Raw genomic sequence first — 72089 nt, forward strand, 5'->3', positions numbered from 1 at the left:
GCTCTTGCCAATCGCAAACAGTGCCTTACCTATCCCAAAGGATGTCTTACCTCTTCCAAAAGTGTCTCGGGACCATGTCCAAAGGGATACCTCATCTCACCTGGCTATCCAAATGTATCTGCCAAATTCAGATCTCACCTCACCTGGCACACTCTGGGTTTCATACTCCTGGCCTATCAGACCCCCACTTCAGCGGAAGCACCTGGTGATTTAAATTTAATTATGAAGGAAATTCCAATTCCGGGTTGTGGGATTTAGGATTTCTGTGTTTGTCCACTGTTTGTTCAAAATATGAGCCTTAAGGTTTCTTAAGCGGATTGCGTCTACGTTAAGTTTCAGTAAATGCCTTTAGCAGGGAGATAAAGCTGGCAGTACAAAAAGGGGAGTGGGAAAAAAATGAGCCAGGAAATAGGGATTATACAATCACAAAGCAGGAAGCAGCGACTGAGATCCACGCAAAGTATGAGTTGAAATCTGAGTTACCATTTAACTCACCACTGCTTTGATTAATTTACTGTCAATGTGCTCATCCAGCACATGCAAATATATGCTTTCTAATAAGGAGTCCGCTGAGCAAAGACTTCAAAGTGCAGTAGCTTCAAGCTAAATATAGTGAGCATAATCTGCAATTCAGGTAATTATCAATGAATTTGTTTGATAAAGTTGAAGTCCAGGCGCTGTTAGAAAGTATTTATAGGCATATGCCTTCTGGCTTGCGATGTAATCGTGCTTTGTTTGATGGCTGGCAATAAATGAAATCCTTCTTTTAACTGGTTAACGAGCTTATTGCTTGTTACCATGCAGCCAATACTGTTTAAAATGTAATAGAATTGCTGCTCCCTGCATTACTTTTGTGCTAAATTACCATTATTCATTTTTTATCAGCATCAAGTTGTATTACAATGTTAAACTGACTTCTTGAAACAAAATATTTATGGTTATTTTATTCTTAAATATTTATCAGAAATATATGACATTAACATGAGCACAGGCTACACAGGACATAGCCCCAACCTTTGTCTGATTTCTGCCCTCACTGGGGGAATAATAAATTACATTTAAACCACACACCCAATTGCAGACATTTGTGCATAATCTTAGTGCATATTAAGGGAGTAATGCACTGTCAGAGGTCTTGCTTTTTGATGAGACGTTAAACCGCAATCATAGTGTCATTTGAAGCAGGGAAGGCAATCCTGACCCTTTTCACTCAACCGAAAGAAGATAATTCAGCCATTCAATCATTGCCACTTGTTCACTACGCACCAATTGACTCTGTTCACTTCCACGACAAGGGACGACTGTGGGAATATATTGACTGTATTAAGGCACAGGAACATTGGAACAGGAGTACACCATTTAGCCCCTTGAGTCTGTACTGCCAATGTGACCATTGTTAATCTGTTTCCTAACTTCATATACCCACGCACAAGTCAATTTATTTGTGTAATAAAACCACAGCCTATCTTGAATTAGGCATGGTAAATTGTATGTCATGTATGGAGGACACAAACTAAGGAATGATAGATTTGAATATCTCACAAGTGGCCTGAACTAATCAGTAAAATTTAGGCAAATCCACTTGTGAGACGTGAATCATATTGAACAGATTTGCATTGTGCATTGTGCTTCTGCCACATATTAAGTAGTCAAATTAGAAACAGTTTTTGTTGTGGACTCAAATCCACTTAAAACTGCATTCAGGCTTTCCAAAATAATCTCACAAAGGATTCTCACAACCAAAGACAAAAAGCCTGTATGCTATCAGCGTGGAACGCATTTCCCCATCAAGCTTAGATATGAAAGAACAGCACGCTTGGCCTCAAAGGGATGCCTTTTGGAACAAGAAACCAGTACTGCCCGTCAAAATGAGACCAAATTTTGTTCCAATTTCCAAGAAGAATACGGAAAGAGAATTGGTGTAACGGAGTCATCAACAGCATGCGTTCAGATACTAAATAAATTTAACTGCGTTCCATCAAGTTAGATTGTAAACGTTTGGACAGCATAAGGCTTTAGGGGATATTGAAGGTAGAGCGTAAGCACAGAAAATGAAAAAAAATGCAGGACTGTAATAAAGAGAACGTGCAGACAACTATGTGAGAGGGATACCAGTGAGGTCCTCAAGAAAACGGCAGAGACCCTAACCATTTTGGTCAACAGAATGTAAGGAATCATGTCAGAATAATAATTGAAACAAAAGCATTGCTCGGCTGCTGTCCATCTTTAAAAGAAAAGTCTATTTTTTTCATTTGTTCCAGTCAGTACATTTACTTGAGTGAGTGCTGATGACATGTTGGGGGAAAACTAGTTTGGAAAGGCTATTGACCGAGGAATTACGTAACTAGTGAACCTTAATAAGAAGGTTCTTTGCTGTTTTAATGGAAGAATCAACACATTTATTCTAATGTTTGGATAATGTCATATTGGGATGAACATTCATCTTGGCTGAAAGGGCAAAATGAAAGAGAGTGAATTGGTAACCTGTTTTATACTCTGCACAGTTTCCTTTTCTATTGCTGTCAGTGGGAGGACATTGGGTGGTTAAAACTGGCTGCTGATTCACGTTACTGCCCCAAGATGAATTTCTACAATATTGAGTCTGTCAGTGTATAACTGAATAATACAAGGTGATTCTCCGGGGTCCCTCGCCCCAGCTGGGATTCGTTGATTTGGGTGAGAGGGAGAAATCAGGATTCTCACTGTGTATCAAAACCGTTGCCATTCTCCCAGCCCGCTGTGCTTGTCCTAATCAGGTTGATGCCCAGAGCAGGATTACAGCTGATCAACATGTATTGAAATATAATTACCAGATTTGAGGCCAGATGCTCTGGCCCTCTTGTATGCTCCCGCATCCCCCCAGCTGGAAGTCCCACGGGTCCCAATCACACCTGGTCCTGACAAGTGGAGACCAGATGCCATGGACTCCAAAGAGGGGGGGGCGGGGAAGGAGGGAGCATGGGGGTGAGTATCCTCTGTACGCTTACCTCGAGGGTGGCAGAGTGATTTCTTCAGGGGAGATGGGGGGCTCAGGCCCAACCCAAGCCCCCTGACAACCCCCCCCCCACCCCCTCCCACAGACCCCCATCAGGACCCTGGAGGTAAGTGTAGAAAGGGTACTTCCGTACTTCCCCCCCCCTTGTAACCCCCCCCACCCTGAGTCGAAAGTGCCAGGTAGACACTGCGAAGGTGTGGGGCCTGAAGGTTGGCTAAGGGGGTGCCAGAAGAGGGGAACTGAACAATAGAACATTACAGCACAGTACAGGCCCTTCGGTCCTCGATGTTGGGCTGACCTGTGAAACCAATCTAAAGCCCATCTACACTATTCTATTATAGAACAGTACAGCACAGAACAGGCCCTTCGGCCCTTGATGTTGTGCCGAGCAATGATCACCCTACTCAAACCCACGTATCCACCCTATACCCGTAACCCAACAACCCCCCCTTAACCTTACTTTTTAGGACACTACGGGCAATTTAGCATGGCCAATCCACCTAACCCGCACATCTTTGGACTGTGGGAGGAAACCGGAGCACCCGGAGGAAACCCACGCACACACGGGGAGGACGTGCAGACTCCACACAGACAATGACCCAGCCGGGAACCGAACCTGGGACCCTGGAGCTGTGAAGCATTTATGCTAACCACCATGCTACCGTGCTGCCCCAAATGTCATTATCAACCATATGTTTATCCAATGACCATTTAAATGCCCTTAATGTTGGCGAGTCCATTACTATTGAAGGTATGGCATTCCACACCCTTACAACTCTCTGAGTAAAGAACCTACCTCTGACATCTGTCCAGGCTGGGAGGGCCGAAGGGCCTGTTCTAGTGCTGTAATTTTCCTTCTTCTTTATATCTATCGCCCCTCAATTTAAAGCTAAATCCTCTCGTGCTAGCCATCACCATCCGAGGAAAAAGGCTCACTGTCCATCCTATCTAATCCTCTGATCATCTTGTATGCCTCTATTAAGTCACGTCTTAACCTTCTTCTCTCTAACGAAAACAGCCTCAAGTCCCTCAGCCTTTCCTCATAAGATCTTTCCTCCATACCAGGCAACATCCTGGTAAATCTCCTCTGCACCCTATCCAACGCTTCCACATCCTTCCTATAATGCGGCGACCAGAACTGCACGCAATACTCCAAAGACGGCCGCACCAGAGTTTTGTACAGCTGCAACATGACCTCATGGCTCCGAAACTCAATCCCTCTAACAATAAAAGCTAACACTATGCCTTACAAAGAACAAAGAAAAGTACAGCACAGGAACAGGCCCGTCGGCCCTCCAAGCCCGTGCCGACCATGCTGCCCGACTGAACTACAATCTTCGACACTTCCTGGGTCTGTATCCCTCTATTCCCATCCTATCCATATATTTGTCAGGATGCCCCTTAAATGTCATGATCGTCCCTGCTTCCATCACCTCCTACGGCAGCGAGTTCCAGACACGCACGACCCTCTGTGTAAAAAACTTACCTCGTACATCTACTCTAAACCTTGCCCCTTGCACTTTAAACCTATGCCCCCTAGTAATTGACCCCTTTACCCTGGGGAAAAGCCTCTGACTATCCACTCTGTCTATGCTCCTCATAATTTTGTAGACCTCTATCAGGTCGCCCCTTAACCTCCGTCGTCCCAGTGAGAACAAACTGAGTTTATTCAACCGCCCCTCATAGCTAATGCCCTCCATACAAAGAACAACGAACAAAGAAAATTACAGCACAGGAACAGGCCCTTCGGCCCTCCCAGCATCGATCCAGATCCTTTATCTAAACCTGTCTCCTATTTTCCAAGGTCTACTTCCCTCTGTTCCCGCCATTCATATTCCTGTCTAGATGCTTCTTAAATGATGCTATCGTGCCCGCCTCTACCACCTCCGCTGGTAAAGCGTTCCAGGCACCCACCACCCTCTGCGTAAAAAACTTTCCACGCACATCTCCCTTAAACATTCCCCCTCTCACCTTGAAATCGTGACCCCTTGTAACTGACACCCCACTCTTGGGAAAAGCTTGTTGCTATCTACCCTGTCCATACCTCTCATAATTTTGTAGACCTCAATCAGGTCCCCCCTCAACCTCCGTCTTTCCAACGAAAACAATCCTAATCTACTCAACCTTTCTTCATAGCTAGCACCCTCCATACCAGGCAACATCCTGGTGAACCTCCTCTGCACCCTCTCCAAGGCATCCACATCCTTCTGGTAATGTGGCGACCAGAACTGCACGCAGTATTCCAAATGTGGCCGAACCAAAGTCCTATACAACTGTAACATGACCTGCCAACTCTTGTACTCAATACCCCGTCCGATGAAGGCAAGCATGCTGTATGCCTTCTTGACCACTCTATCAACCTGCGTTGCCACCTTCAGGGTACAATGGACCTGAACTCCCAGATCTCTCTGCACATCAATTTTCCCCAAGACCCTTCCATTGACCATATAGTCCGCTCTTGAATTTGATCTTCCAAAATGCATCACCTCGCATTTGCCTGGATTGAACTCCATCTGCCATTTCTCTGCCCAACTCTCCAATCTATCTATATTTTGTTGTATTCTCTGACAGTCCTCCTCGCTATCTGCAACTCCACCAATCTTAGTATCATCTGCAAACTTGCTAATCAGACCACCTATACCTTCCTCCAGGTCATTTATGTAGATCACAAACATCAGTGGTCCGATTACGGATCCCTGTGGAACACCACTAGTCACCCTTCTCCATTTTGAGACACTCCCTTCCACCACTACTCTCTGTCTCCTGTTGCCCAGCCAGTTCTTTATCCATCTAGCTAGTACACCCTGAACCCCATACAACTTCACTTTTTCCATCAACCTGCCATGGGAAACCTTATCAAACGCCTTACTAAAGTCCATGTATACGACATCTACAGCCCTTCCCTCATCAATTAAATTTGTCACTTCCTCAAAGAATTCTATTAGGTTTGTAAGACATGACCTTCCCTGCACAAAACCATGCTGCCTATCACTGATAAGTCTATTTTCTTCCAGATGTGAATAGATCCTATCTCTCAGTATCTTCTACAACAGTTTGCCTACCACTGAAGTCAAGCTCACAGGTCTATAATTCCCTGGATTATCCCTGCTACCCTTCTTAAACAAAGGGACAACATTAGCAATTCTCCAGTCCTCCGGGACCTCACCCGTGCTCAAGGATGCTGCAAAGATATCTGTTAAGGCCCCAGCTATTTCGACCCTCACTTCCCTCAGCAACCTGGGATAGATCCCATCCGGTCCTGGGGACTTGTCCACCTTAATCTCTTTCAGAATACCCAAAACTTCCCTCTTCCGTATGACAACTTGACAGAGAGTATTTAAACATCCATCCCTAGCCTCAACATCCATCTTGTCCCTCTCCTTTGTGAATACCGATGCAAAGTACTCATTAAGAATCTCACCCATTTCCTTTGAGTCCATGCATAAATTCCCTCTTTTGTCTTTAAGTGGGCCAATCCTTTCTCTAGTTACCCTCTTGCTCCTTACATACGAATAAAATGCTTTGGGATTTTCCTTAACCCTGTTAGCCAAAGATATTTCATGACCCCTTTTAGCCCTCTTTATTGCGCGTTTGAGATTCGTCCTACTTTCCCGATATTCCTCCAAAGCTTCATCAGTTTTGAGTTGCCTCGATCCTATGTATGCTTCTTTTTCATCTTAGCTAGTCTCACAATTTCACCCGTCATCAATGGTTCCCTAATCTTGCCATTTCTATCTTTCATTTTCACAGGAACATGTCTGTCCTGCACTCTAATCAACCTTTCCTTAAAAGACTTCCACATTTCAAATGTGGATTTACCCTTAAACAGCTGCTTCCAATCCACATTCCCTAGGTCCTGCCGAATTTTGTTATACTCTGCCTTTCCCCAATTTAGTACTCTTCCTTTCAGACCCCTCTTGTCCTTGTCCATGATTATTCTAAAACTTATGGAATTGTGATCGCTATTCCCAAAGTAATCACCGACTGAAACATCAACCACCTGGCCGGGATCATTCCCCAATACCAGGTCCAGTATGGCCCCTTCCCGAGTTGGACTATTTACACACTGCTCTAAAAAACTCTCCTGGATGCTCCTTACAAACTCTGCTCCATCTACGCCTCCAACACTACACGAATCCCATTCAATGTTGGGGAAGTTAAAATCTCCCATCACAACCACCCTATTGCTCCTACATTTTTCTATAATCTGTCTGCATATTTGTACCTCTACTTCATGCTCGCTTTTGGGAGGCCTGTAGTAAAGTCCCAACAATGTTACTGCACCCTTCCTATTTCTCAGCTCCGCCCATATTGCCTCAGTGCTTGGATCCTCCATCGTGCCCTCCTTAATCACAGCTGTGATATCATCTCTGACGAGTAATGCAACTCTTCCACCCCTTCTACCTCCCTCTCTATCCCTCCTGAAGCATTTATAACCTGGGATATTCAGTTGCCAGTCCTGCCCTTCCCGCAACCAAGTCTCAGTAATACCAATAACATCATATTCCCAGGTACTGATCCAAGCCCTAAGTTCATCTGCCTTACCTGCTGCACTTCTCGCATTAAAACAAATGCACCTCAGACCACCTTTGCGTTCATCATCTCTTCCCTGTCTACTCTTCCCCTTAGTCACATTGAGTTTATTGTCTCATACCTTACTGGCTTTAGTTGCTGCTTCTTTACTGACCTCTAACTTCATAATCTGGTTCCCATCCCCCTGCCACATTAGTTTAAAACCTCCCCAACAGTGTTAGCAAAAGCACCCCCTAGGACATTGGTTCCAGTCCTGCCCAGGTGTAGACCATCCGGTTTGTAATGGTCCCACCGCCCCAGAACCGGTTCCAATGTCCCAAAAATCTGAACCCCCTCCCTCCTGCACCATTTCTCAAGCCACGTATTCATTCTGACTATTCTTGAATTTCTACTCTGACTGTCCCGTGGCACTGGTAGCAATCCTGAAATTACTACCTTTTAGGTCCTACTTTTTAACTTATCTCATAACTCCCTAAATTCTGATTGTAGGACCTCATCCCTTTTTTTACCTATATCGTTGGTGCCTATATGCACCACGACAACTGGCTGTTCATCCTCCCCCTTCAGTATGTCCTGCAGCCGATCGGAGACATCTCTGACCCGAGCACCCGGGAGGCAACATACCATTCGGGAGTCTCTTTTTCAACCACAGAAACGCATGTCTACTCCCCTTACAATTGAATCCCCTATGACTACAGCCCTGCCAGTCTTTTTCCCGCCCTTCTGTGCAGCAGAGCTAGCCACGGTGCCATGAGCCTGGCTACTACTGCCTTCCCCTGGTGAGTCATCTCCCCCAACAGTATCCAAAACGGTATACCTGTTTTGGAGGGAGATGACCGCAGAGGACACCTGCACTGCCTTCCTGCTCTTTCTCTGCCTTTTGGTCACCCATTCCCTGTCTCCGTCACCAATCCTAATCTGCGGTGTGACCAACTCACTGAACGTGCTATCCACAACCTCCCCAGCATCGCGGATGCTCCAAAGTGAGTCCATCCGCAGCTCCAGAGCTGTCATGCGGTCTAACAGGAGCTGCAGCTGGACACACTTCCCGCACATGAAGACGTCAGGGGCATCGGCCATGGCCCTGAACTCCCACATTGCGCACGAGGAGCATAACACGGGTCTGGGATCTCCTGCCATTTTTACCCTTTACCTTAACTGATTACAAATATAGTATCAAATAATTATTAAGTGAAATGAATAAAGATTTTACTTACCAATCACAATACTCACCAACACACGAAGAGTTAAATTTCTCCCAGCAACTGCTAATTGGAGCACTTTGCTTGCCAGCCAATCAGGTCACTGCTTTGCTGTGATGTCACCCTTCAAGGTAAGTTTTTAAAGAGATAAACTTACCTTCCCGACAACCACGGTTGATGTTTTTGGTTAGAGGAGGGGATAGGGAGGGAAACACTGAGGAAGTGTTTCGGGTTTAATTGTCACTTGACAACAGCCCCTTCACAAACCACCTTCAAATTAGGATGACCGCACTGCAGGTATGCAAATCTCCCCGGAACAGGCAATCAGTAGCTCCGCTCTGCTGCCCTCTGCTGAATGCTTTCTTGCCCTCGAACTCCTCGGGTCTCTTTTGCAGGTACACCTTCAAATTAGTCTGACCGCACTGCACGTATGCAAATCTCCCCGGAACAGGCAATCAGTAGCTCTGCTCTGCTGCCCTCTGCTGGATGCTTGCTTGCACTCGAACTCCTCGGGTCTCTTTTGCAGGTACACCTTCAAATTAGGCTGACCGCACTGCACGTATGCAAATCTCCCCGGAACAGGCAATCAGTAGCTCCACTCTGCTGCCCTCTGCTGGATCTACCAGGCAACATCCTGGTAAATCTCTTCTGCACCCTCTCTAATGCCTCCACATCCTTCTGGTAGTGCGGGACCAGAATTGGACACTATAATCCAAGTGTGGCCTAACTATGTTTCTATACAGCTGCAACATGACTTGCCAATTCTTATACTCAGTGCCCCGGCCAATGAAGGCAAGCATGCCGTATGCCATCTTGACTACCTTCTCCACCTGTGTTGCAGCTTTCAGTGACCTGTGGACCTGTACACCTAGATCTCTCTGACTTTCAATACTCTTGAGGGTTCTACCATTCACTGTATATTCCCTACCTGTATTAGACCTTCCAAAATGCATTACCTCACATTTGTCCATCTGCCATCTCTCCGCCCAAGTCTCCAAACAATCTAAATCCTGCTGTATCCTCTGACAGTCCTCATCGCTATCCCCAATTCCACCAAGTTTTGTGTTGTCCACTAACTTACTAATCAGACCAGTTACTTTTTCCTCCAAATCATTTATATATACTATGAACAGCAAAGGTCCCAGCACTGATTCCTGTGGAACACCATTAGTCACAGCCCTCCATTTAGAAAAGTACCCTTCCATTGCTGCTTTCTATGCCTTCTATGACCTAGCCAGTTCTGTATCCACCTTGCCAGCTCACCCCTGATCCCGTGTGGCTTCACCTTTTGTACCAGTCGACCATGAGGGACCTTGTCAAAGACCTTACTGAAGTCCATATAGACAACATCCACTGCCCTAACTGCATCAATCATCTTTGTGACCGCTTCGAAAAACTCTCTCAAGTTAATGAGACACGACATCCCCTTCACAAAACCATGCTGCCTTTCACTAATACGTCCATTTGCTTCCAAATGGGACTAGATACTGTCTCGAAGAATTCTCTCCAGTAAGGCTCACCAGCCTGTAGTTCCCTGGATTATCCTTGCTACCCTTCTTAAACAAAGGGACAACATTGGCTATTCTCCAGTCCTCAGGGGACATCACCCGAAGACAGTGAGGATCCAAAGATTTTTGTCAAGACTTCAGCAATTTCCTCTCTAACCTCCTTCAGTATTCTGGGGTAGATCCCATCAGGCCCTGGGGACTTATCAACATTAATATTTTTCAAGACGCCCAACACCTCGTCTTTTTGGATCTCAATGTGACCTAGGCTATCTACACACCCTTCTCCAGACTCAACACCCACCAATTCCTTCTCTTTGGTGAATACTGATGCAAAATATTCATTTAGTACCGCGCCCATTTTCTCTGGCTCCACACATAGATTCCGTCCCCTGTCCTTCAGTGGGCCAACCCTTTCCCTGGCTACCCTCTTGCTTTTTCTGTACGTGTAAAAAGCCTTGGGATTTTCCTTAACCCTATTTGCCAATGACTTTTCGTGACCCGTTCTGGCCCTCCTGACTCCTTGCTTAAGTTCTTTCCTACTTTCCTTATATTCCACGCAGGCTTCGTCTGTTCCCAGCCTTTTAGCCCTGACAAATGCCTCCTTTTTCTTTTTGACGAGGCCTATGATATCTCTCGTTGTCCAAGGTTCCCGAAATGTGCCGCATTTATCCTTCTTCCTCACAGGAACATGCTGGTCCTGAATTTCTTTCAACTGACACTTGAAAGCCTCCCACATGTCAGATGTTGATTTACCCGCAAACATCCGCCCCCAATCTAGGTTCTTCAGTTCCCAGCTAATATTGTTATAATTAGCCTTCCCCCAATTTACCACATTCACACTCGGACCACTCTTATCCTTGTCCACCAGCACTTTAAAACTTACTGAATTGTGGTCACTGTTCCCAAAATGCTCCCCTACTGAAACTTCTACCACCTGGCTGGGCTCATTCCCCAATACCAGGTCCAGTATAGCCCCTTCCCTCGTTGAACTATCTTAACAACCCTATCAACCTTGGTGGCAACTTTCAGGGATCTATGTACATGGACAACGAGATCTCTCTGCTCATCCACACTACCAAGAATCTTACCATTAGCCCAATACTCTGTACTCCTGTTACTCCTTCCAAAATGAATCACCTCAGACTTTTCAGCATCAAACTCCATTTGCCACTTCTCAGCCCAGTTCTGCAGCTTATCTATGTCCCTCTGTAACCTGCAACATCCTTCCGCACTGTCCACAACTCCACCGACTTTAGTGTCATCCGCAAATTTACTCATCCATCCTTCTACGCCCTCCTCCAGGTCATTTATAAAAATAATAAACAGCAGTGGCCCCAAAACAGATCCTTGTGGTACACCACTAGTAACTGAACTCCAGGCTGAACATTCCCCATCAACCACCACCCTCTGTCTTCTTACAGCTAGCCAATTTCTGATCCAAACCGCTAAATTACCCTCAATCCAATGTCACTGTATTTTCTGTAAAAGCCTACCATGGGGAACCTTATCAAAAGCTTTACTAAAATCCATATACACCACATCAACTACTTTACCCTCCACCTGTTTGTTCACTTTTCAAAGAACTCAATACGTTTTGTGAGGCACGAGCTACCCTTCACAAAACCGTGTTGATTATCCCTAATCAAATTATTCCTTTCTGGATAATTATAAATCCTATCTCTTATAATCCTTTCCAAGACTTTGCCCACAACAGAAGTAAGGCTCACTGGTTTATAGTTACTGGCATTGTCTCTACTCCCCTTCTTGAACAAGTGGACAACATTTGTTATCCTCCAGTCTTCTGGCACTATTCCTGGAGACAAAGACGACATAAAGATCAAAGCGAAAGGCTCTGCAATCTCCTCCCAAGCTTCCCAGAGAATCAGAGGATAAATTCTATCCAGCCCAGGGGACTTATCTATTTTCACACTTTCCAGAATCGCTAACACCTCCTCCTTATGAACCTCAATCCCGTCTAGTCTAGTAGCCTGTATCTCAGTATTCTCCTCGACAACATTATCTTTTTCCTGTGTGAATACTGATGAAAAATATTAATTTAATGCCTCTCCTATCTCCTCGGACTCGACGGACAACTTCCCACTACAGTCCTTGACTGGCCCTACTCTTACCCTAGTCATTCTTTTATTCCTGACATACCTGTAGAAAGCTTTAGGGTTTTCCTTGATCCTACCTGCCAAGGACTTCTCATGTCCCCTCCTGGCTCTTCTTAGCTCTCTCTTTAGGTCCTTCCTGGCTAACTTGTAACTCTCAAGTGCCCTAACTGAACCTTCACGTCTCATCTTTGCATAAGCCTCCTTCTTCCTCTTGACAAGAGATTCAACTACTTTAGTAAACCACGGTTCCCTCGCTCACCTCCTCCTCTTTTACCACCTTCCCTGAGCTTCCTGAAACATCTAAACCGTGAAACCTGCAACAACCATTCCTGTCCCTGCTCTATTCATGTCTCCAAAATGGTCACAACATCAAAGTCCCAGGTACTAACCCATGCTGCAAGTTCACCCACCTTATTCCGGATGCTCCGGGTGTTGAGGTAGACATACTTCAGACCACCTTCCTGCCAGCCGGTGACACTCCTGCAACCTTGAAATGTTACTCATGACCTCACTACACTCAACCTCCTGTACACTGGAGCTACAATTCAGGTTCCCATCCCCCTGCTGAATTAGTTTAAACCCTCCCGAAAAGGATGCCGAAAACACGATTCGAGACTGAGGGGCTTACCTGCAGGGGAAGGGGCCTGAAGGGTCTTCATTTAAGTCTTCAATCAAATCATCAGATGAGTCTCAATCCCAATGGGTGTCATAAAACAGGAAATGCTGATTATAAAGTAGAAAACATTGCTTCTCGCAAGGAATGTGATAAAATGTGAAGGATCCTGCTTATAAATGCTGATGAATGTTGAATGTGATTTATAAATCGGATGCAACTTAGCAACTGAAGACCATTGCTTATCAGATACACAATACAGGGCCTGATCTGTCTGCTCCATTGTGCTCAGCTCGGGACGTGGCGAGGCCGTAACCACTCGCAAGATTTGCAATGCTCGGCAATCCTGGCAAGATCTAATAAGGGCTCACATTTCCTTGTGATCTGGATCTTGCCCTCACTGGGCAGGATCCAGATTTGCATATTCCAGTGACTAGTTCGGCTCACATGCTGCAGGCATTGAGAAACACCATGCTAAACGCACAAAATGGGACTTTCATTTGCTGTTAAATCGCTCCTCCTGCTTTAAAATTGGGAAACTATTTCAAAGGGTGAAACACTTATTTAAAACAGGCGCACTGTGTTCCACTGGAAAGGTTGTTATTAAATTTGGAGAACTGAGGGAAATATTGTCTAAGGTGATTATGATTACAACTGTATAAACGTTCAATTTGGGTTTATTGTCACATGCACCGAGATACAGTGAAAAGTATTGTACTGCATACAGTCCAGAGAGTTCCTTCCATATATGAAGAAACATGGGACATACGGTAGATACACAATGTATATACATAGATACAGACATTGGGTGACATAAAAGAGAAAGGTTAGAGATAGTGGCCGCGATTCCCCCAAAGGGAGACAAAGTGCCGACGCCGGAGTGAAACCCGGAGTGTTTCACTCCGGCATTGGAGGCCGCTCCTCACCCCCTATTCTCCCACCCCCAGGGGGCTAGGAGAGGCAGCGCGTCAATCTCGGGTGCCGGGCCTTGATGCTTGCGTCAACGCGGCGCCGCCTGAATGATGCAGCCGGCGGCGCCTAAATGACGTCACCCGCGCATTCGCAGGTTGGCCGGCACCAACCCGCGCATGCGCGGTTGCCGTCTCCCCCTCCGCTGCCCCACAAGACATGTCGGAGTGATCATGCGGGGCGGCGGAGGGAAAAGGTTGCGTCTTTCACAGACGCTGGCCCGACGATCGGTGGGCACTGATCGCGGGCCAGACCACTCCTGAGCACCCCCCTGGTGCTCAATTCTCCCTCCGCCCCCCACAGGCCCCACACGCAGCGGTCGTGCACTGTTCACGCCGGCAGCGACCAGATGTGGTTGGCGCCGGCGTGAACCGGTCGTATTAGGCAGGCCGCTTGGCCCATCCAGGCCGGAGAATCGCCGCTCACCCTGAGCGGCGATTCTCCGAGCGGCCTGTCGCAAAACGCGACACGCCATTTTGGGGGGGTCGGAGAATCGCGTGCGGGTGCCAGGGCGGCATGGCGTGATTCGCCCGGCAATCCCGTGATTCTCCTGCCCGGCGTGGGGTCGGAGAATCGCGCTCAGTATTCGTGTTAGAATTAAGTTTTGGAAGATTAGTATGGTAAGGGGATCTGTAGGAGAGTCGCCATGCTCCGGTGCCATCTTGAGTAACTATTCTGTGAGATTCAAGAAAATGTCCCAGAAAGGTCATTAAAAATCTTTAATTCTCTTAAAATTGCCAATTTATCTGAGAAAAAACAGTTATAAACACTTGATTTAGTAATTATCACTTTAAATTGTGCATTGCAAGTTTGGAAGACCAATGCAAAATCTTTGAGTTTGGTTCTAAATTATAATCCCACAGTTGAGGGTACTTTTCTGATGCTGTGTTACTAGTGGAAAGCCATGTTAGCCAGGTATACTGCAAATTCAGGTATATGATTGAGATGAAGAAGATAGATGTAAAGCGTGACTTTGCTAATGGCTAGTGGGTGCCTGGAACTCGCTGCCGGAGGAGGTGGTGGAAGCCGGAATGATAGTGATGTTTAAGGGGCATCTTGACAAATACATGAATAGGATGGGAATAGAGGGATACGGACCCAGGAAGTGTAGAAGATTTTAGTTTAGACGGGTAGCATGGTCGCCAAAGGCTTGGAGGGCCGAAGGGCCTGTTCCTGTGCTGTACTTTTTTTTGTTTTTTGTTCTTTGTTATAATGTGCTCTATCAGGAAGCATTTTGCTACAACTCAGGTACTGCCAACTTCCAATTTTGTAGTTACTAACTATCTTGCAATCTCTTCACAATGTTCGCCCAGATATTTCCTTTAAGGGTTCTCCCAGTCATAATCCCCAAAGAAAGAGAGTAAATAAATCCAAAATCTAAACAATTGGGAATAAAATGCCAATTTGTACCAAGTTTAGAATTGGCAGATCTACCTGCATTTTTAAATCATTGATATGGCTCTTACAGAGAATCGATTAGCCTGTTTCCTCGGTCAATGCACGTGTCCAATGTCAAGACTTTTTTTTAGATATCTGCTGGGTATTAAGTGACGTGAATTTATCAAGGTCTGGAATGCGGAGCTTTGTTGCAGATCAGCCTAACTTTAAATTGTGGATGGGGTGGTCATCGAGTAAAGAGTTGGGGAAATATGAAGAATGATTCTTTGTGCTTTTAATTTGAACTACCCAGCGGTTTTCACATGGTTAGATTGTTGGCTCACTCGTAAATTGGTTTGCCTGAATCAAGCTGGAACAACAGAGAACAAAATTAACATTTCATTTGTTAAAGAATAAGACCTTGGGTGAAATTTTCCATTTGAGAAACTTAGGGTGGGCTCCCAAATGACTAGAGGCTATGTGAACATTTACAGGACACAGTGAGCAGCCAGCAGAGTGAGCAGCCAGGGGCCTGTGACTTGTGTCAAATGGGTGGGTTTAAAACAAATACTGCAGCAATGGCGGTCTGAGACAGGCCACCCTGACTCCATAGGGGGTCACCCCGAATCCACGGAACTATCAGCAAGTCACTCCCTACGTCTCCCCCCAGTCCTGGGAGGCACTCCTCAGCAAGCGGTTCATAGATAGATAGAACAGTACAGCACAGAACAGGCCCTTCGGCCCTCGATGTTGTGCCGAGCAATGATCACCCTACTTAAACCCACGTAACCCGTATCCCAACAATCCCCCCATTAACCTTACACTACGGGCAATTTAGAATGGCCAATCCACCTAACCCGCACATCTTTGGACTGTGGGAGGAAACCGGAGCACCCGGATGAAACCCACGCACACACAGGGAGGACGTGCAGACTCCACACAGACAGTGACCCAGCCGGGAATCGAACCTGGGACCCTGGAGCTGTGAAGCATTGATGCTAACCACCATGCTACCGTGAGGCCCCAATGTTCAATTCTGAACATTTCAAAACTTTGCTTACTTTCTCTTTCTCTCTCCCCTCAGCAGCCATGGTGCCCGGCCGCCTTTGTAGTAAATCGCACCCGCATGACTTCCACCAGCGAGAGACCGGAGCATGGCATCCGAATCGGCACCAGGAACGAACCTTGGCTAGAAGCCCAATTCGCCACCTGAGCACAGTTTGCATTTGCGGAGCCGTGAGGCGGAGATTTCCACCACTTGTCTCTTTATAATTAGTTCGCTAAAATTAGAATATTGTTATATTGGTTTGGATAGCACTCATTCTTTATCATTCAAATTCCATGTTTAGGCTAACCCACAAGAACTGAATTTCACTTGCTGTTATTATTCAAATGTTGACAACTTGATAGGAAAGGCTTTTTTTGTCAATTACCCATAGCTGCTCCATTTTTAGGTCCTGCAATGAGCGTTTTTCCTGCTTCTTTGTGACATGCCACAAACAGAATTTTCATTGCTGTAACAGCACACATCACATCTGTGCAGGGAACATTTAACAGACAATGTCCTTGCAACAGGAGAATGTATACTGTGATAATAAAGCCAGATTTTGATTAAATATATTTTTCAAAAATTATTTCATGGGATGTGAGCGTCGCTGGCTGGGCCAGTATTTATTGCCCATCCTTAAGTGCCCTTGAACTGAATGGTTCACTCAACCATTTCAATGGGCACTTAAGAGTCAACCATATTGCTATGGGTCTAGAGTCACCATATTGCTGTGGGTCAGTAGACCAGACCAGGCAAGGATGCCAGATTTCCTTCCCGAAAGGACATTAGTGAACCAGATGGGTTTTTCGACAATCAACAATGTTTCATAGTCATTATTAGACTCTTCCAGATTTTTGATTGAATTTGCTTATTGAATTAAAATTTCAACATCTGCCGTGGTGGGGTATGAATCTGGGTGCCAAGAGGGTTTCTGGATTAATAGACTAGTGACAATACCACCTCCTGTTATTTTAGGCTCAGTTACCTGTTTTTCAGTCATCCTCTTTTGCATATTGCAACCCTGCATAGTCTATTTAGGATTGAAACTATATCACCTTTAGATTACAGTAGTGTCAAGCATCAATAGTATCAACTACTGGACCTTAAAGATATGCTGCCATTCAAACCATGTCTGATCTGTATTTTAATTCTATTTATCCCATCCACAACTTGGGTGGGATTTTTCCAACCCAACCCGTATTTTCCAGCAACCGAGGAGGCCTGCTTTGGCTGGCGACAGGATTCGCCGCTGCTGGCTTTGCATTTTTGTATGCTCCACACACTCCGCCACCGGGGTGAGGAGGGGGTGGGGGTAGGGAGAGAGGGGGGGGGGGGCATCTCTGTACCAGAAGATCCTGCTGGCGGAAGTGCTGGACAATTTTGGCCCTTCTCTGTTAATATCCTTGCCAAACAAATATATATCAAACTCAGTCTTGGAATTTTCAATTGATCAGCCGCAAAATCTCAGGGGAGAGTTCCAGATTTCGAACCTTTATGTTGGAAAGTCCTGACATGATGGCAGAATGGTCTGGTTTTAATTTTGATGCTTCCTTTCCCTTGTTCTGGACTTCCCAACCACAGGGAATAGGTTCTCTCTATCTACCCTGTCCAATTGTTTCATCATCCTAAATACCTCCGCATCATCTCTGAATCTACTGTACACAAAAAAATACAAAATTAGTCCCTGCAAACTGTTAATATTAATTTATTCCCTTTTCATACTTGCATCATTCAGGAGAGTTTGAACTATGTCTCTCCCAAGGTCAATATGTCCTACCTGTGGTTTTGCTACTGCTAGCAGAATAGTGAAAAGAAGTATCTCCTTCTTTCACAACTGAAATGGCACCACCAATGCAGTAGATTGTGGCAACCAATAAACTAAGCACAATCTGTTCAGATGCCATTTTATTTGCAAAGTAAACTTTTCTTCGGGTATCTTGGGCAGGATTCTCCGCCGGCGGGATGTTACGTTTTGCCAACGCCCGGGGGCTGCCCCATAATAGGAAACCCCATTGACCGGCTGGCGTAACGGAGACTCCCGCTGGCTGGTCGTGGCTGAAAAGTGGCGTGACGGACGGAGAATCCAGCCCCATATGTGTCCATGAAAAGATACCTATTAATGCAAATACTGTTTTTCAGCTTCACACATTCACCACAAAATTTCTGCAGCTACCAATTGACCCAACCACACTCTCACAGCTATCTTTGATGATGTGGTCACCAGTAAAACTGTTACTCTCTCTCACCTTTACTTTTCCTCAGTACAGCCGTCATCTTCCTCCCTTGAGTTCAAGAGATGCTGACTTGAATGGGTAAGATGGGCAACTAATTCAGCAATTCATCACCAGGTCTTGTTCACTATTTGGTCCTGTCTGTATCTACCAAAATTGCTCACTATTCTAGCATTATCTTCAAATGGAAAGATAACTTCTGGTTCCTTAAACCCCTCTGCTGTCTCCCCCACTGTCACCTCCAACAAATATGAGGAACTCATGGGCCTCTGTGGCACTAAGCTTGAGACCATCTAATCAGCTACCTCTGTCACTTCGATTTCTTCTCCCAGCCCACCCAAGCAAATCTCCTCTAAAGTTCTTCCTCTGTCCTGAAGTTGAACTTGCATTATTCAGTAGACTCTTTCTAATTTACTCTCAAGTCCTCTCTGAACTGATATTGTCAATGCATACCAGTTCCTGCTCACAAGACCCTATTTGCAATAAACTGCTGAACACTCGACTTCTTCAAGTTAGCTGATATCATTGATGGTCCTCTGACTTCAGGTGCTGTTCCCCACTCCTTCAAAACTACCATCAATACCCCTTTCCATAAAAACCAGTCCACGACCCCTCAACCCTTGCAAGCTACCACTCCATCTATGTTTCTTGAACAGGTTGTCATGGATTTAAAATTTATGTCCATCTTTCTGAGAAATGCATGTCTGCGTTCCTCTAATCAAGTTTCTACATTGCCTTAGTACCAAAGTAACTCTTATCTAAGTCACAAACGACTAAGTAATTCTACATGACTGTGACCATGGTAACCTTTTCCTCCACTTTTTTCCTGACCTACAGTCTATGACACAACTGACTGCACTATCATCCTACATATCTCTCCACTGTCATCCAGCCAGGTAGAACTTTGCTCGCCTGATTCTATTATTATCTATCCAACTGAAATCAGAGAATCACTTACAGTGGTTTTTCTTTCCGGTGTACCCAAGGATCTATCCTTGCTTTTCCTCCTGTTCCTCATCTCCATCCTGCCCCATCATTCGCAAATCCAACTTTACTTTCCACACATACATTGATAACACGTAATTTTACCTCATCACCAACACTCTTGACTCTCCACTATCCCAAAATTATTATCCTCCTTGACTTGCAGAAATTTCTGCTCAAACTAAATATTGAGAAGCCTAAACCCTCTGGGCGGAATTCTCCCATGTTCCCGCCGGCAGGTTCTCTGGCGGGCGTGGGGGGTGGAGGGGGGGGGGGGGGGGGGAATATGGCGAAATGCCCGGAAATCGGTTTCACACCAACGCAAATTTACAGCAAGATCTTTCGCTGGTGCCCATCCTGGTGGGTTGGAACATCAGGGGAATCATCAGAGGACACAGAAGGATTTGAAGAGATAGTCAGCACTTTCCCTACTTCAAACTTTACTGATGTGTCTGCCCTTGCTGTAAACTCAGATACCTCCAATCTGGAAGAGCCTTTTGCCAAGTTCAGATATTCAGCATGAGTCAGCTGACAGACTTACCTTACAAACTCTGTTTCGGGCTCCCTTACTGTAACGCTCTTTGTCAGTACATAACTGTAATTAAAAGGTTTTCTGCTTGTATATTTCAGGGATCTAAAAGGGAACATAAGGGGGGAGGAATGTGGTAGTGTGGCCCTGTTAAGAGGCGATACTTCGCAGACACCATGATAGACCCTGAGCCCATGGGGATGGAGCGTGCGAATGTTAGACGATCAAGGTTTAGGCACAAATCTGGCTGTTGAAGTTTGGTCAGAGTTAGCCCGGGTGTCGTGGGAACAAGACCTGCATAGTAGTTAGTGTATTTAGTTCTTCTTAGTTAAATAAATCGCTGTTGTGATTAAAAACTGCCTCATCGCCTGCCTCACAATGCAACAACCTTGTACTTCCACCTCTATGACATCGCCCAACTCCAGAAGATAGAACATAGAACATAGAACAGTACAGCACAGAACAGGCCCTTCGGCCCTCGATGTTGTGCCGAGCAATGATCACCCCACTCAAACCCACGTATCCACCTTATACCGTAACCCAACAACCCCCCCCCCCTTACTTTTTAGGACACTACGGGCAATTTAGCATAGCCAATCCACCTAACCCACACATCTTTGGACTGTGGGAGGAAACCGGAGCATCCGGAGGAAACCCACGCACACACGGGGAGGATGTGCAGACTCCGCACAGACAGTGACCCAGCCGGGAATCGAACCTGGGACCCTGGAGCTGTGAAGCATTTATGCTAACCACCATGCTACCGTGCTGCCCCAAGACCTCAACTCATCTGCAGTACAAACCTGCATTCAAGCCTTTTGTACCTCTAAACTTGACCAGTGCAATGCAATCCTGACCAGCCTCCCATGTTCCGTCCTCTGCCAACTTGAGGTCACCCAAAACTCAGCTGCCCAAGTTCACCTGTCACTACTATGCTCGTTGACCTACTTTGGCACCCAGTTAAGAAAAGCCTTGATTTCAAAATACTAATCCTTGTTTTCTAATCCCTCCATGGCCTCACCCCTCTCCATATATGTAAACTCCACCAGCCTTACAAACTTCTGAATTATCTGTATTCCACTAATTCCGTTCTCTTGAGCATCCCATATTTTAATTATTGCACTATTGGTAGCTATAACTTCGGAGGCCACGGCACTAAGCTTTGCAATTTCCTCCCTGAATCCCTCTGCCTTTCTACCTCTCTTTTCTCCTTTGGGTTGCTCCTTAAAACTATCTCTTTGATGAAGCTTTGGTCACCTTCACTAATATCCCGTAACAGCCTTCCGAACAGGCGCCGGAATGTGGCGACTAGGGGCTTTTCACAGTAACTTCATTGAAGCCTACTCGTGACAATAAGCGATTTTCATTTCATTTTTCATTTTTTCATATCCCTTTCTGCGGTTTAATGCCAAATTTTGCTTTGTATTGTTCCTGTGAACTGCCTTGGAACATTTTATTATGTTAAAGGCAGAAGATAAATATGAATTACTGCAGATGGAAATTGGGTAAATGGGATGCAAAGATCATCTGCTTGAACCTTCCTGCAGAGTAGTGGTCCTGAATGACTCTGGGGCAAGGACATTCAAAACGAAGGCAAGGCAGTGATAAAAATTAGACTGTTTTTTGCAATGTTTATTGTGAATAGTAAGATTATTCATTCTGCCTTATGTGCACACACTCAGCCAGCACTCACTGACAAGTCAGTTTGTCTCAATTTTGCAAATTGGGTCCATGGGGTACGCGGCAGTTCTCTCAGGGTTTTTTCCTCGCTTGACTGGGCTCTTTGAGGCACTTGTGGGAATAATATATTTTCAAATGAAACAAAGATAGAATTTTATCACTGTTTACTTATGACAGTTTGCCTTTTTCTCAATGTGATCATTAATGAAGCGATTGTGAAATGCGTTTCAGAATCTGGTCTCAAAGCATTCAGATCTTGGTGTCATTAGACATCTGTGTGGAAGTACAAATACCCATGCAAAATATTATTTGAAATTTACATTTAAATGTTCATTCATGCTTGGCTGGTTCAGTGATTCTAGTGGTTGAGTAATGAGCACTTGACTTCATCCCCAAGGGTTGTACTTCCACTTGAACTCATTTGCTTCCGTTGCATAGAAAATATTTCAAGTTCTTCACCAGCAAGTTTTACTCTGACAAGTCCTTCTGGTAAAGTTCTGATGAGATTGCCAGATTCTTGAATCCAATCAGACCATTGGCTCTGAAAACATGATTAGATAATGATATGTAATACTGAGTGAATTTGAGTGAGGAGACAGGGAAAGATACTGAGGGGATGATTTGTTCATCTGGTGGAAACCATGCAGCATATTTCTTAGACTGATAACTTAGATTTACCTACTCAAATATTTAACTACATCATTATGTTTTAGGTGTTGGGACTTGTTTTCTGACTGGCACTGTTACTATACAAACATTTAACGTGCTTGCTCCAAATTCCTCAGTGTGTCTTTTTAAGCATGGTGCTGATCCATTAGCAGTGTGCCTTTTTAAGCATGGTGCTGATCCATTTAAAGAACATGGATTATTGTCTGCATTAATGAAAGCAAATGTCTGGCAGTGCCAATCTGTGCCAGGGGGAAGTCTCAAGGCTGGACCCTAGTGAGAACGCCATTGGGGGGAGGAGGGGGATGTATATGTGTGGTGGGTAGGGTGGAGAGATAATGTTTAGTCAGAGGGTGGGGGGAACGGATCTGCCGGAGATGACTTTCAGGGGTGGGGAAGGGGGATCTGCCAGCGATGACTGTCGAGGGTGGGGTGTGTGGGGGATCTGCCAGTGATGATTGTCAGTGGGGAGAGCCCTGAGAGCTCTGAGTTGTGGCCTGGGAGCCATTCGGCTGCAGCGCTGGTCAGAACCTCTTGAAAAATGGCGTCCTGATCTGTTTGAAGGTGGTTCCCGACTCTAAGACTCCCTGTCTCACCAAAGTGACGGCGTTAACTATCCCTATGTCCAGTCACTCTAAGTGGCTCAAGATTCAATGAGAAATCCCGCCGATGGGGTCAGCAGGATTAAATCTGTTTTTTCTGCCTTCACCGACACTTTGCCATTTTTTGGTAAGGTTCTGCCCTTTATTACTTAAAAGTATTTTCTTTATCTCCTTATACTGGGGAACAAAAGAAGGAGAGAGAGCAGTGCTGAATTTCAGCTGACTGGACATCCAAGGGCTTGGCCGGTCTCGAATAGAGGCCTGCATTGTGGGCCTGTAAAATGCTTCTGAATTGCACCATGAAAACTTCAGCTCAAATTTCTGAAGGCTGCATTGCTGGTATGGAGTTGGTCTGCAAGGGGATGTTTATTGATAATTATACCCCCAAATTTGCCCTTGATTTACGTCATGTCTGATCCCGATTTAGTTTAAATTATATGAAAACAGCATGATTATTCCCATTCAAAACATGTTATTTTGCAATCTTTCTCCAGCCACACTTACATTCAATTACATGAAACTGAGAACTGCAAACAGCACTCAAACTGCAACCTAACCAATACAAATTGTACAAATTCCTTTACTTTTATATTCCATGTCTCGATTTAAAAAATCCAAAATGCTACTGGGCTTTATTTTTATTAGCCTCGTCTACCTGAAGTTACACTTTCAGAGACTAATGCATTTGAATCCCAGGTGTTTCTTTCTTTGCTGGCCACTTTCAAAATATTCCACAGAATTCATGCCTTTGTCTGCATTAATAAAATGTATTCTTTCATGCTTGTCCCCATGAAATTACCTGTCCCGTGTGTGCCCTGCTGCTAAATCTGTACCTTCCTGAAATCTTTTACCATATTTCTCACTGTTTACATAAACCCTTGGTGAACAACGGGTCATGTTTTCTGTACCCTCTAACGGCAAGTTGGAAGCCTTTTAAAATCTGCCTTACCAGTTTTGTCATCGCTTCTGGCAATTGTGCTGCAGACCAAACTCCCTGGGCAAACCTCTCACATGAAATGAATGAAATGAAATTCTCTTATTGTCACGAGTAGGCTTCAAATGCAGTTACTGTGAAAAGCCCCTAGTCGCCACATTCCAGCGCCTGTTCAGGGAGGCTGGTATGGGAATTGAACCGTGCTGCTGGCCTACCTTGGTCGGCTTCCAAAGCCAGCGGTTTAGCCCTGTGCTAAACAGCCCCAGTAATGCCAGAAGCCCAATAAAATTAGAAGGGAGGCTTCCACTGTGCCAATTGAATTATGTGTGGGAGTGAGCTGTTTGTGGGTGTGAGCTGTGTCATAGGTTAGCATGGCCCCCAAATTGGTTCTTACTGAAAAATTGGGGTTGAACAGTTTTACTCAGTTATCAGGAAACTTTGTGATTTTCACTGTCATTTCAAAAATTACACTATTTGTGATGCCACTGAGATGGTTTGAAAGGCGATTTTTGTTCTGAGGGTGGGCTGGCTTCATGGATTCTACTTAAACCTTTGTTGATCACTTGTCCATACTTCAAAACATGAGAGGCTGACGTTAGATCAGGATATTTGAGATGAAGGGTGAGAAAAAATCTGTCGTGCAACTCTGAACTTTGTTTCCAGATGATGAGCAATTTTGGCAATGCCACATTTTTATGTCCTTCCCAAATCACCCTGAGAAAGTGGTTTGAACTACTGCTTGAATTTCTGCAGCTATTGTAGTGATTATGACCCCACAATGGTGTTAAATCGGGAATCCAAGAATTTTATTCAACAATGTTAAATGTTGAAAATATATCTGTTGTAACCCCAATACGATTTCCCATGACCTCCCTGGAATATGAACTGGGGGCTGGCTGCCTGGGCTGCAGAAAACAGCGAGAAGCAACTCAATGCCAAGTCCGTAGATTCGGGATGTCCTCCTCTAGATCGGGGTGGCCTGGTTCAGCTTGCCATTGCTACAATCTGTGTTTTAAACGTGCCCCTTCGGTGCTACTTACAAGTCCCAGGTATGTCTGTGACTAGGGGCTTGCTTCACAGTAACTTCACTTGTGACAATAAAAGGTTATAATTATTATTAAGTGGGAAACTGTTCAACCTCTGGCGCCTCCAGGCCAGAACAAGACCAATAAACCTCTGTCATTGAGCTACAGTACTCAGACGTTGTCTGTGTGTGTGCACATTTAGAGGCTGAGCTACAAACCATTGCTGACTCATTCACTGAAGCATATGAGAGAATGGGCTTCAGACTAAACATCTGGAAAACAAAGGTTCTCTACCAGCCTACTCCTGCCACACTAAACTGCCCGCTGACCATCAAGATCCATGGTGAACCCTTGGACAATGTGGATCATTTCCCATATCTCGAGAGACATTGACGATGAAATCCAACAATGACTCCAATGTGCCAGTACAGTCTTCGGACGCCTGAGGAACAGGGTATACGAAGACCGAGACCTCAAACCCAGCACCAAGCTCATGGTCTACAGAGCAGCCGTGGTCTCGGCCCTCCTGTATGCATCAGAAATGTAGACAATGTACAGCAGACACCTCAGATCCTGGGAGGCATATCACCAACGATGCCGCTGCAAAATCCAGCAAATCCACTGGCAGGGTAGGCATACCAATGTGAACATCCTCTCCCAGGCCAACATTCCCAGTATCGAGGCACTGGTCATGCTCAACCAGCTGTGATGGGTGGGCCACATTGCCCGCCTGCCCAACACAAGACTCCCAAAACAAGTTCCTCTACACCAACCTCGCAATGACATGCAATCACTAGGAGGGCAGAGGAAATGCTAAAAGGACACTGAAATAAATGCAACATCCCCACTAACACGTGGCAAATCACTTGACTTAGAACACACAAGCAAAGCATACACGAAGGTGCCAAACGCCTCAAGCGACATAGGGTGGAGCACATGGAGGCCAAGCGTAAACAGCAGAAGGAGAGCGCAGAATCCAGAGCATTCCACTCACTTCATCAAATGTCACCTGTAAAACCTGTGGCAGAGTCTGCGGATCCAGGATCAGACTATTCAGGAATTTTGCCGAGGGTGCTTCAGTTCCCTCCCACGCATCCCAAAAGACGTGCTGTTCGGTGAATTGGATGTTCTGAATTTTCCCTCAGTGTACCAAAACAGGCTCCGGAGTGTGGCCACTAGGGGATTTTCACAGTAACTTAATTGCAGTGTTAATGTAAGACTATGTATGACAATGATAAAGATTATTATTATTATTAGAACCCACCTCCCTGGGGTGGAAGCAAGTCATCCTTGGTGCTGAGGGACTGCCCAAGAAGAAGGACCATCAAAGTTTTAAGTAGCAATTCATTGATCACCACATGATTCCTTACAGAATATTGCTGACTGGACTTCCAACTGTGGTATCCATAACCTTGAGGTTCATGTTTCCACATACATCATCAGCAAATTCCTCTCTAATATCAGTCAGAAACTGGATTGGCGTCCCCATCCACGTTTCCATGATGTGACTAATTTCAATCACTTTGGCCTTGCTAAATATTATTTTAGAAATGCCAATTTATTTTATTTTAGAAATTCTGGTCATAAAGTTTATAAAATGTAGATTAAAATATTTCTGTCTTTGTACCAGAACCTTCGATCCATGGCAGCTACCTCATTAGCTCATTAATTATGTGCCAATTCAACACTCCCAGTAGGATGTGTTGACATCCTCTGATACTTTTTACAGTTTTCACACCTCACACTGATCTCTTCTATGAGCCATGCAGATGCTTCATTAACTACACTGGCATTTTTCAAGGCTCCCTTAACTTGTGTCCAGCAGCATGGGCAAATTCTCTGTAACTTCAAGAACAATTAGCTTTGTCTATTTTTTGGATTCTTGTCACCTGATGCCATTAATACTTGACTAAATTAATGAAAAACATCAGGGGCTGGATCCTCCATTTTGCGAAGCGGGATTCAAGATGGTCTGCCACTCTCAGGAAGAAGTCACGCGGGCATGATTTGGTTCAAGTATTTAGAAACGGGGACTGGGTGCAATGGCTGTTGAGGAGGAGCTAGAAGGTAAGAAAACTATTTTAAACTTTCCAGAATTTTTGGGCTTTCTGGGGGAAAACTTTCACGAGAAGCAACGTGGATTTGGGATGTCCTCCTCCAGATTGGGGTGGCCTGGCTCAGACCGCCATTACTACAATCTGTGTTTTAAACGTGCCCCTTCGGTGCTACTTACAGGCCCCTGGCTGTTAACACTGCTGACTGCTCACTGTGTCATGTAAATGTTCAGAGAGCCTCTGGTCATGTGGGAGCCCACCCAGGCCGCCTCTCTGAAAACCCTCAGACCTCAGCAGTAAAATCACCGGGATGGGCGTGGCCAAGCTCAATCAGTGGTACATCAGGAGCTGGCACTCAGTGCACTCATCAGAAGCTCAGCCCCAGTACAGGGGAAGCAGGGGAGTAGCAGAGCTCACCCCAAAGGACTCATGCACTATGGGATTTTGCACCCTCCTTGGCATACTGCCCCCCTCAAAGCAGAGGCCCTACCAGTGACACTATCAGCTGGCCAACCCCTCAGGACCACCAGCTGTCTCCAAGCCCTGCCTGTCCACAACATTCCTGCTCCCATCCATCCTGCCCAGACAGGTTGCCACAACATTCTGTGTCACATCCAGGACCCACATACACTGCAGATATGCTACCAGCAGTCACACACTTCCCTCGCTCACCTCCATCTGTAGAACCTGCCCTCACACAAGCCTCTAAATTCAGAGGCGATTGGTGGCACAAGATCACCTTCTCAACCGCACAGCCAGGCAACCAGGTGTCACCCTGCTGGTCGGAAAACACATGGCCCACCCAGTGAGGAAACCCACAGTAGACCCCACTGTAGGAGAGAGGACAGGGGCCACATAGCATATCGCTTACTTGGGTTGCAGCACCCACCGGTACCCCTGTTGACAGGGAAGGATAGAGGCTCCCCCACATCACAGGCCCGGTGTCATCCATTGATGGGGTCAGGGCTGCTGGGCAGAATGCAACATATCGGGGGTACCGGCTGAGGGGTGGGTTTGGGGGAAGAGATGTTGAGGGCAGTGCTGAAGTATAACTCAAGGTCACCATTTGACCAGTTGGCTTTGCATGGGTAAGGAAATACTCATTTTGCAGACATGTCCTCTCTTTCTCCCCCTGCAGAGAATGAATTTCGGAGTGCAGCCAGCAATCGGGCTACAGAACCTTCAGGCTCATCAGGATGCCCGGGGAACAGGATTTTCTTTTTAAATTTCTTCATGGGATGTAGGTGTTGCTGGCTGGGCCAGCATTTATTGCCCACCCTGAGAGCATTTAAAAGTCAACCCACATTGCTGTTGATCTGGAGTCACATGTAGGCCAGACCAGGTAAGGATGGCTGATTTTCTTCCCCAAAGGACATTACTAAACCGGATGGTGACAATCGACAATGATTTTATGGTCATCATTCGAATTTTAGTTCCATATTTCTTTATTAAATTCAGATTTCACCATCTGCCATGGTGGGATTGGACCCGGGTCCACAGAGCATTACTCTGAGTGGTGTGACATGCACCTCCGATGCCTGGACTGCGCTGGTGGCACTCTCTAGTATAGCCCCAGGAGGTTCTCTAACATCATGCTAGCCTGCTGCATCCTGCAAGCCATGCTAGCCTCAACATCACGCAGGAGAGTAGGGTCATGCTGGAGGAGGACGAAGAGAACCAGGCCTCAGCTGACGATGAGGATGTCCAGGAAGGACCTGGACATGGAGCCCGGGTGTGGAGCCTGGGCTAGCAGGGCCAGAGGCCCAACATGCACTACAGGGCCACCGCACACGGGAAAACCTCAAACGCCCGATTTGCCGACTAAGAAGCCTGGCCATGGAAGATCCACCTCCCCGCCCCACCCTTCCAAATGGTACCCCATTCCCCATAGCTGCACACCTTCACTGTCCCTCTTCCCTTCGCTGCACATTCCCTGTCGCTCCTCCCTTAACTCCACCTTCCCTGTCCCTCCTCCCTTCACTGCACATTCCCTGTCCCTCTTCCCTTCACTGCACCTTCCCTGTCCCTCCTCCCTTCACTCCACCTTCTCTATCCCTCTTCCCATCACTCCTCTTACATTGTTCCTCCAACCCTCACTCAACCTTCCCTGTCCCACTACTATCATGCCATTCCACCATTCCAGCTCTCCCTCTCTCACTGAGGTTCCCACCAGTGTCACCACAGGGTGCCGACTCCAGTTCGGCAGTATCAACGGGCCTTCTCCACAAGACAAAGGATGATGATGACTCAATATGAAATGACCTCTGATGCTCCTCATCGTTTGACAAAGTCTAACTCCTGCCTTTAGGATCACATTTCGCTGTCTACCCCAGTGATCCCTGCATGTATGCTGGCTAATGCATCTCATGGGCCCATATATATCCTTTGGGTAGGTGGGGGGAGGGGGGGAGGGGGGTGGTGCAGGGGGGATGGAGCCTGGAGATGGTGAGCAGAGCAGTGTCAGGTCATTCACTGGGGAAGCTGACATACAAGGCGGCCTCACACTTCTGTCGCTGTTCCTGAGGGTGAACCCAGATGGGGGGTTCACGTGTTCTGCGGGCCCTGTCCTGTGCCATCCTCCAACGTACCCCCTCACCTGGCACAGCCGCTCCACCCATCCCAGACAGAGGATAGTGGCAGGTTGGAATGCTGATGAAGAAGTGTTTACTGGTGACGAGATACATTATGCCCTGACTCCTAACTATCATCTATGTGCTACACCAATCATCTTAAGTGGTGTCTAACTTTCTAATTTTGTGTTCTCTAACATTCCTTCTAGGTGTTGCCCCAGACAGCACATTAGAAGTGGAAGCGGCCTGCATCGTCTCCCGCCCTCTGACCCGAGATGCCTTTGGCAGCCGTCCTTTGGGAGGCCTGGACCTGGATTGGCCCGGCCGACCTTCAGGTGTCACAGGTGATGATATGCTACCCCTGTTCAGCCCGCTACCCATCAAATGCACCAATGGCAGTGGGGGGATTCGGAAGCGCTGAGATCTTCAGCAGCTCCCCTGTGGGAGGGCCCCTCACTTCTTCCTGCCTTGGGGTGCACAATGGCCCTGGACTACTGCATGGGACAGTGGTGAGGCCGGAGTGAGATGCGGAGGATCCACCATCACCTGGCACTGCCAATCCTGGAGGCCCACTCTCATCTGAGCCATGGTCCAAATGCCCTCAGCCAAGCAACACTGAGGATGGACACATCCCCCCGTAAGTGAGACATGTCCCTCACTGACTCGGTCATGTCCCTCTTGCACTGTGCAATGTCGCTCTGAGACTGTGCCATTTCCCTCCGTACCTCTGGCATGTCCCTCTGTGACTGGCCAGGGTCAGACAGCACCCAGCTAATTCTCTCGATGCCCTTTGTGACTGGGCCAAGTTTTGGAGGCACCGCGGAAATGTCCAAGGGGGTCAGGTACATGTCGACCTGTAAATGGGCTCTCCTGCCCTGCGCCTCAGCCATCGATCGCACAGATTGCCCCAAACATTGGACGTCTTAACCCATGGCTCTGACATCTTGCCCAAGGCTTTCCATTGCGGGCATCATCCATTCAGTGTTGGCCTGGGTAGCATGCATTGTCGGCACCATCTCATGAGCCTGAAGACAATTGGGCCCTACCAGTTGCACTTGCTGGAAAGTTGCTCCTCCTGTAAATCCTGGCTCTGTGCCTGCATCTGTACCACTGATGGGATCATACTTTCCAGATGCGCGCTGCATGTCTGGACCTCAGCAATTTCCTGAGATTGGGCAATCGTCCAACCGCCAGCTCCCTCTGTAGTCACTGCCTCCACCCATTGTGCTGCAGCATGTGTGAAATGTGCACCAGAATGTGACCCAGGAGCTATTTCACTAAAATTCCCCACTGAGGTAATCTCTCTGCGATGGTGGAAGGGGCAGGTGACAGCAGTGACGAGAAGTCAGTGTCTTCCCCGGACTGGTGCTCCGGGGTGTACTGGGAATGTGGCTAGGGGGCAACGAATGGCCCGGCCTCATCTGTTGCTGATCCTGCAAGAGAAAAAACAAGAGACATGGTGACATCTTGGGAAGGAGTGATCTCTTGGAGAGGGATGACTCAGTTGCTACAGGGACATCATTTTGCACTGAGAGGTCACTTGGCTGCCGCATCCTGAGCTCCACGTCTGAGACTGGCCCCTCAAGTGCCTCGCCCACTAACTCCATCACCCTCTGCTCTGCGGGGGTTTGGGCACTCAGGTCTACGATGCCCCACCAGTTTTCTGTTGCTTCATGGTGGGACGCATGGAGGGCAGTTCTACGGGGGCTGTGTAGCTGATTTGTTCAAGGCACCTGGGCAAGAAAAACAATACAGGTGTTGGAGGAGGGTGAGATGTAAGGGAGATGCAGGCAGGTGAGTTTTGGTTTGCCTCTGTGAAGGGTGGGGAGGGAGGAGGGGTGATGTGGCGAGTGAGGGACAGGAGTGATGCCAGACTAACAGAGCTGGTGACTCATCTTTTTTTGGCACTGGGTCCCAGTCCTACTTGTGAGGCTGGCAGCACTGACTGCCTCTGCCACCTCCTTGCAGCCCTGCTGATGATGGCAGAATAGGGTGCCCCTCCTCTCCACCAACGCATCCAGCATCCTGTCCAGCTCACTTTCCATGAACCCCGGGGCATCTTCTTGGCTGGAATGAGTTTGGGCAGTGCAATGTTTTTCAACAGCTCCAACTTGTACAACTCTCCAGTGGTAATTCCGGCCCCAGGTAATCAAACGCCAGCTGGAATGGGAATTGCTTGAGATTCACGTGGGCAAAGTACTGGCTGATTTGCATATCCTAACTCACTTTCCAAATATCACCACTAACAGGAACGTGAAGGGCCCGCAATTCAATCCTGACGGCAACACAGTCTCCCAAATGGTGAATCCTGGCTGAAATGTTGTTAACGGATACAATAATGTCCTGACTGGGTAAACTACAGGTCCTTGACTTTCCAAAAATGATTGTTTTTTTCATGCCATTGTGCTAATATATGCACTGCTAATATATGAACAACAAGCATTTATTTTCTTTTGAAAAAACACCATAGAGACTGGACAATCTGTGATATAACAAGATGAATTCAAGGGTCAGATGGCTTTCCTCCTTGTCGTCTAAATATACAGGAAACAACTCAAGGTTGGCAGTAGCGTTCTTGTCTTATCAGGGCATTACAACATAAACGACCTTTGAGTTTCCACCCGAGTGCTGACTTTGGGCTGCATTAGAATGCAAAAGTAGGAGTTTTGTGACTGAGGGAAATTAAGGTTTAATTAAGGATTCATTTCTATCTGAAGTCTAGTCTTTCTTTTATTTAGTAATCAACTTCAAAATAGCTGTTTGGGTTGGAAGAGGGTGAGTTTTAGATCATCTTTAAAGCAGGGTTCATACAGGCTGTGCTTGCAGCTGCGACATGTTAATCAGATAACTGGCTTAAACCAGTTTGCAGAGGCTAGAGTCAGACAGTATAAAAATGGGTAATCTTTCAGTGCTGACTTTGTTTACATTGGAGTGCTGACTTTGAGCTGCATTAGAGTGCTAACGTGGGAGTTTTGCGACTGAGGGAGTAGGGAAAATCCTAAAATATTCTGTATATCAATAGGCAGAGGATAACTAGGGAAAGAGTAGGACCCATTATGGATCAAAGGGCAAATCTGTGGGTGGAGGCAGAGGACATTGGTCGGGTGTTGAACGAATACTTCACATCCGTCTTCAACCAAGAGAATGAGGAAGTAGTTATGGAACTCAGAGAGAGAGAATGTGAGTTCCTTGAGCAAATTGTCATATGGAGTGACAAGGGTTTGGAGGTGCCGGCAGACTTAACAGTAAACAAACCTCCAGGTCCAGATGAATTGTGTCCCAGGATGCTGTGTGAGGCGAGGGAGGAGATTGCAGGGGCTCTGACCCAAATTTTTAATTCCTCTATGGCCATGGGGAAGGTGCCAGAAGACTGAAGAATAGCTAATGTGGTCCCACTATTGAAGAAAGGTTGTAGAGATAAACCAGGGAACTATAGTCTCGTGAGTCTCACGCCAGTGGTAGGGAAACTATTGGAGAAAATTCTGAAGGAGAGAATCTATCTCCACTTGGAAAGGCAAGGTTTGATCAGGAATAGTCAGCATGGCTTTGTCAGAGGGAGGTCATGCCGAACAAATTTTATTGTATTTTTTGAGCACATGACCAGGTGTGTAGCTGAGGGTAGTGCAGTTGATGCGGTTTACATGGATTTCTGCAAAACCTTTGACAAGTTCCCACATAGGAGACTAATAAAGAAGGCAAATGCATATGGGATACAGGGTAACTCAATAAGGTGGATTCAAAATTAGCTTAGCTGTAACAGAGAGAGGGTGATGACAGACGGCTGCTTTAGTGATTGGAAGCCATTGACCAATGGTGTACCATAGGGAGTTGTCCTGGGTCCCCTTTAGTTTGTCATTTATATAAATGACATAGATGACTACGTGGGGGTAGCATCAGTAAGTTTGCTGATGACACAAAGATTGGCTGGATGGTTAACAGTGGGGTTCAGTGTCTTGCGTTGCAGGAAGATACAGATGGGATGGTCAAATGGGAAGAAAAGTGGCAGGAGGAATTTAACCCTGAAAAGTGTGAGGTGACACACTTCGCAAGGAGTAATTTAACAAGGAGGTATTGAATGGATGGCCTGAAATTGGGTAGTTCTGAAGAACAAAGGGACTTTGGCGCGTTTGTCCATAGATCACTGAAGGCAGAAAGGCAAGTTAATAGGGTGGTAAAAAAGGCATATGGGACACTTGCCTTTATCAATTGAGGCACTGATTACTAAAGCAGGGAGGTCATGATGAAGTTGTAGAAACCTTTGGTGAGGCCACAGATGGTGTACTGTGGTGTTCAGTTCTGGCCGCTACATTTTGGAAGGATGTGATTGCACTGGAGTGGGTGCAGAGGCGTTTCACCAGGATGTTGCCTGGGATGGAACATTTCAATTATGAAGAGAGGTTGGATAGGATTGGGTTGTTTTTGCTGGAGCAGAGAAGACTTGAGTGGCGGCCTGATCGAGGTTTCCAAGATTATGAGGGGTATGTACAGGATGGATAGGAAGCAGCTATTCTCCTTAGTTGAAGGGTCCGTTACAAGGGGACACAAGTTCAAGGTGAGGGGAAGAAGCTTTCAGGGGCATTTGAGGAAAAACATTTTTTTTAAATTATAAATTTAGAGTACCCAATTAATTTTTTCCAATTAAGGGGCAATTTAGCGTGGCCTATCCACCTACCCTGTCACAAGACAGTGCAAGCGGCCGATATTCAGATCCCAATTCTGTTAATGCCAACATTGTCATGGACTATTTTTGTGGACAATGAGAACACCCCAGCTACGGTCACCTGACAGAAACCAACTTTTGATAAACAAAATATATTAAACATATCTTGATAGCAACCTTAGAGATCAGTCAGATGGGGAGACAAAGAGACCACAGGGGGAAGATATATATATATATATATAATCTTTATTGGTGTCACAAGTAGGCTTGCATTAACACTGCAATGAAGTTACTGTGTACATACTACGGCGCTTGTTTGGGTATACTGAGGGAGCATTCGGAATGCCCAATTCACCCAACAGCACGTCTTTCAGGACGTGTGGGAGGAAACCGGAGCACCCGGAGGAAACCCACACAGACACAGGGAGAACGTGCAAACTCCGCACAGACAGTGACCCAAGCTGGGAGTTGAACCCCGGTTCCTGGTGCAGTGAAGCAACAGGGCTAACCACTGTGCCACCATACATTATATATACATCTCAGAAAAGAATCCATGAACAGGCAGAAATCTTTGCTGCGGTGCCTCGACTGCACCTTCAACTGCAGCAAAGCCAGAAGTTGCTTGGAATAAGCAAGTATGAATTCACCACCAGAAACTCCAAACCTTCATTTCCTTCAGGGAACCAAAAGGGAATGACCAGGCCTGCAAAACCTTTCCTGTTTCTATCTCGAGATTTCAGGGTAATAGTGATTTTCTCAAATTTCTAAAAATATCAGTGCATGCATCTTTTGTAATCACCATTTCTTGTGTGTGTGTGTGTGCATTGGACATGCATGTGTGATTGGATGCTGTTGCAATTACATTTAGGTGTTGAGTAATAGACATTCATTATTTATTTTAAACTGATGAGAAAACCTGTCTTGTGTCTATTCTCGAGAGTCACTGCACTCAAAGGGTTAAAACATTTCTTTTTTAAACATATCTTATCGCGATTAGTTGAGAGGTGGAGAAAAAGAGAACATCCTGCCCTATCTACCCTGTCCACAACACCTCATATTGCTCCATATTAAATTTCATTTGTGCCTCTTTCACAGTATAGCTATCACATGAGACACAACATCAATGATCAATGCCTTATTCCAGCTATTTTACCTCAATATCTTATCATCAACTAACCAAAAGCAAATAGTACTTTTGCATTCCTTAACTTTGCATTACTCCTCGCTCAGTGAATTATGGCAATGTTTCAGCCAATCTATTCCTGGCACTGGTGAAGTGCCAGTGCACATGTCAAGTTAAAGAAGTCTGTGACTAACATATTCATCACTGGACTAACACTCCTTGTGACCAGTATAACTTGCTCACATTCATCATCATCTTTGTTCTGTTTCTCAGACTTCTCTGTTGTGTGTCCCTTTTAGGATTCTGCCTCTCCACTTTCGGCAGTTCATTGCATGATGATGCTAGAATTACACTTGAAGCATCTAGTAACTGTTCCTTGGTTATTCATGGGATACGTTTATCTATCTTCGTATTCCAATTCTGTCTTCTGCTGTGTTAGTCAGATCTTTGAAAGGCAACGTAATGTTCACTCTGCCTGGTTTTAGCCATTCCATTATATTGACACTTGTGTCCAGCAACTGTTTGTGTCACTGTCGAATATCAGTCCTATAGACACCCAGCTCAACACGACAGCGTGTATAAACCCAACTCTCCTGACTCTAGCCCTGAGCAACATCTCACCCCCTCACATAAAGAAGGAGATTGCAACATCATCCCAAGTCTGTCGCTACGCAAGGACCTTAACATTCCACCTGCTGCTCGCCTCCCATCACACCAGCCTGTATGGGTGAGACCATCATGCCAAGGAATAACAGTGGGAGCAAGAATGGAACAAACATACCACCATTAAAAACCATTTTGTCGTCACAGATTTCACAGCCCACCCACTCGGCCTTAACCTGCCATGTCAACATTGGGCTCTCCTCAACCATTCCCGCACTGGCCATAGCATTTGAGCAAAAAAATGGCACAGGTAGGGCCTTGCAGGGAACCCGGACTGCAGCTGTGGTGCAACTGAATCAATGACCTATATTATGGAAGTCTGGCCTCTGACAACATTCAGCAGAGGGCTCAGAAAGTTCTATTTAGCCACTGCGAAAGCTAATGCCTGGTTTGGCGATTATTATGCTTGCTAAAAGAAAATAGAGCTACTCACGTGTCCTCTGTATAAAGCACTGTTCTTCATCATTATCCTGTTCTTTGGGCTGTTACTCGCTTCATATTATTAAAGCGTCCTTAAATCGGGAGGCCACTATGATTTTAAAGTGGATGTTAACCTTTATGTGGTCGTTCCTGCTTGTAATAGCTTTAACTGGATTGAATGGTTACTCTAATAACTTCTAAATGTTTTACACTGTCTGCAGCGATAATAGTGTTTCTTTTAGGTGTGATACCCTGTAAAGAATGCATTCCTGAGCCAGCCATCATTACTGGAAGATATTTGATTTAGTGAAGTGAATATGGCAATGAATAACCAGTTGTTTATTTAACCACATTAAAATGTAATTGTTGTGCTTCATCACCTAACTTCAGGCATCAGAGGCAATAATCAGCTTGTCACCTTTTGGCACAATGCAGGTAGCAGGATGGAGTTATTGAGAAACTAATGAAGTATTTATGTCACAAACTGCATTTTAATAGTTCCTATTCATGAGTCTGCCTGAGGGTGCAATACTTCTTCACCGCTAATATAAACAGCTCAGTCAAACCTATACAGACTGAATGGTGACATTGGATTTTTTGTTTTCTTTACCTGTATTAGCTTCAATGGCAGTTTGGAGATGATCACAGGCTGCTCCTCTTCAGAGTCCAACGAGTCAAGCACAGATTATTGAATAATAAATATATGTATATAGTTTTGCAGGCAAAAGCGTGCCAACATTAATCTAATTGGTGTTAGCAGGATTGCAGAGTGACATCTTTGTGGCAATACATATTTACTTCATGCTGGGGCATTTCCTTATTTTCACTGCTCATCCTAAAGTAAGATGTCTCAGAAATAGTAGCAGTCACACAATAGAGAGATTGCAAGCTATTACCAAAAACGGGATTAACACATGTTGTGCAGTGCACAGCATAAGGCGGGCCAAGTGTGAACGCTAACATCTGAAAGGACACATTTAAAAGCCCTATTATTAATTGTCATTGTAATGCACACATAAATTACACCGAGGTTTGTTACTGTGGACTGTGGAAACATGCCCTGAGTGGTGTAACTTAACACTCAGCCGGTTCTTCTGTCCGAAGTGGCCATGAAATTATCAAGTTCTAGCTGACAATAAGTTCACATCGGGTGCTCTTTGCTGTAGCCTGCGTTGTATATATCATTACTAAAGTGAGTTATGGCACTGCTGTTGTTGGAAAAGGTAAGGGATCATTAAATAATATGATTGCCAGGTCGCAAACTCTGACAGCTGGCAAGCTATTAAGTGATGAAAAAGCATTTTAAAAGTGCAGTAATCTTCAGAAGCATTAGTATAGATTATCCACTGGTTAAAGTGCTGTTCTGTATTGTACAATCTTGAAAGGTTATCCCAGAGTGCAATCCAGAGCAAAATGCTTAAACATTACCTTGTATTTTAATTAATTCCTTTGCCATCTGTTTGGCTGTTTTCAAGCTTTGACATATAATTCATTCTTTGCAAATGAGCTCAACCACCTTTTTCGCTGTTTACAAGCAGGTATGAAAACTGTACTTACCTCATTGAAAGAGGAAGTCAGGAATTCCAATTCCTGAAAAGCCTCTGACTTTCTGCACATGTGCAGAGTGGGAGCAGGCTTCGGATCTGCAGTTGCAGTGTAAGCTCATTGAGCCAAGGACAGGTCCAGCACACTGGCACAGAAAAGGAAAATGGCATGTAAACCTGGGTCAGGTGATTGGGGCAAAGTGTCACTGAGAAGACATGTCCAGGCAGAGGATGAGACAGGGGACAGGGAAAGGTCACAAAGGGAGAAGACAGGGGCAGACCCAGTAGAAGAGTCCCAGAGAGTGGACAGGGACAGGAAAAGGTCCTAGTTCAGTTAGAAATAGAGGAGCTAAGAGACAGACTTCAAATAGGAAATGGGCTGCTTTAAGTGAATCTTGTGACATTATTCACTGGGTGAGTAGCTTGAATCACAAACATTTCTACTTTAAAGCAAACATTATTGATCCCTAGCCAGATCTGACCAAAAACATGGGAGTCTAGGATCATAACACAAGCGTTGACAGATGTATGGAATTCTGGTTGACTTCAAAAGTACTGATAGAGAATGAAGTGTTGAGTTTGTTTACTCAGAAATGTGAGCTTGACACCATTGACAGATGTATAAACTTCTGAAGAGGCTACTACAAATGAAAATGACCTATTCAAATAATGTTTGTTTATTTTGGCAGATTTATGAACTGAGGGGATAAAGGGGTTAGAGCAACAAGTAGATATTGGTATGAAGTGATAGAGGCGATGATAGGATCAGGGGACTAGGTAGGAGAGGGTGTGCACGATGAGTGGCATGGAAAGTGGGCTTTTGGGGTTAAAGTGGGTAGAAAATGTAGTGGAATAAGGGGGTAGTGGTGAAACGAATAGGGGGTGAGGGGGTTAAGGGTGAGAGGGACTTTACACTGATCTGCAGGTATAATTTTATTGAACGAGCCGCTGATGGCAGCAAAGAATGTCAATGTCTCTGTGAATGTAGTAGCCTAACAGTCCACTCAGTTCAAGGACAATTAGGGTTGAGCAAAAATGGCTGACCTTGCCAGCACACCCACATCCCATGAGAGAATTACTGTGGCCACAAGAAACTGAGAATTCAAAGTGATTAACTCACTTCCTGTCTTGCTAAAGCCTATCCACTATCGACAAGGTAACAAGAGGGGCTGGTTTAGCTCACAAGGCTAAATCGCTGCCTTATAAAGCAGACCAAGCAGGCCAGCAGCACGGTTCGATTCCCGTACCAGCCTCCCCGGACAGGCGCCGGAATGTGGCGACTAGGGGCTTTTCACAGTAACTTCATTGAAGCCTACTCGTGACAATAAGCGATTTTCATTTCAAGTCAGGAGTGTGATAGAATATTTGTAATTTGTCGGAATAAGTGTAGCTCCATTAACACACAAGAAGCACGGCACCATCCAAGATAAAACAACCCCTTGATTGGCACCCCATTGCCACATTAAACATTCACTCCCTTCGCCACTGATGGACAGTGATAGCAATGTGTTTCATCAACAAGATGCACTGCAGCAACTCATTAAGGCTTCTTCAGCAGCACCTTTCATTCCATGACCTCTACCACCTCGAATGGCAAGGGTATCATAATCATGGCAACTCCACCACCTGCATGTTCCTCCTGTCCTGGCTTGGAAATACTTCACCATCCTTCACCATTCCTTCACCATTGCTGGGTCAAAATCCTGGAAGTCCCTCCTTCACAGCGCTGTGGGTGCACCTCCACCTCAGGAACTGCAGTGGTTCAAGAAAGCAACTCACCGCCACCTTCTGAGTCTCGGCTACACCATCAACAGCTTAGACAGTGGGACACTGTGCTATACCACCTGGAACACCAGCCACTTTCTCTTCAGCCACCTGCCTCCACTTGGCAGATTGGTAGGACACCATGCTTCAGCTGGGACCATTCTGGGCATGCTTTGCCGAGGCACCTGACACAGAAAGGGCCAACCTATCCTTACTTCCTCTTATGCAAAGTGTCTGCTCTCTTCCCCTGTAAGGAGAGAAAGTGAAAAAAAAGGGTGAGTGCTTATAATTACTTATGTACAGGGGACAAAGGACATAGTTTGTGGAAGGTGCAGGACAATACTGGGCAAGTCACAATGTATGGTTTGGAACACTTACCTGTTGCACCATGCTGAGGTCCTGAATCTACATCTACTTGGGGGCGCTGACCCCAGGTCGGAGGGAACACATTTCAACTGTTGGGGTCTTCCATTCATGTCTGATTGGTTAGAGAGGTTGTCCTCCACTTCCTGTCCTTAAGAGAGCTCACTTCACTGCAGCTCCTCAGATCACACAGTTACAGACTATGCTGGAGGAGTTGGGTGGTGAGGAGTGTGTGTGGGGGGGGGGGGGGGGGGGGGTTGCTGGCGGAGGAGGTGGTGGCTGGTTGTGATGGTGGGGGTCAACCTTCCCATGCCTCCTTTCCGGTGATGTGGTTGCTGAGGTTTCAAGACTCCAAGTGATTCCTTTCTGACCCATATCATCGTACTTTTCATTGGAATTCCTTCCTTTGGCAGGGTGGATGGATCATCCTGCTTGATCAGACGAGCCAGAGGCGGAGGAGACCGGGGATGGGGGGTCATTGAATATTTTTCAAGTGGAGGTAGATAGATTCATGTTTGGCAAGGGAATGAAAAATTAGCAGGGGGTCAATGGAATGTTGAACTTGAAACAGAAACAAATCAACAATGATCTTATCAAATGGTGGACTGGTTCGAAAGCCCAATGGCCTCCTTCTGCTCCTATTTTGTATGTTCGTACATATCCTTTCGGCTTTGGTCAGATGGAAATTTGTGTCCATCTTATTGAGCTGCACTTTTGACCTGGTACTGACACTATAATGATTCCTATTGCATAAAAGGGTCATTTCCTCGTTTGAAATAAATATCCTTCCACACCCACCCGTCCTCCATCCCACTCCAAGCAAAAGCCATTCGTCAAACCATGAAAACTAATTGTCATTTGATTCTGTATTATATTGCTTAATTCAGGAAGCAATTACAAAGATTAAATCGCAAAACCAGAAGTCAACTTCAAAATTTATTGGCATTGAAATGCTGTTTATCGGGAACCTTACATGAAAATCTTAGTACCATTAAGATCAGAGTGTATCAATATAGATGAGTAATGACCTAATAAACTAGGTATATTGTTTGCTTTACAATAACGGTGAAGTTAATTTATGGCAATCTATCATTTTCAAAGGAAGGGAAGAATTGCCTGAAGAAGTCCTGGAGCCATTGGCCAGAAGTTCATGTTGAAACTGAGTTCGGTGCCACTCATTTATTTGTTCCAGAATAACATTCGTGAAACACGTGCACACTTCTGATTGCAAAGCGTGTGGAATGCCACATCGGTAAAAGATGTAGAAGGCAGATCAAGAGGTCACGTTGATATCCTGGCACTGCTACTTTGGAGCTCTGAGCTCCAGCCTATGCTCTCTTTACCTGCACATAACAAAACATGACATTAAGCAGCATTAAGGACATCCACGCCTGTAATAAAGAACAAAGAACAAAGAAAAGTACAGCACAGGAACAGGGCCTTCGGCCCTCCAAGCTTGTGCCAACCATGCTGCCCGTCTAAACTAAAATCTTCTGCACTTCCTGGATCCGTATCCCTCTATTCCCATCCTATTCATGTGTTTGTCAAGATGCCCCTTGAATGTCACTATCATTCCTGCTTCCACCACCTCCTCCGGCAGTGAGTTCCAGGCACCCACTACCCTCTGTGTAAAAAGTTTGCCTCGTACATCTCCTCTAAACTTTGCCCCTTGCACCTTAAACCTATGCCCCCTAGTAATTGACTCCTCTAGCCTGGGAAAAAGCCTCCAACTGTCCACTCTGTCTATGCCCCTCATAATTTTGTAGACCTCTATCAGATCGCCCCTCAACCTCCGTCGTTCCAGTGAGAACAAACCAAGTTTATTCAACTGCTCCTCATAGCTAATGCCCTCCATACCATTTAAAGAGTTGATCAACGACCTTACTGGTTAGTAACTGGTTGAGTTCTCTGGCTGTCGCTGTAATTCTGCAGGCTTTGGGCACTTTCTATAATTGGTTGAGGTTTCAATAGTGCACAGGGAGTGGAATGCCACGTATGACTTACAGGTATCTGTAGAGATCAGTTACTTCCACATATGTACTGGTAGAGCCTCCCCTCAACTTGAGCATGTCTGAATGAATGGTTAGAGGTCACAGAGAGTAGAACAAGTAGCTAGAAGAGGGAGGGAGAGAAGAGCTTTCAGCAGGAGGCAAAATCCACAATGGGTTTTTAGGGAGCAGACGAGTTTTAGAGCAATTTACTAGACAGTGGTGATGCCCTGGAAACTTTGTTACTCACTGAAATTCAGAGCCATGGTGACCGCAATATGAACGTCCAGGGCAACAAGTGGAAATTGCATGACAGTAATTTGAGGTTACACTGCAGCATTGGGGGGATACTGCTAATGCTGCATTGGAAGTTGAGAGATACCCATCAGACGTGGCACAGCGGCACACCTGTTGGTTCCACAGGAGGTAGCCAAATGCTCAACATTGAAAAGCAGAGGGTCCAAGCTTTGCTCAAGTCCTGTGCCAGTTGGACTGCACTTCTTTGTGCTCCTTGATGTGGAGCACAGCTTTCTCCAGCAGGGTTCCTAGTGCAACAATCATTTGGGTATGCCCACCTATTAGCCTCCTTCTGGAACCTGACCCAGTGAAATCCTCATCTGAGTTTTCTGCACCTGGAATAGTGTACAGCATTTGATGAGCTGCCATCGCAATATCTAATCCCCACACCCCAACCTGGCATCTACACACTTGCACCAAGTGTACCTCCAAATGCATATCTCTCCTCTATTCTACCCTCGAGATTACATTGTGTGTCTGCACCTGAGCTAGTAGCTGTGAGTGTGAAATCAAGTGACAATGTTGCATTCACCTTAATCCTTACTGTCCTTCCTCCATTGTTTGCAATTCCTGGGCATCTGAAAGGAGATAGGGTTGTGACAATGGGAGAGGAGAAAATAAAAAAGTCAACCATTGGCAGCTTCACTGTTGGAAAAGATTGTGCGATGGAGGAAGGAGGATTGGGTGTGCTGATACCCTCTTCTGCATTGCCTTCAGCCTGGGCAGTGACCATATTCTTAGCCATGGCCTGGCCCATATAGAACTCTCCCCCTCCAGTTCTTCTTAGTGTTTCCGGCCGAAGGTCATCTTTTGCAAAAGAAAGTAAATATGCCTAATGAGAGTCCTGCAATGTGTGTGGAGGATGTGGCTTCCATGGTTGATTATTCGGATGTGAGTGATGGGGGTGTGGTGGCTAGCAATGTAGGTGGCGGGCTATGACATTTGAAGATGCAGCCCCAGGCCTACTGATGGGTGTAGCGGCACGGTAGCACAGTGGTTAGCATTCTTGCTTCCCAGCTCCAGGGTCCCAGGTTCGATTCCCGGCTTGGGTCACTGTCTGTGCGGAGCCTGCACGTTCCCTCTGTGTCTGGGTAGGTCTCCTCCGGCTTTCTCCCACAAGTCCCGAAAGACATACTTGTTAAGTGAATTGGGCATTCTGAATTTTCTCTCAGTGTACCCGAATAGACGCCGGAGTGTAGTGACGAGAGGATTTTCTCATTAACTTTTATTACAGTATTAATGTAAGCCTACTTGTGACACTAATAAAGATTATTATTATCCAATGAACAACATGAGGGAAACTAGCCGAGTGTAGAAATTGTTCTAAATAGCCAGCAGCATGGAGTTGGCATGCCGCCTGCATGGCACTGGGATGGATGAGGGGTTAATTGCATATCACCATCTGTGCATAGAAGCTAACTAATTTAAGCCTGTCGTGTTAGACCAAAAAGCCCTACTTGCAAAAATAATCTTGCAGGCTCTTTTCAAATTACAAGGAAATTTCTTTTGACAAGTTCCAATCTAGTATTTAGTTCGCTTCAATATTTCAGTGCCTTGTGTCCAATGATAATTTTTCTGCAGCAGAATTTGAACATAATGGCTAAATTGGGATAGCAGTACTATATTATGGGGTGGTATGGATTTGTACCTCCAATTAAATAATCTCTTTGGATTTTCTGTCAGTGTTAGTTAGACTGGAGTAGCATTACCACTTTGGACACTAAAATTGCATTAGTTTTCAGAAGTTATTTTCTCCTCATGTTTCCACTCAAACTCATTTTCATGTCATCAAAGATAAAATCGACCATGGACCAGAACAATCAGGCATCGTTTTAGAATATAATTTTTTAAAAGGGTTTCGCTGTTAAAAAAAAACTGTGACAACTTGGCGTAGTTTTATTAAACCAGCTGAAAATGGATTTATCACGAAAATAAACATTTAAAATTCATGACTGGAAAAAAACCACACAGTATGATCTGCAGTAGTTGATTTCTCAGCGAATGGGAAAGAAAATGGAAGCTTTTAAACATGCCTTTTCTGTGGCCTTGTGCCTGGGGATAAAAATCGCTTAATTTTAAGTACTCACTTAAAGGCCTGTAAGTAAGTGCAATTAGCAGAAACTCGTCCGTCATGGTAATTCATTCAGCGTGTGGGTGTGGCCAGGTTTTGAGGGGGGAAGAGTGCAGCTTCGACACTGATGTTCTTCAAAACCTTTTCAGTTCAATTTACCGCAAATCAGCCAAACCAAAACGAAACATCACAGCAATCTGATTTGCATCCAACAGTAGCCCTTATAGGAGAGAGATGAGGCAAATGTTTTTCTCTCAAGGGGTTGTGCGACTTTGGCGGGGTCACTGAATAATTTTTACAGTAGAGGTAGATAGATTCCTGATAGGCAAGGGAATCCCAGACAATCGGGGGCAGACGGGAGTGTAGAATTCAGGGCAAATAGATCATCCATGATCTTCTTGGAGTATAAAGGCACAGGGGTAATGCTGCAGCTATACAAAACGCTGGTTGGACCCCACTTGGAGTACCGTGAGCCGTTCTGGGCACCACACCTTAGGAGGGATATTTTGGCTTTGGAATGAGTGCAACGTAGGTTTATAAAAACGATACCTGGACTACAGGGTTTTACGAGGAGAGATTACACAAATTTTGCTAACATTTGGAAGGTTAAGGGGTGATCTGATTGAGATCTTTAAGATATTAACAGAAAAAGACAGAGGACTGGATTCTCCAATAATGGGGCTATGACCCCACGCCAGCTTAAAAACACTGGCGTTTCACTCTGGACTTTTCTTAAGAAAGTCCTGAATAATTCTCCGACCTGCAGAGGGATTACAGGGCCCCGGAGTGCTTCTCGCAGCTCTTGCTGCGGATACGGGGCCCTGGTCTTCCAGTCGGGGGTCCACCCCGCGAGACATGGCGGACCCGGACCGAGGAGCAGCACCAAAAATGTAGCCCACCCCCCCCCCCCCAAGATTACGCACGACCGTGGGTCTGTGACACCCGATCGCTCCCCTGGCCATCTATGAGACTCCCCCCGGTGACCGATCCACCCGCTCCCCACCAGGGCGGCCGTGGACTGAGTCCTCAGCCGACATCCAACATTCCCGATGTCCAATAGATGGTTAGAACCACGCCGTCGGGAACGCGGCCGGTTTCAAGCAGGGGGTTGGTGGGGGCCTCTGTTAATGGCCCCCTGCCCGCGCCGCGTAGTTCGTGCGCGAGAGGCTCCCGAGCAATTCTCAGGGAATCGCGGGAGCGGCGCCGGTCAAAATTCCAGGTTTGACGACCATTCTCCGGTCCTGCTCCGCATGCTCGGATAATCCAGCCCAGCGTAGATAAAGATAAATTCGTTGGAGATTCTAAAACTACAGGGCATAGTCTACAAATTAGAACCAGACTATTCACAAAACACTATTTCACGCAAAGGGTGGTATAGGTTTGGAATTTTCTCCCACAAACAGTGGTTGAAGTTAAAACAGTTATTAATTTTAAATCTGAGCTAGATAGATTTTTGTTAAGCAAAGTTATTAAGGGATATTGGTCAAAAGCAGGTTTATGGAATTCGGCCACAGATCAGCTATGATCTTTTTTCTTAGAATAGGGTACCTACGGTGCAGAAGGGGGCCATTCGGCCCAACATGTCTTCATCGACCCTCTGAAAGAGCACCCCAGGATGAACCCCACACCGACATGTGGCGAACGTACAAGCTCCACACGGGCAGTCACCCAAAGTCGGAATCAAACTCTATCTGCTAGGCTGCAACATATTGCAGGAGAACCTCACTCCTCTATCTTGACCCCCTTTTTAAATCTCTCTTTTTATCCTAACCCACCCTCCCCCACAGGGCCACTGTCACTTATTCTTAAGTTTTGCATTTACAGAACTCTGACCTTTGCCCTGCCATGAACACATTCTGATAGCTTACCTTTATGCTAGTATCAATACCTTCTTTAGTCTTTAACAGTATCGTGAAAGCATACGGAACAAGAAAGCATACGGAATGCTTGCCTTCAAGAAAGCACACGGAATGCTTGCCTTCATTGGACAGGGTATTGAGTATAAAACCTGGCAAATCATGCTACAGTTGTATAGAACCTTGGTAAAGCCGCACTTGGAATATTGCGCAAAACTCTGGTCGCCACACTACCAGAAAGATATGGCGGCTTTGGAGAGGATGCAGAGGAGGTTTACCAGGATGTTGCCTGGTCTGGAGGGTGTTAGCTACGTGGAGAGGATGAAGAGACTCGGACTGTTTTAATTAGAAAGACGGAGGTTGAGGGGTGACCTGATAGAGGTCTACAAGATTATGAGGGGCATGGATAGAGTGGATGGGCATGCACTCTTTCCCAGGGTGGAGGGGTCAGTCACCAGGGGGCATTGGTTTAAGATCAGGCAGGTTTTTTACACAGAGGGTGGCGAGTACCTGGAACGCGTTGCCAGGGGAGGGCGTGGAAGCAGATGCATTAACTGCGTTTAAAAGTCATCTTGACAAACACATGGCTAGGATGGGTATGGAGGGATACGGTATAAGGAAGTGCTGAGGGTTTTGACAAAGGTTGGTATGACTGGTACAGGTTTGGAGGGCTGAAGGGCCTGTTCCCGTGTTGTATTGTTCTTGGTATGACCATCCCCTTTGTCTTTGTGCAATTCTCCCAGCTCACACCTATCACTGACCTTCTACTCTGCTCCACCCCCTCTTAAACAGCACAAAATCCATCACTTTCCCCCCTCTCTGTACCTCTGAAGAAGAGCCATATGGACTGAAAACGTTAACTCTGTTTCTCTCTTCACAGGTACTGCAAGACCTGCTGAGCTTTTCCAGCACTTTCAGGTTTTAGCGTCTTCCGGGTCCTTTTGACTCTTCTTCTGAACTGAAGGAATGTTGGAATGTTTAGTCACACAAAAATAATTTAACAAGAGTTTTGGGGAACTGAGGATTCCACTGTTTGAATGTGCTGAAGATCAATAAGAAAAAAAAGGTTTTATCAACGAAGCACCGACCAGACTGAAGCTGCTGCTTGACTGGGACAACTCCCGGCTGGATTCCAATTTGCAGGACATGTAAATTCATTCTGAAATCAACGTGCACCTCAGTTAGAAATCTTAGAATTTATTTATCTGTTTAGCCACTGTTTCAAATTCTAATTTAATGACTCTGCATTGATTTGTCAGTAATCCTGCAAACCAGCTTTGCAGAGAGCATTGAATACATTTTCAGCTTTTTGATTGCAGATCTAAAAACACCTGATTATAATTATTTAATACTTTTCCTCTGTGGCATGTATGGGAATATAAACATGTAGTTCATTTGGTTCTTTTGCCTATCAGAGCAATGCATTGTGTTTTTTCTTTATTAACACTGTGGACAGAATTTTAACCCAAAAGAATGGATGAGTCGTCCTTTCGAAATACAATTATTTTTGGATTGTAATTGCAACCTAGCTCAAAAGGTGCCCACTTTCCGATTTAATGGAGGGGCATTTGGATACTATTTGGGTGTTGGTATAGCTCAGTTGACTGGACAGCCAGTTTGAGATGCAGAGTGGGGCCAACAGCATGGGTTCAATTCCTGTAGGCTGAGGTTATTAATGAAGGCCCACCTTCTCAACCTTGCCCCTCGCCTGATGTGTGCCGATCCTCAGGTTAAACCACCACCTGTCAGCTACTCTCTCAAAGGGGAAAGCAGACTATGGTCATCTGAGATAATGGCGACTTAACTTTTTACTATTCGGATACCTGTGTATAGCCTCCTCACCAGAGAGGACTTTAACTTGTTTGCTTGTTAATGTACTTAGGCAATATTAATGAGGTGTCCTTAAACTGAATTTTCCTCATGTTTAAATTTAACTTCCTCAGCATGTATATCCCATGGCATGGGAAACTGACCAGTGAAGCAGAGGTGAGATCTAACCGCATGATAAATTATTCATTAAAACTATGATTACCGTATCTGATTGAAACTTTGCTTATTAAAACTGTTGTTGGTTCCATTGGGCAAATGTTTGGCAGAAATTAATCCCTTGATACAGCTTTTCCTAAACTTTTGAGTCTTTTGAACTGACAAATCAAGATGGGAGGAATCTTGGATATGTGTCTGATATTGCAAGAGACAATTTGTTGAGATGGAATCAGCATGTGCACAGGAGAGAGAGAGAGAGAGAGAGAGAGAGGCAAGCAGGTACACGTGAGGAAGGTGCACGGAGGGAGTGGGTGCAGGTCAGAGGTGTGCAGAGGTTAGGATTTACAGACAGGGGGCGGCATTCTCCCCTACCCGGCGTGACGGAGGGTGCCGTAGGGGAGTGGCGTCAACCACTCAGGGGTCGCGCCTCCCCAAAGGTGGGGAATTCTCCCCACCTTTGGGGGCCAGCCCCGCGCCGGAGCAGTTTGCACCAGAAGACTGGCGCAAACACCCGGCCCCGTCGGTAGCAGGGCTGGCCGAAAGGCTTTCGCCGGTCGGCGCATGCGCCGGCAGTGACGTCAGCGGCAGCTGGCCGCTGACGTCACTGCCGGCGCATGCGCGATGTGGTGTTCCCTTCCGCCTCCGCCATGGTGGAGGCCGTGGCGGGCGCGGAAGAACATAGTGCACCCAGGGCACTGGCCCGGCCCCTGATCGGGGGGCCCCGATCGCGGGCCAGGCCACCGTGGGGGCATCCCCCGGGGTTCGATCGCCCCCCGCCCCCCCCAGGACCCCGGGGGCCTGCTCACGCCGCTGAGCCCGCCGTTCCAGAGGTGGTTTAAACCTCGGTGGCGGGAGAGGCCTCCCAGCGGCGGGACCTCGGCCCATCCGGGCCGGAGAATCGCCGCAGGGGCCTCTCCGATCGGCGGGGTGAGATTCCTGCCCCCGCCACTTCCCGGGTGGCGGAGAATCTCTGCCACGGTGGGGGCTGGATTTTAGGCGCCCCCAGGCGATTCTCCGACCCTGCTGGGGGCCGGAGAATTTCGCCCCTGGTCACCACACTATAGGGAGGATGTATTTGCACTAGAGAGGGTACAGAGGAGATTCACTAAGATGTTGCCTGGGCTGGATCGTTTCAGCTATGAGGAGAAAATGGTGAGGATGAAGTTGTTTTCTTTAGAGCAGAGAAGGCTGAGGGGGGACCTGATTGAGGGACTTAGATAGGGTAGATAGTGTTATATTTTCAGGGGTTTTACTTTTACTCACAGTATAAACAAAGAATAACCAGGTTGCCACACTATTGGTCACTTAGCCAGTTTGTCAGAGTTCATTGCAGAGGTGTTGCTTGCTCAAAGTATAAAATGGCGGAGGTGAGAAAATTTCCCAAGGGCCTCTGATGATGCCACCATATAATCCTGTGAGATAATATAACCGAGGCCATTGGTCACAATTCATAACTTCCCTTCCCCTTTACTCCTGAAGTGCGACAACAAGTATTAACAAACTTTTCCTCATGGTGAAAAGTGATGATTTAACAAAGTATTATTATTATAGTCAGTATCAGAGTCTTTTTGGTGGACGTCGGTTACCCTTAGGCAGAACCTGTCATTCAGGAGTTTTTGTTTTCACACTCTCGGTCTGTTCCACACTTGGCTCATGCACATCATCTGATAAAATTGGTTCTTCTTCAGCTTCTACGATGCTGTTGGTTCAACTGATGTGGAATCTGAATTTTACTCAGTCATGATCATAGTTCCAGGGATTTCCAATCCTTGACTGTCAGATGCTGGCCTTTCAGATACCGACTCTGCAAATCTTCTTTTCGAAGTGTGGGCTAGCATTTGACATGGTTTCAATTGGTGCACGTGAGACCGGACATGGCATAAAATCATGTGAGAAGGCGTCAGCCGCATGTACACACAATATTTTGTTCAGTGGGCAGGCATGGGAACCGGGAGAGAGCTGGCTGACAAATTAAGCCCATTGGGAAATCAATTAAAAGCGATGTTTACGTGACCTATCCATTTTTATGGTTGGCAGATGGACCAATCAGCCAGGCAGGCTTCACGTTTTCACGACAATCTGGATCGTAGATGGGACGAAATCTCTGGGGTGAAATATCATTTTTAAAATGTCTGGGGACTGAGGTGTTCCGGGTTCTGCTGTCAGTTGTTTGAATGTGCTGCCCAGACACAGTTTGTTGCATTTATTTTTCATCACATTTAATTTGTACAGGTCCGCAGCTTCCTGAGAAAGCTCCACATCAACCATCTACCTGCAATTATACAGGGTCTCGGTGAGGCCACACCTGGAATATTATGTGCAGTTTTGGGCTCCTTATCTGAGGAAGGATGTTCTTGCTATCGAGGGAATACAACAAAGAACAAAGAACAAAGAAAAGTACAGCACAAGAACAGGCCCTTCGGCCCTCCAAGCCTGCGCCGACCATGCTGCCCGTCTAAACTAAAATCTTCTACACTTCTGGGGTCCCAGGAATATCCCTCTATTCCCATCCTATTCATGCATTTGTCAAGATGCCCCTTAAATGTCACTATCATCCCCCCTTCCATTACCTCCTCCGTCAGCGATTTCCAGGCACCCACTACCCTCTGTGTAAAAAACTTGCCTCGCACATCTCCTCTAAACGTTGCCCCTCGCACCTTAAACCTATGCTTCCTAGTAATTGACCCCTCTACCCTGGGAAAAAGTCTCTGATGATCCACTCTGTCTGTGCCCTTCATAATTTTGTAGACCTCTATCAGGTCACCCCTCAACCTTCTTTGTTCCAGTGAGAACAAACCAAGTTTATTCAACCTCTCCTCTAATACCCTCCATACCAGGCAACATCTTGGTAAATAGCTTCTGCACCCTCTCTCAAGCCTCCACATCCTTTTGGTAGTGTGTCGACCAGAATTGAACACTATACTCCAACTGTGGCCCAACTAAAGTTCTATACAGCTGCAAATGACTTGCCAATTTTTACACTCAATGCCCCGGCCAATGAAGACAAGCATGCCATATGCCTTCTTGACTACCTTCTCCACCTGTGTTTCCCCTTTCAGTGACCTGTGGACCTGTACACCAAGATCTCTCTGCCTGTCAATACTCTTGAGGGTTCTACCATTCACTGTATATTGCCTACCTGTATTCGACCTTCCAAAATGCATCATCTCACATTTGTTCGAATTAAACTTCATCTGCCATCTCGCTGCCCAAGTCTCCAAACGATCTAAATCCTGCTGTATCCTCTGACAGTCCTCATCGCTAACTGCAATTCCATCAACCTTTGTGTCGTCTGCAAACTTTCTAATCAGACCAGTTACATTTTCCTCCAAATTGTTTATATATACTACGAACAGCAAAGGTCCCAGCACTGATCGCTGTGGAACACCATGAGTCACAGCCCTCCAATCAGAAAAGCACCCTTCCATTGCTACTCTCTGCCTTCTATAACCTTACTGAAGTCCATATAGACAACATCCACTGCCCTACCTGCATCAATTATCTTTTTGACGTCCTCAAAAAACTCTCTGAAGTTCAGGAGACACAACCTCCCCTTCACAAAACCGTGCTGCCACTCACTAATACGACCCCTTGCTTCCAAATGGGAGTAGATCCTGTCTTGAAGAATTATCTCCAGTAATTTCCATAGCACTGACGTAAGGCTCACCGGCCTGTAGTTCCCTGGATTATCCTTGCTACCCTTCTTAAACAAAGGAACAACATTGGCTATTCTCCAGTCCTCCAGGACATCACCTGAAGACAGTGAGGATCAGAAGATTTCTGTCAAGGCCTCAGCAATTTCCTCTCTTGCCTCCTTCAGTATTCTGGGGTAGATCCCATCAGGCCCTGGGGACTTATCCACATTATTATTTTTCAAGACGCCAACACCTCGTATTTTTGGATCTCAATGTGACCCAGGCTATCTACACACCCTTCGCCAGACTCAACATCCACCAATTCCTTCTCTTTGGTGAATACTGATGCAAAGTATTCATTTAGTACCTCGCCCATTTCCTCTGGCTCCACACATAGATTCCCTCCCCTGTCCTTCAGTGGCCCAACCCTTTCCCTGGCTACCCTCTTGCTTTTTATGTACGTGTAAAAAGCCTTGGCATTTTCCATAACCCTATTTGCCAATGACTTTTCATGACCCCTTTTAGCCCTCCTGACTTATTGCTTAAGTTCCTTCCTACTTTCCTTATATTCCACACAGGCTTTGTCTGTTCCCAGCCTTCTAGCCCTGACAAATGCCTCCTTTTTCTTTTTGATGAGGCCTACAATATCCCTCGTTATCCAAGGATCGCAAAATTTGCCATATTTATCCTTCTTCCTCACAGGAACATGCCGGTCCTGAATTCCTTTCAACTGACATTTGAAAGCCTCCCATGTCAGATGTTGATGTACTCTCAAACATCCGCCCCCAATCTATGTTCGTCAGTTCCCGCCTGATATTGTTATAATTAGCCTTCCCCCAATTTAGCACATTCACCCGAGAACCACTCTTATCCTTGTCCACCTGCAGTTTAAAACTTACTGAATTGTGGTCACTGTTCCCGAAATGCTCCCCTACTGAAACTTCTACCACCTGGCCAGACTCATTCCCTAATACCAGGTCCAGTAGCCACTTCCCTAGTTGGACTATCTACATATTGTTTTAAGAAGCCCTCCTGGATGCTCCTTACAAACTCTGCCCCGTCCAAGCCCCTAGCACTAAGTGAGTCCCAGTCAATATTGGGGAAATTAAAGTCTCCCAGCACAACCCTGTTGCTTTTACTCCTTTCCAAAATCTGTCTACCTATCTGCTCCTCTATCTCCCGCTGGCTGTTGGGTGGCCTGTAGTAAACCCCCAACATTGTGACTGCACCCTTCTTATTCCTGATCTTTACCCATATAGCCTCGCTGCCCTCTGAGATGTCCTCCCGCAGTACAGCTCTGATATTCTCCCAAACCAGTAGCGCAACTCCTCCGCCCCTTTTACCTCTCCCTCTATCCCGCCTGAAACATCTAAATCCTGGAATGTTTAGCTGCCAATCCTGTCCTTCCCTCAACCAGGTTTCTGTCAAGGCAACAACATCCTAGTTCCAAGTACTAATCCAAGCACTTAGTTCATCTGCCTTACCTATTATACTTCTTGTAATAAAACTTCAGGCCATCAGTCCCTCTGTTTTCAGCAACATCTCCCTGTCTGCTCTTCCTCAGAGCCATAGTGGCTCTATTTCCTAGTTCTCCCTCAATGTTTTCACCTTCTGACCTATTGCTCCGGTGCCCACCCCGCTGCCATACTAGTTTAAACCCTCCCGTGTGACACTAGCAAACCTCGCGGCCAGGATATTTATGCCTCTCCAGTTTAGATGTAACCCGTCCTTCTTATACAGGTCACATCTGCCCAGCAGGAGCTCCCAGTGGTCCAGATAACTGAAACTCACCCTCCTACACCAGCTGTTTAGCCACATGCTTAGCTGCTCTATCTTCCTATTTCCAGCCTCACTGGCACGTGGCACAGGGAGTAATCCCGAGATTACAACCTTTGAGGTCCTGTCTTTTAACTTTCTGCCTAGCTCCCTGAACTGCTGCTGCAGGACCTCATCCCCCTTCCTGCCTATGTCATTAGTACCAATATGTATCACGGCCTCTGCCTGTTTGCCCTCCTCCTTCTGGGTCCCCGCTTCTCGTTCTGAGACATCATGGATCCTGGCACCAGGGAGACAACATACCATCCTGGAGTCTCTTTCACGTCCACAGAAGTGCCTATCTGTGCCCCTGACTACAGAGTCCCCTATGACTATTGCTCTTCTGCGCTTTGACCCTCCCTTCTGAACATCAGAGCAAGCCGGGGTGCCACTGCTCTGGCTGCTGCTGTTTTCCCCAGATACGCTATCCCTCCCGACAGTATCCAAAGGGGTATTCGAGAGGGGGACAACCACAGGGGATTCCTGCACTGACTGCCTGCCCCTCCTGGTGGTCACCCATTTCTCTGCCTGCACCTTGGGTGTGACCACATTTATATAACTGTTATCTATGACACTTTCCGCCACCTGCATGCTCCTAAGTGCATCCAACTGCTGCTCCAACCGAACCATGCGGTCTGTGAGGAGCTCCAGTTGGGTGCACTTTCTGCAGATGAAGCCATCTGGGATGCTGGAAGCCTCCCGGACCTGCTACATGTCACAGTCAGAGCACTGAAACCCTCCAATTGACATTGCGGTAATTAATAAGTAAATTAAATTTTAAAAATATTTTAAAAAGTTACTGTTAACTGTATGTTGCCTAGCATTGGATTTCTACTATAAATGTAAAAGCTAAATACAGTACTCTCCGATCTCTGGCTTATATAGAACATAGAACATGGAACATAGAACGATACAGCGCAGTACAGGCCCTTCGGCCCTCGATGTTGCACCAACATGGAAAAAAACTAAAGGCCATCTAACCTACACTATGCCCTTATCATCCATATGCTTATCCAATAAACTTTTAAATGCCCTCAATGTTGGCGAGTTCACTACTGTTGCAGGTAGGGCATTCCACGGCCTCACCACTCTTTGCGTAAAAAACCCACCTCTGACCTCTGTCCTATATCTATTACCCCTCAATTTAAGGCTATGTCCCCTCGTGCTAGCCACCTCCATCCGCGGGAGAAGGCTCTCGCTGTCCACCCTATCTAACCCTCTGATCATCTTGTATGCCTCTATTAGGTCACCTCTTAACCTTCTTCTCTCTAACGAAAACAGCCTCAAGTCCATCAGCCTTTCCTCATAAGATTTTCCCTCCATACCAGGCAACATCCTGGTAAATCTCCTCTGCACCCGTTCCAAAGCTTCCACGTCCTTCCTTTAATGAGGCGACCAGAACTGTACGCAATGCTCCAAATGCGGCCGTACTAGAGTTTTGTACAACTGCAACATGACCTCATGGCTCCGGAACTCAATCCCTCTACCAATAAAGGCCATCACACCATAGGCCTTCTTCACAACCCTATCAACCTGGATGGCAACTTTCAGGGATCTATGTACATGGACACCGAGATCCCTCTGCTCATCCACACTACCAAGAATTTTACCATTAGCCAAATATTCCTCATTCCTGTTATTCTTTCCAAAGTGAATCACCTCACACTTCTCCACATTAAACTCCATTAAACTCCATATACCCCTCTAAATTATGATTAAGTAATTAATTATGTTTGGTTAGTTTAACAATGTTTAATTTTTAAATTTAGTGCAAATTCCCTATCAGCCAATCAGGTCAAAGCTTTCCTGTGACATCACTTTTCAGTCCCCTCCCCCCCCCCCCCCCCCCCCACCCCACCCACCCACCCAGTCGGATCACTCAGAATAGCAGAATATCTATCACTTACCTTTTCCCAAGCTGCTCCCCGGCGCTCTCTCTCGCTCCCGAAAATGAAGGCTGCTGGAACCTGAGGGTAAGATTTTATATCACCTACCTTCCCAGGGTGCTCCCTGGTTTTCTCTCTGCTTCCCGGAATGCACTCTGGATCTCTTCCTGCTGATTACCAGCAAAATGAAAGGAAAATGAAAGCCAAACGAAGGAAACAGAACAAAAAGGGAAACAGCACCTCCTCCCACTCCGCGCCGAATTACCACAGTGCCCAGATTACCAAATTAGGATTGTATTCGGGGTTCAGAGGAATGAAGAGGGAACCTCATAGAGGCCTATAAAATTGTAACCGGACCAGACAGGGCAGATGCAAAATGGATGTTCCTGACGGTGGATGCATCCAGAACCAAGGTTCACAGTCTGAGGACACAGGGTAGACCATTTCGGACAGAGATGAGGAGAAATTTGTTCACCCAGAGAGTGCTCAGCCTGAGGAATTTGTTACCAGAGGGGTTTCAAGAAGCAGTTAGATATACCTCTTGGGGCGAATGATATGGGAGGAAGGTGGGATTCGGCTACTGTATTGAATGATCAGCCGTGATCATAATGAATGGTGCAGCAGTTTCAAAGGGCCGAATGGCCTGCTCCTGCTCCTATTTTCTATGTTTGAAGGAGCCCATTAGATGTGCAAGCTCTTTTCTCCGTGACTGCCTTCTTCCTGCATCCCCCCCCCCAACCCTGACATTGCTGAGCATTCTTAAAAGCATGTTTCATGCTAGCTGGCCAATTAATGGGCATTCATTAAGAGGCCCATCACAGGCAGAATTGTATTTTGCGTCCACTTCTGGGCCCGCCAATTACTCACGTCCAACAAGTACAGAATTCAGGTCCAGGCTTCTTCGGCATTATTATACCACTCATCTCCTGGTCCCCTACCCCAACCCCTAGCTAGTGTAGAAGCAGCCTTAAGATTAATATCTGAATGTATAACTGCTTCACATATTCACTGTTCTCAGTCACTGAAATACATCACACGATAGTGCCAGAAAGCATTGAGCATCCTCAGGAGATAAGAAAAGGCAAGTTATTGATAGATTTTTCCAGTCATTCTCTTTCATTAGACACATTTATGAGCTTTTATGCCTCAATTTTAAACAATCAATTTCTCTTTTAGCAAAACTAGATAGCGTTGAGTTTGCATCAAGTAGCTCAAAGAGTGAATTGCCCTCATTCAGACAAAGATGCAATTATTTGCACGCATGGCAGGGTGAGGTATTATTTTCGGGATTAGAAATTGAATTGTGTGCTTAATTATCAACATTAGATATTCAGATGTTGAGTTAATAAAATCCAGTTGTAAGGGAAGATTTATGGGAATGTTTTCTCAGCTTCAATGTATAATTTGAAGCATTTATCACAATTTGTTTTTATTCTGTTGTTTATCTGAGTGAGTTGCCATCAGTCAATATCCTCAGTGCAACATCAATCAGAAATTCATTATGATTCTCTCGGCTTCAGATGTTGATCTCCAGAATAGTGCTGCCGATTTCTGGTGTGGGGAGGATATAAGCCATTATAAAATTTTTAACAAAAATGACGGGCCGAATTGAAACAAAAATGGCAAATTGTCAGCTTCTGACTGAAAAGCGGCATGTATCTCTCTATAGTATCATGGCCAAGTTTTCTGACCAAATCTTCTGACAAAACAAAATTGGGGTGGGGGAGGCAGCTTGCACTGTCACTCTGGTGGGGTGGGGCCTGATAGAGTCGGTAGCCCAGGACCACAGAGATACCTGATCTGCGGAAAGAAACTCACCCCCCCCCCCCCCCCCCACAGCCATGGAAGGCCTCTCATACGTTTTGGGGTGACCCCCCCCCCCCCACGGGATTATTGGGGGCACTCTCCCCCTCTCCCCAAAACCCCCCAGCACAATTGTCAGCATGCACCCCTCTCCCACCCACCCCCCACCACTCAAGGGGCTGGTTCAGCTCACTCAGCTAAATCGCTGGCTTTTAAAGCAGGTCAGCAGCACGGTTCGATTCCCGTACCAGCCTCCCCGGACAGGCGAAGGAATGTGGCGACTAGGGGCTTTTCACAGTAACTTCATTGAAGCCTACTCGTGACAATAAGCGATTTTCATTTCACAAGGCCTCTTCCCCCATCAGAGGAGGGTTACCACTCCCACTGGCAGTGCCTCATTGCAATTCTCTGGCAGTGCCCCCAGGAGGCACTGATAGGGTGCCAGGGGCAAAGCCCCACCTCAGCCTTTAATCTTGGGGTCTCCAGGCACCTCCGCACCTGGGCATGGTCACCACAGCTAGTTTTTGTTTTCGAAAACCAGTAGTGGTTGGCGCTGGCATGGCATCACGCCACCTGGGGGAGAATTCCATGGGGTCGTCAAAGCGGCGCCGCGTAAATGACGCGGCCGGCGGCGCTTAAATGACATCACCCGCAGATGCGCAGGTTGGCCGGCGCCAACCCGCGCATGCGCGGTTGCCGTCCTCCCCGCGGGCGCCCCGCAAGACCTATCGGAGTGATCTTGGGGGGGCAGCGGAGGAAAAAGAGTGCGTCCCTTAGAGACGCTGGCCCGCCGATCGGTGGGCACCGATCGAGGGCCAGACCCGTACTGAGCACCCCCCTGGTGCTCGATCCTCCCTCCTCCCCCCACAGGCCGCACACGCAGTGTTCGCGTGCTGTTCACGCCGGCAGCGACCAGGTGTAGTTGGCGCCGGCGTGAACCCGCCGGATTGGGCTGGCCGCTCGGCCCATTCGGGTCGGAGAATCGCCATTTTGGGGGGGTGGGAGAATCACGTGCGGGTGCCAGGGTGGCGTGGCGGGAATCGCCTGGCACTCCCGCGATTCTCCCACCCGGCGTGGGGGTCGGAGAATCGCGCCCCTGATATTTAATGTTCTTAATTCTTTCACAGGATGTGGGGATTGCTGCAGGTTGGGTGTGGGGGGGGGGCGGGGGGGGGGGTGATTGTAGACAAACACTGAGCTGTTATCCACAAGAGGAGATTGAGGATGTGCCGGCATTGCGTTTCCAGCCTTGACATAGGGGTTAGCTGTGCATGCTGCAATGAAATGGGAGCGGGGAGGCACAACGTGACTTTTAATGCAAGAAATTGTGCTCACATTGGGGAACAATGTCTACATGTGCTTAAATTCACTCGTACCCGTGCTGTGATTATATTCTCTTACTTACTCTCCCACTATGTCTTGGTATCTCCGCAGGATCCACAGCTAAGGTTGAGGCAGCCTGCTGACTGCACATACTATTGCCTAAGATGAACTTGGCCGGTGTCCTTGGAAGGCTGGGACCTTGAGGGCCTGCTTTTGGGCAGAACGGGTGTCCTAGTGGTACCCTTCTTTGGGTATGGGACTGGACGTGTGTCCGTCACAGGAAGGGGTGGGGGGGGGGGAAGTCAGATGGGCTGGACAGCCCCAGGATCTCCCTGGGTTGTTCACCTACCGATCCTCTTCTGTGTGAGTGCTCCGAGGCTCCTGGTCTCCTCCATGGGATAGAGGCAGCTGCAGTGAGATCCAGAAGCCCTGCCATCCCCTGGCGCTGACACCCGTGAATTTTTACAAGTGCCAGCACCATGCAGTTGATGCCCTGCACCATTCAGCTCATGCTCTCAGCCATGGAGTGCATGACCTGAACCATGGGGTGGACATTCACAGCCATGCAGTGCAGGTCCTGCACCAAGCTCTCCACTGTGGATGTTACCACCCTCACAGTACTGGCCTGGTTGTCTTGGAGTGACCATCTCCTTGGACAGAAAACACATAAAAGGTGTACGTAACTGAATTTACCATGAAGCCTCCAGTTGCCCTTGGAGTCCAAGGTGAGATATTTCCTGATATTGCCGATTTTACCTTTGCATTTCGAACAGCTGTGGGATGGGTAATCCTAGGGGCATGTGATCTGACCAGGGGTCAGCAGAGTCCTGTGCCCCAGCATCCCTCTGAGTGCCAGATCCTGCAGATGTGCCTGCCTCCATCTGCTGTGGATTATCTGCTGTGAGGTGCGCACTATGGAAGGCTGCCTACTAATTATTCCCACCAAGGTGCGAGTATCTGCACTGGTGGAGGGTGCGGGTGTTAGTTGTGATGCCTCTTTGATGCTGGTCTCTGAGATATTTCCTTTGGAGCTGCTTGGATCCATGGCTTCCAGACGGGAGAGGATGGCTTGGACTTGTCGACTGCTTTACCTGCAAGGGAAGCAAGATGGCGTCAGTATGTGACAGGGGCATAAGGAGAGAAGAAACCAAACCTAAGTGAACCGAAGTGCCATGGCTGGATGTGTTGAGGGTTATCACATTTGTCCCGTGTCCCTACCTCACCCTCAGCACAAGTGCATTCCTACTTCTCCCTTGCCTGCTCTGTCCTCAAATGGAGTGAGGGCCTTCAGCTCGGAGGGCATCCCACCCACCGGCCATTTCCACTCATGTCGATTCTGCTCAAATTTGTCTTGCAATGAAACGTATGGGGAGAACGTAGGTAAGTGGCCTTTCCCATCCATCTGCAATTTTTAGGCGAGTGGATGATGACAGCACAGAGAGGGGAAAAGCTGGAAATAAAGAGACTTAGATCATGGGCGGGCATGGGAATTGGGGAGAGCATCTCCATCAGAAGCCCCCTTTCTGTCTGTGGTGTCTTCTCCTTAAGGCCCAGTGAGCTGCAGACCTCCCTCCCTGAAACTCCCACCTATCCCCTGAGACCCCGATTTCCCCCCTAGTGGCCACCCAAGCCTTCGCTATCTTCCCAGCCAGACACTCACCTTTTTCTCTGTTCCCTGGATTTTGGGTCAGGAAGCTTCTTGCAGTGCCTCCTCCAGCCACTGCAGTGCTGTTCCTGGAGGGGCCAGAGAGCTGATGGATAAGCTGATTGGCTGGCAGCTCTTCATGGTAGATGTCATCCCGAGTGAGGGGCAGAAATCCCTCCTACTGCCAGTCATTGCTCGTAAGAGCGTAAAATGGCAGCAGGGCTGCTGGAGATGGCAGGGATGTGTTTCACACTGAATATTCAAGATGTTGGAGGCGAGCTCGACATCCTAAAATTTCTGGCCTATTTTGTGCTGAGCATTGTATGCACCCCTTCATAGAAATGCTCCATTATTGTGATTTGAAGATGGTACCTCGCAGTGCCAACAAGGCAACTCTTTCTTGCACCTATTCCACACTGAGGTGTTTTGAATTCATCAGTCATCAAGCAGTGATTACAGTGATGTTCCACTCCAACCCTTGCCCACAGACTAGGATCTCAAAAATCATTCCACCAAATTCAATACAATCACAAACTGTTGTGTGGAAGCTAATGTATAAGAGGACCATATGAATCTGGACCTCAAAAAGGCATTAAAATTAATTGGAAGTCCATTAAGTTCTATACTAAGAGATTTTGGGTGCATTTCAGCAGACTTAAAACTAAATCTGCTTTCCGGCGCATTTTTTACATAATATTTATTTGTGTCACAAGTAGGCTTACATTAACACTGCAATGAAGTTACTGTGAAAAGCCCTAGTTGCCACACTCTGCCACCTGTTCGGGTACACTGAGGGAGAATTCAGAATGTCTAATTTTCTAACAAGGACGCCTTTCGGGATTAGTGGGAGGAAACCGGAGCACCCGGAGGAAACCCATGCAGACACAGGGAGAACGTGCAGATTCCGCACAGACAGAGACCCAATCCAGGAATCCCCAGCTTTCACTCCCCCAGTCACCTTACATTTAAATTTTTTATGTTTTCTTACCCCTCTGTAGTTGTTAAACTGGCCCTGCCTCTTGTTCGTTCTATTAGCCTCTACCTTCTCCTCACATGCTGACCTGCTGCTCCGTTTCCTATTAACCGTTATACTTCTTGTAGCTTTACCCTTCTCTGCCACCCCCATTTGCTGGTTTAAAGTCCTATAACCACCCTATTTATCCTTTCCACTCGCACACTGGTCCCAGATCAGTTCAGGTGGAGACTGTCCCAACGTTACAGATCCCTCCTGTCCCAATACTGATACCTGTGCCCCATGAAATGGAACCCCTCTTTCCTGCACCACTCCTTTAACCACATGTTTACTTCCCTAATTTTCTCATTCCTATGCCAATTGGAGTGTGGCTCGGGCAGTAATCCAGAGATTATAACCCTTGAGGACCTGTTCTTTAATTTTGTTTCAAGTTCCTGATAATCCCCAAACAGGTCCTCTTTCCTAGTCTTGCACCCCAACGTGGACCACAACAACTGGATCTTCCCCCTCCCACTCCAATATCCATTCAAATCAGTTGTGTCCCTCACCCTGGCACTGGGCAGGCAATATACCATGCGGGACTCTCGGTCCTGCTTACAAAGGATGCTATCTGTTGCCCTAATTACAGAATCCCCAACAACTACCACTTGTCTTTTTGCTCCCCTGCTTGAATGGCCTCCTGTATCATGGTGCAGTGGTCAGTTAGCTTATTCTGCCTATAGTCCTTTTCCTCATCCACACAGGAGCTAGTACCTCATGCCTGTTGGACAAAGTCAAGAGCTGAGATTCATCCATGCCTGAACTTCGGATCTCTCTATCTGCCTCGCTCGCAGCCACGCCCGCCTGTCCCTGACTGCTTCACAATCAAGTGTAAGAGTGTGAGAGAGGAGGGCGAATGTGTGTGTGAGAGGGGGTGGAGAGTGTATGTGAGAGGGATGAACAGAGTATGTGTGAAAGAGAGGTTGAGTGTATGTAAGAGGTGGAAGTGTGCATGCGTGCATGAGAGAGACGCGTGTGTGTGCATGTGAGAGAGAGGGAGACATGTGTGTGTGCATGTGTGAGAGAGAGAAAGGGAGACATATGTGTGTGTGTGAGGGAGAGGAAGAGACGTGTGTGCGTGTGAGGGAGGGAGAGGTGCCTGTATCCGAGTTGTGTATCAGCTTTCCAGAATCCCTCTTCCCATTAAAACTGACAAACGGTAAGACTTAAATGTTTTAATAAGAAAACCTTTTCCCGCTGCTACCAGACTCCTGAATGACCCTCTTATGGCCTGAATTGATCTCTCCCCGCATCTTCTCCACTGTGTAGCACCACGCTCTATACGCTTCACCGATGTTTATGTTGTGTTTCTATCATATGTCCTATGTTTTTCATGTATGGTAAGGTCTGACTAGATTGTATGCAGAATAATACTTTTCACTGTACCTCAGTACATGTGACAATTAATCTAAATCTAATCTAAATCCTAAAGTGGGTACTACTTCCAATGGTTAATGTTAAGGAGCCTTTGGGGTAAATATGAGGGGCCTATGTAACCGGTAACTGGTGACAGTATTTGTGACTGTGTGCCTCTTCCTAATTCCTAACATATGCATAGGTATAGCTAAAAAATACTATTTTTAGATTTGATTTCTGTGTTTGCACATATATCGTGACAAAAAAGCGGAGTCAACATCATGAGAATGTTTGGGGTTCCCCAATGCACTTGGGAGGTCACTAGGGGTTTGGGAAACCTTGGCTTAAAATGCCCGAGCAAAGCTTCAAGGGCCCTCTGGATTCTCAGATGCTGCTTTGGTGGTATTGGTGGAGGAGATCAGCAGTAGGAGGGTCCTTTACTTTCCACAGGGTACATGAGGAAGATGCCCGAACAATCTGATTGGCAGCAGTGAACAGAAGTGACAGAGTAGGTCAGAAATTATTTCATTGATTGTGAAGTAGATCAGGCAATCCTGAAATTGTTCTTGCAGTTCAAATAAGCTAGTCTATCCATATGATTTGCAACCTTTGAGGGTTTTTTAAAAAGTGTTTTTCCAATACATTTACACACTTCTGTAATAGCCACAGTTATTCAATTTTTATTTAACTCAGCCATGACTGTTTATAGGATTGAATAACAAGCATTGAAGGAGCCAGCATAAATTATAATTAGAACTGGCGATGGTTAACTCTCAAGGTTCTTTGTGATTCAATCTGCAACTTTCAAATTGACAGGTCGTTACTGAACATTGGAGAATGTTTAATGTTCACTTGACTTGCACTGCGGCTGAAGTGCTTGACAAAGATCAATATGCCCTACATTACGCTCCAGATCTACCGATCTCGAGGGAAGTCGGAGACCTGATGTACTCTCCAAGATGAACTACAGGAATATCTCGGTTGTCCCAAAGCACTGATTCTTTGGGAATGGCCTGGGATGTTTGAACTTCTGATGAGCAATAACCCTCTAAAAAGGTTTCCAGCTTTGAGTGCGTAGTTACCCAGGAAATGTTAGACAGAATGACCTTCGGCTAACCCCTAGGTAACTGTACAAGTGCCTGCACTCCCGACTCCCTCTCTGATTCCCCGGCCCATCATGATCCCTTGGACTCCCAGCCAGCCTGACCTGACTAAACCCCAACATCCGAATCTTGCAAACCTCTGAATCCCTATTCAAAGTGACTAGCTCCTACTATCCGACAATCCCGTGACTCCCTCATTCCCCACCTCGACTAGATCCCTCCACCTAACCATCATCTCTCCCTTGACTTCATGTGACTCTCTATGACCTGAACAGTTCCAACCTCACCACCCTATCCAGCTGCCATCCTAGCCTTTACCCAATTCCTGATGCACCGACCGCTTCACACACGTACTGCACCCGCCCAACAACATGAATTCACTGAAAGACTATTTAAATAAGCCAAAGCTTTTCAGTGGGTTAGCAAACACTTACTGCAATACAGAAGCTAGTGCTGCTATCTCCATGTTCTTTTGCACTGACTTAGTTGTGCAGGATCTTCCATCAGAAGATCGGCCATGAATATCATAGGAAGGTAAATGGGTGCTTTTTTGTTTCATAAGGGTCAGAAATAGGGGCCGCAATTCTCCGCAACCATGATGGGTGGGAGAATAGCGGGAGGTCCGCTCCCGCCCCTCCCTCTATTCTCCCACCACTCCCCCCCAAAATGGCTTGTCCGGTTTTCCGACACACCGCTCGGAGAAACACGGGCCGTTTTTCACGGCGGCTCGCGATTCTCCGACCTGAATGGGCCGAGCGGCCTGCCATTCCCGACCTGTTCACGACAGCGACAACCACACCTGGTCGCTGTCGTCATGAACATGGCGCACCAGGTAAATGTGGGGCCTAGGGGGGCAGATCGGGGATCGAGCACCACGACCGTGCTCGGGAGGGGACTGGCCCGCGATCGGTGCCCACCAATCGTCGGGCCGGCGACTCAAGGGGACGCACTCTTTCCCCTCCACCGCCCCGCAAGATCAAGCCGCCACATCATGCGGGGCGGCTGAGGGGAAAGACGGCAACCACGCATGCGCGGGTTTGAGCTGTCCAACCCGCGCATGCGCGGCTGACATCATTAGGCTCCGCCGCGGGGTCATTCTTGGCGGGCCAGGCCTTGAAGCCAGGGACAAGGCCCGGCCGCCGAGTTTCCCGGTACGGGCCGCCTATCCCCCCGGGTAGGGGAGAATAGGGGGCCGGGGGAAGCCTCCAATGCCATCGTGAACCTCTCCAGGTTTCATGACGGCATCGGGCCTTGCGGAGAATTCCGCCCAGGGGATCTGGCCCTAGTTGGCCCTTATGTTATTTTTCCTCGAATTTGTTTTATTACTGTTAGTCACTCGGTAGTACAGAACTTGAGTATTGCTGAAAAAAAGACAAACAGTTTAAACTTTTTGTCTTGCACTCATCAGGTTAATTCGCAATAATATCAATTCTAAAGGGAACAACAATTTATACTGCATGAGAAGAGAGTGTTGATTGGTTGGCAAATGGATTCTGATTGGTAGAGCCATTGGCATGAAGAATGCACCAGGGAACAGTTAACTGTCAAGCATTTGTTTAAATTCAAACTAGGCAGGTCGACAATGATTAGTTAAGGCATTGCTGTGGGAATGAACTGGGGAATGGCTGACCGGCAAGTTTTTGTTTCGTTAGAAAAAGCACAATACAGGAACATGCAAGGTCTTCAAAGGACAAGGCACTGTATGTGAAACTTTGTACCTCTAAGTTGCGCAAGTGGGCCATACTGCATGCCTGACTGATGACCTTATATTGGATGTCAGTGACATTCTGAGAATGATCAGGATTGTTTAGCAAGCACAATCTAATTGCAGAATTACACCTGTTATTTGACACAGTGGGGGGATCTTCCAGTCCTGCTGACAGCGAGTCCCTGCCGTGGGTTTTCCAGCATCAGGGGATGGATTCAATGGGAAATCCCAATGACACGCTGTGGGGAACACAGAACCACCCCCCCCCACCCCCCACCCCAATGTTCTGAATTTTGCAAGCACAGGCTGGTTGGGTATGGCCAGTACTTTGCCTGTTTTAAACAGCCAAACGGATGTGCTGTTTGATTCAATGCACCAATTGATGGGTCATAACGGCCTACATACCTAACATCACAGCAGCACTGAAACAAATTTGTGTGTTAGGCATTTGCCTTCATGGCTTCACAGTAGCACCCTATTAGTTGAGAATACCAATGTGTTGCAATGGCATAGTAGCAGAATGAAATGGCTAGACAACTTACCATTCCAGGCTAACCTGAGGAGATTTGGCATTCTTTAGGACTGAAAATGGTGGCCTTAGGGCCACTCATGTGTTTGAGCAAGATACAGTGAGCAGTGATCTGATCAGCGTAGCCATTATTCCGTAGGCTGACTGCGGTGCACCCTATTTCAACATCAAGCTTGCACAGCGAGCAAATGTCTTGGGCCATATTTATGATGTTTCCGATAGGACCAATCACAGTGTGTGGAAAGTAGGAATCCCAACCCATATATTGACCAGGGATGTTGAGCTTGTGGTAGACAGTAGTAGGGAACCTATTGGCAGATTTTGCAGCCAGCATGTCGAGGAAAGGGAGTTCATTCGACAGCTTCATTTCAAAGGTGAATTTGAGTACAAAATGGAGCACATTGAAGTCGATAAGGACATTCTGTGTATTAAAACAAACATATCTATGTGTTGAAAATATGCAAGGGATCGGAGGTTAGGTTTCTTTCCATCGAGATGAATTTCATGGAATCCAAGAAGAATGCAAGAGTTGGGCCTAGAGGGGATTCCACTTATTGGGCAGACATGGGGTCATTAAAACAACTCAACTTGCGAATTGCTGAGTTCATAAATTCAATGAAGACAGATTTAGGGCATGATCCAATTGCCATACTGCACCTAAAGTCAGCCTGCCGTGGCGCAGTATGGCCGATGAAAGCCAGGAGACGCCGCTCCTGGGATCTACCCAGCTCGCAATGCCTCGCAAGATCTAACATGATCTCAAGTGAAGTTGCGATGTAAATCCTCCTCATTGTGGGCAGGATCACTTTATGGCAAATCTGCATATTAAAGCGAGACAGTTAGACTCGCTGTAATGTGCAGATTTGCGAGGTTCATGAGCCTTCGGTAGGTCTTCACAAACGGGGACCAGATGGAAGAGCACACATATGGGTCTCCCAGGGGATTGAAGGCCTCCAGCTGCATGCCCTTTGGGTAGGGTAGTGCCCTGGCACTGCTTGTGCTACCTGGCCACCCTAGCAGTGCCACCTGGGTGCCAGATGGCACTGCCAAGGTGCCCAGTAGCTACTGTCAGCTGGCATGGGTATTGCCAAGGTGCTAAGCTGGCATTTGTTTGCGTGGGCACAATCGGGCCGCAGTGCTCCTGCATGGGTGTTGGGGGAAGAGACCAGAACAGGTGCTGTTGTGTGGCGACTAAGGGATTTTTCACAGTAACTTCAGTGTTAATGTAAGCCTACTTGTGGCACTAATAAAGATTATTATTATTGTTTCCTGGCTTCAGTACCTACAGTGGACATTGGTTTGTGGCTGGGAGTAGAGGATAGCAAACTCAGCAAGTTCCTCTTCCTGTTTGATTTCGGATGAAGGCACACCAAAATTGCCACCATGTGCAAGAGCAAACTTGCTTTCAGACAGTCGATGGTCAGAGAGATTTGGTACATGTTTGGTGATATCATTAGTTGCCATGTCCAACCACTTCCGTTTAAGTGAGTTTACAGTGCGTTTCAGACAGGTATTGTTTATGGTGCAGTCACCTATTGGGGCAACACAGTGGCACAAGTGGATCAAATCAAAAACTGAAAGAAGTTTGCTCACCCCAAACTAAGCACAATGTAGGGCATGACGTAAATTTAATCCCTTCTGCCAACCTGTTCAACCTCACCCTGCATAATACTCTTATTTATTTCTGTTGCTGTTAAATATTTGAAGACTTTCAAGTTTGACCGATGTGCTTTGGGGAACGTAACTATTTTCTACATTTTATAGATGGTGTAAGCAGAAAGAAGCAGAAAAGTTGACATCTTCATCCAAATAATTTGGAAGTGTCATTTTGGCCGAGATTGGCAGAGTGTTTCCAGCTAGCTTTTTGGATGAGATCCACACCGGTTTTGATCCACACCTTCATTTATTGGGTGGCTTGGGGAGTTTCTCCCCGGTCCAGGCCACACAGCAATGGGGAGCTGAACCTGCCGGCAACACCAGCTCCTCAGAATGGGGCCGCCGTTTTGAAAGGGTGCCCCAACCTCTAAGTGAGCTTCAGAGTCCCGCACACTCAACTCACCCATAGACAAGGCCCCACCCACACAGACATGGGCATTACCCCCCACCCCCCTCAAATGAGGACACCTCGCTATAGAGTCACTGACTGCCCTTTTCAGGCCTTCCAACCCCCCCCCCCCTCCTTTCTGGCCCCCCTATCAGGACCCCCAACCTTCACCCCCACAACATTAATGAGGCCCTTTCATACCCACCCATCATCCCCACACTGTTCACCCCGACCACTCATGGGTCTCCAATGGCCTTGGAAAACCCCCAGGTGCCAGTATGCCTGTCCCATGTTAGTGTGGACTAGTACTAAATGGCGCCCTGTCGTCACCAAGTCAGGCGTGACAAGGCCGGTAAATTGCAGCCTCTATGTTCGGTGTTGGGCGCGTTTAGCGAAGTGTTTCTCGGCAGCTGCAGTGTTGAGAAACAGCCTGCTTTAACGGCACTTTGCTGTTTTTTTTGGCCTCAGGGAGTTTCTCTCAGCCGAGGCTGCGCTGAAGTCATTTCCTGCTGGCGAGCGCAACAAGAAAGGCTCCTCACAGATCGGGGAGCCATTTTGGAAGGCTGCCCCGTTCTTCCCCCCCACCCCCGCCCCGCTTTCAGCCCCCCTGTTTGAAACCCCCCTTTCCTACCCCAACATCAGGGAGGCCCTCAGGAACACCCCCCTATCTGGTAAGACCCCCACCGGGGCCCGCTGCCAGGCAATGCCAACCTGATACCTGGGCACGCTGACACTGCCAGCCTGAGAGGCAATGACGTAATAGTATTGTCGCTGGACTACGAATCCAGAGATCCAACGTCATTCTCTGGGGACCCGGGTTCGAATCCCACTATGGTAAATGGTGATACTTGAATTCAATAAAATAATCTGGAATTTAAAGTCTTTGGATAACCATTGATTGTCGTAGAAACCCATCTGTTTCCCTTTTGGGAAGGAAATCTGCCATCCTTACCCGGTCCGGCCTACATGTGACTCCAGATCCACAGCAACCTCGTTGACTCTTAAATGCCCTCGGGCATGGACAATAAATGCTGGCTCAGCCAGTGGCGCCCACATACCATATAGAACAGTACAGCACAGAACAGGCCCTTCAGCCCTCGATGTTGTGCTGAGCAATGATCACCCTACCCAAACCCACTCATCCACCCTATACCCGTAACGCAACAACTCCCCCCCTTAACCTTACTATTAGGACACTACGGGCAATTTAGCATGGCCAATCCACCTAACCTGCACATCTTTGGACTGTGGGAGGAAACCGGAGCACCCGGAGGAAACCCACGCACACACGGGGAGGACGTGCAGACTCCACACAGACAGTGACCCAGCCGGGAATCGAACATGGGACCCTGGAGCTGTGAAGCATGTATGCTAACCACCATGCTACCGCGCTGCCCCATGTACGAATAAAAAAAAAAATTAGGTTAATTTGAATGCTCAGATCTGGATCACGCCCAGGGACACAACGATAATTCCAGTGAGGCATGGGAAGAGCAGTTGCTTTCAGGAGCGATAAAAATACAATCATTCTTTGAGGTTCGCAGCTGTGGAGCTAATGTAGTTTACTTGGAAATTCAGGTGACATTTTGGAAAAAAATCACATTGTAAAGCTTAATGCTGGATTGGACAGCCAGGTTTACCATTCCCTGATTTAGTGGTGAGTCAAGCCAGTCGCTGTCACAATTGTGGCATCACCACCATCAGAAAGGAAAGAAGTAATAAAAGTAAATTACTGCAGATGCTGGAATCTGAAACCAAAGAGAAAATGCTGGAAAATCTCAGCAGCTCTGGCAGCATCAGTAGGAAGAGAAAAGAGCTAACGTTTCGAGTCGAGATGACCCTTTGTCAAAGGGTCAAAGCGTCCGGGTAAGTGTTTTCCAAGGTGGCCTTCAGGACGCACAACAATGCAGAATCGGCAAGCAGAAAGTTATAGCCAAGTTCTGCACACATGAGTACGGCCTCAACCGGGACCTTGAATTCATGTTGCATTACATTCACCCCCCACCATCTGGCCTGGGCTTGCAAAATCCTACCAACTGTCCTGGCTTGAGACAATTCACACCTCATTAACCTGTGAGTATCCCTCTCTCCAATTGCTCCTTCAGGACCTGTAAAGACTTAATTACCTGCAAAGTCTCGCATTCAAAGTATCGTCTTGCATCTTTGACTTTATCTATATATGTGTTTCTGGAACCCACCTCTTCAATCACCTGAGGAAGGAGCTGTGCTCCAAAAGCTGGTGATTCGAAACAAACCTGTTGGATTTTAACCTGGTGTTGTAAGACTTCTTACTGTGCTTACCCAGGCTGGCTTACACGTGACAGCCATGCGCATGACTCTTAACCTCTGAAACGGCCCAGCAAGCCACTCAGTTTAAGCAGGGCCGGCCCAAGGCACCGGCAACTCGGGCAGTCGCCCGGGGCGCCATGTGCTAGGGGCGCCAGAGACTCGGGTCCCGCGCATGCGCAGTTGGGCCGGTGCCAACCAGCGCATGCGCGGTGGCCGCCCTCCCCCAGGGCGGCACCCTCCGCCCCCCCCCTCCGTCCGCCCCCCTCGGCCCCGCCCCCCACCTCGGCCCCGCCCCCCCGCCTCGGGCCCGCCCCCATCGCCTCGGGCCCCCCCGCCCCGCCTCGCCCCCCCGCCTCGGCCCCGCCCCCGCCCCGCCTCGGCCCCCCCGCCTTGGCCCCACCCCCCCACCTCGGCCCCCCCCGCCTCGGGCCCCGCCCCCCCGCCTCGGGCCCCGCCCCCCCACCTCGGGCCCCCCCCGCCTCGGCCCCCCCCCCCCCCCCCCCCCCCCCGAAGGGCGCCGAAGTTCAGCTTGCCCGGGGCGCCAGCAACCCTAGGGCCGGCGCTGAGTGTAAGGGCAAACAGTTGTAAACAGTTGGACTTCAAAGCGTCAATAAGTAAAAGAAAAAAAGTTCTGCAACATTACAATAACAACCTCCAGCCACAAGTGTGCTTTAGCCCGTCCGTCTTCCATCACTTAGCTCCATCGTCTGCAATACTTCAAAACTCACCGTGTGCAACACCACAGGAGTATAGCCAATGCTCACTATTCTTAGCCCAGTGTTCTGGAATTGTGAAAAATAACAATAAGAAAATAAGATCCTCTCCATTTTTCATCAAGATGGATGACTCTAATCAGAGGCTTCAAAAGGGCAATATCAAATTTTAGAATATAGTCAGATCAAGGAATTTTGTTTCCTCTTGTCTGTATAAAAAATCCAAGATGATAAGTTATGTTTTCTGGCTGTTGAAGGTGTGCGTCACACTCATGAATCAAATATGCCAAAGGATAAGCCAAATGAGCCAAAAAATCTGATCTAACCAAGAGTGATATTTTCAGGAAGAACAGCAAGGTGATTTTTGAATATGAATTATGAGGATCAGGTCAAGATTCTGGCATGTTTGCTAAATTGCAAATGGAACACAATCTTAACCATTTGTACTCAGAATTTTCCTTCTGCTAAAACGATCAAACAACAGTATATATGTACACACACTTTCAATTGCGCGCTAATAATATCACAGCAAAGATGAGAATGAGACCATTGCTACTTGGCTTATTTGACTCCTCTTAAAGATTTCTGTTTTTTTGCTTCCACCATCATAGAATGCCTACAGTGCAGAAGGAGGCCCATCCAGTTTTCACTCACCCTCCAAAAGCACACTCTACCCAGATCCACTCCCCCATCCACCCCGCCTTATCCTCATAGCTAACCTTCACATCCCTGGACGCTGAGGGGCAATTTAGCATGGCCAATCCACCTAACCTGCACATCTTTGGACCGTGGGAGGAAACTGGAGCACCCGGAGGAAACCCACACAGACACAGTCAGAACATGCAAACTCCACACAGAC

At 46.9% G+C, this 72089-nt stretch overlaps 1 long non-coding RNA gene across 1 annotated transcript; it reads left to right on the forward strand.

Annotated features, from left to right (window-relative positions):
• The first annotated feature begins 446 nt into the window (after nucleotides 1–446).
• On the forward strand, nucleotides 447–16927 carry LOC119972918. Its single transcript, XR_005462170.1, has 2 exons — nucleotides 447–634; nucleotides 16396–16927. It is a non-coding gene; the product is annotated as an uncharacterized LOC119972918 (long non-coding RNA).
• The last annotated feature ends 55162 nt before the right edge of the window (nucleotides 16928–72089 follow it).

Source organism: Scyliorhinus canicula, chromosome 10 (assembly GCF_902713615.1).
Source record: "Scyliorhinus canicula chromosome 10, sScyCan1.1, whole genome shotgun sequence".
Lineage (NCBI taxonomy): Eukaryota > Metazoa > Chordata > Chondrichthyes > Carcharhiniformes > Scyliorhinidae > Scyliorhinus > Scyliorhinus canicula.